Here is a 72089-nt window from a genome sequence, read left to right on the forward strand (position 1 = left end):
AAAGTACCTATCACCAGTTGAATAATAAATATGATAATTTGTATGTATAAGTTTTAAGTAAAAACAGCTGAAGGAATTAAATGAAATTTTCACATATTTTATTAATTATGGGTCAATATCTAGTGAAATGGTTAACGAATGTATTTTGAAGAGGACTGGACATCTTACGGAGCAGTGTTACATATATTTTACAACCAAAACTAAAACTAATAAATTTCGGCGTATTTTTCAAATTCGCCCAACATTTAAACCAAAATGTTTTTGTAGAGGTTTTTATAAATTGCTACTATTTCATGAACAAAGCTCTATTCCCTATTTCTTTTACTTTCTGAAAAAAAATAGTAAGTCATGAAGACTATAATAGAAACAGACAAGATCAACGTCATTTATTTTAAAAAATATTGCTACGCGACTACTTTTCTTTTTTATAAAAATTTATGTACTGTTGTCATTTATTTTTGTAATTGTAAACTTCATGGCTACTTATGTACATCAAAATGGTAAATAAAAATATTCAATGATAAAGTCTGTACAAGATAAAATTATGGGCTCATACACGGATATGGGAAATACTGAGACTCTTTGGGAAACAAATATTAAAAAAACTACCGAAAATCAGATGAGGAAGGCCTTAATAGCCATTGTGCATGAAATACAAAGGTACCTAACTATAAAGGGATGTATATTTATCATTGAGCAGAGCACGAAGAGCGGAGCGATCTTAGAAATCAGATATGCACTCTTTGTAACAATACTCCTCCGAAACGACTTGACCGATCGAGGCCAAAATTTCACCGAAGGTCAACCTTGGGGACTTCATCGTTTACCACTCAAATAAAATCAGGTCGAGTTAAATACTAAGTCAGGTTAAGAATAAAAGCGCTCCGCTCAACACGTTAACATACCGGTAACAAACCTAGTTTATACATGTACCTAAATTATTATAATCAACTCAAAGTAAACACAATAAATTATTCGAGTTTATAACATCGCTAATTCCAACAATTTAAAAAAAATGTGTTCATGTGTATTACAGATACCACACTGAATCGCCAACAATAAGTTATAATAGCAAAGAAGAAATATTTATAGACTTAATAAAATTTAAATCAAATTTAAAACTAAAAAGAAAGCAAGTTAAAAACCTTCGTATAAATCTTAACATTGCATGCAGTAAGTATCTACAATACTTGCTTCTTTAGTGTAGCGATTTTCTTATAGGTATATCTTTCTTTGAGGGAATAAATATTATTCTATAATTTATTATACCATAATTAAATTAGGTAACCTAATTTGAGTAATATTTACATTCCATACTGACACATTATCATCTGCTATTTTTTTATTTATTTCCAGTAGTTGCTAAAACATTGCTAACTGCTAAAGAAAATGATACAGTTGCATTCAATAAACAAATACATTTAGTAGGAAGTCACTGTAACAATTTACTTCAGAATAATAAAATGAACGAAACAATAATAGAAAAATTTAAATCGCAAAATCGAATACTAACACAGAAAATGTACAACATTGGACATTTAATTAATCTCGGCTACATAGATATGCAAAAAATGCAAGATTCACGTGTCGATGAATTAACTACAACGGAGCAATTAAAGGAATTATTTGTGACTTGCGGTCATTACTATGCAAAATATTATAATGAACATGAAAAAAGGTTACGACTGGAACGTAAGAATCGGTTTTTGAGTAATAAAATAAATATAATGGAAAGCAGCATAGAAGCTATTAATAAAGAACTTATTGCTTTACGCCACCAAAACGTAAGATTACAAAAAGAAAATAATTACATGAGAAAAATGCGAAGTTGTTTCCCTAGTAATATTGATTGCAATATAATAAATAGTTTAAGCTCAATTTACTTTTGGCGACAATACAAGAATGAAAATGTTAAAAAAGATAGTGACAAATTTAAAAATGAACAATCGATTATTTCCAAATCAAGAAATATAGATTTTACATCGCATTTATCATTGGTCGAAATGTTAATTTGTGACCAAGATAGTATGTTAAGAGATTTAAATAAATTGTCAGAAGAAATAAAAAAATCAACCGATCAACCGATACGAGACTAATCCATGTACATTTACCGATCTGTTAAATATAACAACAATGAATGATAAGTAATTAATTGTGAATACTAAATAATTGTACATATACCTACGTTTCTACAGACAATAGTATTTCATTAGAATTGAACATATAAAAACCTCTATGATTAAAATCCTAGCTATCTACATTTACGTCTAAAATAGAGTTGCCAACCAAATAAAATAAAGTTAAAAAACAGTATTTGAAACTGAAAAGACCGAAATATTCAGTATAAAAATAGGACGTAGTAATATAGTTAAACTTGCAGGTACAGTTGGTGGTTTGCTGGTAGGTGAAATAAAATTCAAGAATTAATATAATCACATTTTCTAATAAAAGTAGGTATTTTAATAAAATTATACAGTTTGAAAACCAGATATTAAAAGAGTCGTGCGACAATTTTAAAATTTAAAAAATCTGAACTCATTATATCTTTTAGGACGTTCCACGATTCAACAAAAACTAGGACATGTTCTAAGAAAACAAGACGATTGGTAACTCTTGTCATACTATAGTTATCTTTTTTATTTCCCCATACATTTTATTATAAGAAGCATAGGTTTAAAGTATTCATTTTATATGTCACATAATAAAAGCTAGACAAAATTAATTAGAGACCCACTTACGTTATAATGACGTCTATTTATGTTTGGGGACTCATTATCTTGATAATTTGACATGCAATAGTAGGCACCCTCTGGTATATTGCACGGCCCATACACTTTTATTGTATAAACAATACCTATAACTTGACTACTACGTCAGTATACGATCTACATGTATCTTATCATGATAACGGAATCTTTTGGCACCACATAACTTCGCGGTATACGCTAATCGGGCCACCAGGATATTATGGGCATGAATTCTAGTAAGCCTATTCTAATTCCCTGGCTAAATTCTAAGAAATCCCAGGCTAATTTAACCAAAAATTAGCAGATGTTACCAGGGCGAAGCGTTTGGAGGTTGATCTGAAATGGTTCATAGCTGTCAATGGACCACTAATTTCTAATATCTACCAATATTAACTTGTGAAAAAACTAGCAGCCTGGTATAAAAAAAATCTGGCGATGGTTAGAGATTAGAATTTTAGAGAGTTCAAAAGTTCAGAATTCAGTAAATATACATTTTTACTGTCGCAGTAGAATACATTTTTAAACATTGGCTTCCCTACAAGTTAGGAAATAGGAAATTTAAATATATTTGTTTTGGCAACACAGAACTCCACATGTGTCCAACATTATTTTGCCGGTGTATCTTTACTATTATTTTTAAATTCAATAATAAATAATTATTCTTTGGACTAAGTGAAAATAAACGAAAAATATTGAAATTGGTAACGTATTTAAGCTTTCTACATTGGAGTACTCAAAATAAATTACATTAGTTTAAATTGCCAACCCATGAATGTTAAAGAATATTGCAAAGAAATTATTGTGGCACTGTGATAACTTTCATATTTCCAATTTTCGTTTATTGGGTATTGACACCACAATGACTTTGGAGCAGGCTAAGCAAGTAGCAGCTTACAAAGCAGTTGATGAATTTGTAACAAATGACTGTGTTTTTGGTGTCGGTAGTGGTTCAACTGTAGTGTATGCCGTACAACGCCTAGCAGAACGAGTTGAAACAGACAAATTAAAGATAATATGTATACCAACTTCTTTTCAAGCCAAACAATTAATCATAAAGCACAATCTTACATTGGGAGAACTTGAAACAAGTCCCCAAATTGATGTCACGATTGACGGTGCTGACGAAGTGGACTCAAACATGATCTTAATAAAAGGAGGAGGTGGCTGCCTTCTTCAAGAAAAAATTATTGCTTCATGTTCAAAAAAATTGATTGTAATTGCAGACTATACTAAAGACTCTGTGAAACTGGGTGACAGATACAAGAAAGGGATACCCATTGAAGTTATTCCAATGGCATATATTGCCATTAAAAATAGAATCATCTCTCTGTTTGGTGGCGACATTAAGTTGAGAAGTGCTGTTGCTAAAGCTGGACCCGTTGTAACAGACAATGGTAACTTCATCTTGGACTGGTTGTTTACAAATCAAGATTTAGATTGGCAAAAAGTAAATACTACAATAAAGATGATACCTGGTGTTGTAGAAACTGGCTTGTTCATTAACATGTGCCAGAAAGCTTACTTTGGGCAACCAGAGGGGAATGTGATAGAGAGATCTGTTTAGGTATAAGTAAAAATTGTTTTGTTTTATTATATATTTCTAAGTTTTTTTTACTTTTTATATGCAAATTGTTCTTTTAAAAATATATTCATAAAAAATACATTGTTTTAATGTACAGTATACTCTCTTGCTGTATTTACCATTAATGAAATAAAACCTGAAATCAACATTCAATGCTGTAAACTTTATTTAACATAGAACGACAAATGTTAATACTTAGTAGTGTAACTTCTGATGACACATTAATCATAATTATGTTTAAATACCAGTGAACATCAGGTAACTATATTCAATCTTTTAATTTTATTATTATATTATTACTGTAAAAGCAGCTATTAAAATATTGTACACAATTTATAGCAATAGAAAAAAAAGAAATGAAATAGATACCATAGTCATACTACATTTTTGTATAAACAAACAGCTTGAAATACTGAATATGTATTTACTAATAGATTTCTCCAACAGTGAATTGAATATATTCTCTTAGTTTAGGCAAATAAAAATAAGACTTCAAAAATATTGAATACCTACTATAGGTTATACAATATAACATACATTTAATTGGTTTTATTAAAATTAGTCATTTAAAAATAAACACAATATATTAATTCTTACAATGTGCCACAGTTGGTTACATTTGATCAAATATAAATAAAAAGATTTCACACCATTTCCAGAATAAATATGTAACATATGAAGATGAGAATGAAATCAAAAAAACTTAATATAAGAATAACAAACACACTTAATCAAACCTGATCTTAAATATTTAACTAAAATTAAGTATATGCAAACAAAGTCACTGTAAATATTAAAGTATTTAAATTTAGATACCAACTCGAGGTAACATGTATAAAACATTTGAAGGATATGTAGACTTACATTCTCTAATTTTATTTTAGTAATCTTTGGTATTAAAATATTTCAAACTTAAGAAGTAAAGAAGCTAAATAAGAGATCTGTAATGATTATCTCACATGTGAAAAGAGAAAAAACACCTTTTAATTAAATAATAATATTCACTTACAAACTAGACATATTAAGTACACAGTAAAATGAGCCCATAAAAATAGATTCACTCTTGTTGCTAAAAAATGCAAGATAAAGCTTGTTGTGTAGTGATCCCATAGAAGTAGTAGTAGTAAAAATAAAATTAATAGAGACTTGTTTTCTTCATTATGCGTAAGAACTCATCTTGATTTATTTCACCATCTCCATCTCTATCTGCTTCATCGATCATTTCATGAAGCTCTTCATCTGTTAAGGTCTCACCTAGCTCTTTTGCTACTCGTTTCAAATTTTTGAAAGAAATTTTTCCTGAAAATACCATACAATCCATTAGCCAAGTAACAATTTTTTTCTGATTACCGAATATAGAAGTATTCGTGTCATATATTCGGAAATCTGAAAAAAATGGCTACCTATATATGAACAATTAAAGATTGTGTTGTTGTATACACACAAAACAGCTGAGATAAAAGAATAATTGAAGAAAGTGTACTATTTTCATCTAGATATTTCTCTATTTATATGTATCATGAAAATAGGTCTATTGATATGATTTCATGGATTTTGAGTACAATATAACATACGAATATTTTAAGACTGATATTTTTATCCTTATGCCAGTTGGCATGTTTCTTAGTTATTGATATCAAGTCTTAATATTTGGGATAGCAACTAAACAATATTTACTGGTGGAAGGAGATTTTTCCTCCACTGCCAACATACACCATTAGAGCAAGTGGGTGACCATTTCATTATCATATAAAAAAACATATTTAGTATTTGCACCACATTTTTACGAACTATATCAAAGGTACTGCCTCTTTAAAATCAAGTAAAATGTTCTTGTGTTAATCTAAGATATGATATATGTTAGCAAACATCATTCGAATCTTATTTCTTTATATCAACTACAATAAACTTAGATAAACAAACACTCATGCCTAAATCCTCCACAGCATGGTATAAATATACTTACTCTGAAACTTATACCTTCCAATCTAGGTAAAGAATTCCTAATATCATTCAAATTATGGCCTCTATTTTTTAATCAGACCATAAGTGATTATATTGTATTGACTTTGAATCAAACCTTTTCCCACATTATTCTTTACAGCAGCCCATCTTTATTTCTATCTTCCTACTCTTCTTCTTACTTGTGGGAAATTGAAAGCAGACTCCCATGGATATAGAAGGTTTGGCGGAGAATGAGGCTTTTATCCATGGGGTCACATAACAAGGAAAATAAGTAATATAATAATATTAATAAAAAAACTGATTACCTGTCTCATCATCATCAAAAAGTTTAAATGCCTTCATAATCTCTTCCTTGGTGTCTTTCTCTGCCATTTTTAGTGTCATCAAGTCAAGGAAATCTTCAAATGATACTTTTCCATCACCTTTGTCAATTTCAGCAATCATTTTTTTTATCTCTTCTTTCTTAGGCTCAAACCCTAGGGCTCTTATGGCTACTTTTAATTCTTTTGTATCAATTTTACCTGTATTTTCTGTGTCAAATAAATCGAAGGCTTCTTTTATATCGCGCCTCTGTTCCTCAGATAGTTCAAATTTGGGACCAGATTTTTTACGAACCCCACCAGATGGTGCATTGTTAGAACCCACGGTCTTCTTTTGCGTTATAGCAGTTGCCTGTAATTTAATATTTTCATAATCATTTGAAATATATCAGATTATATACAATAATCTATTTATAATTAATACTGTTATTAGAGCAACCTACCATAGTCGTATTTAAACTAATAATTTAAATTACTGGTATATCTATCTATTTAGATATTGTGAAGAATTAAAAATTGGTTGAGTTTTAAATTAAAAATACAATTCACGATATTTAATATGAATATGGATAGGATTGAAACAAGAGAAGTAAATAAATATATAAACTGAACTGACAGATACTGACAACAGATAGTCAGTATTAGTCAGCCAATTGACAAACAGCTCAGTGTACTGTGTACATTTATTGATCTACATATGCTATATCTAGACGTGGCGTTGTGTTGTGTCCGTAATAGTAGTGATGCTGTGACTATTGTCTTTGGTTTGATGCAGTGTTGTCAGATGATTATCTTATTTTCCCAAATTATGGCAAAAAAATCCTTTGAAATTAAGGTATTGGAGTAAAATCCCTGCCCAAGAAAACCATGGAGTTATGTATGGGTGAGCCCAATTTTCCGCGTATTGTTAAAATACCTCTAACGATTAAAATGACGAAGAAATATGAAATAACGCCCTTACCTAAATAACGGTAATTCATAAGGAATTAAACATGATTTCCAAGGGAGGATCGCCATGATCTTAAACTAACTTTTAACGCACCTAGCCATTAGACCTCTAGTTTTTATTGCTAGCAAACTTCCGTACCCTATTACGGGTTAATGTCATTAGGTGTGTAACCACAATAAAAGACGCAAAATATAATTAATTTAAGGTAATATTACAATAGTTTATTGTAAAAAATATAAATGTATGACTGTTTTATTGGCCCATATTAGTCTTATGGTTGGAACTAACAAATGGACCATAAAACAAAAAATGAAAGAGTATTCATCTTTCATAATATCGCTTTTTTTACGGACTACTCTAATGCTGTCAGCTGGCCTTTACACCTTCACGGACCATAGGGGGCGAGTGCAGATGGCACTCCAAACCCGTGGAAGGACTTATGGAGTGGCTGAACTCCAACTGGCTGAAACCAACTCTCGCTTAACGAATACGACTTTAACCTGAGGACACCGCTAGGGGTTCGAACCTCGGCTCAGCCCGTCGTAATTTCAATCCCCGTTTGAATTAGACGGAGGATCGATTGGAGGGGCGACCGGGGCACTAGTGTGCAGCGCCAGGGCGCACGCAGGCGCCCGGTTGATTGCGCGGTATGTTGTGTTTAAGGTCGTCGTCTTCACCGGCGAGGACGGTATCGTGTGTGTGTGTGTGTAAAAATGTGGTCGGGGCGGAACTGGTAGACCCGTACGGAGGTTAACTATCGTTATGGGGTCGTCGGGATCAATAAGACCATGCCTCGGGCAACTTTGTCGCATATGTCTCCTCGGTGCTCATAATATCGAAAAAAAATAAGTATTACCTACAAATCGTTTGGAAAGGAATACATTAATAAAACAGATATCAAATAAGCATAATTTTATATTTATACAGGTATTACTGGTTATTGTGGTTGCTATTTATAACATACAAAATACTAATGTAGATACCTATATGTCCTAAGGGCCGTGCATAGCAGAAGTATACAATATAATCTAGGATCATATTTATGTATATTTCAGAGTCTAATACAGCATAATTTCACTACATTATTCATAACAATCACAACCTATACAAGTCTAACGAGCTTTTATTGACTTTAAAAAAGCGTCAAGAACACATATCGATCCAGGTGCGATTCTATGTATTGGATAGTTTTGACATATCGCACAGACAAATCATTAAAAAATAAAGACTATATTGTGGACTTCTTGATACAAAAATGGCATAATTTTACTTACATTATTAATTTTTAGTAATGTAAGTAAAGTACCTACATTACATAGTACATTATACAAATTAAAAAAATATAATGTCTATTTGACATAATCTGCACACATTGCTATAATTGCTGATATTATTGTAGAATAGATATTATTATTTCATACTAAAAGTAACTATAAAAACTAAAATAAGAACAGTTTAAGTCTTGATATTTATAATAATAGACTATTGTTCTGTGCGATACAGACACTTTAAATAAAATGTTTTTGGTTGCGCCGTTAGACTTTACAACAGGTACCTACATAATAATATATAGTTATATGATAATACATACAGTTATAATTCTTTATTAATATAAATTGCAAATAAATATACGATAACATTAATAAATTTCCAAACAATTTCCAAATTGGGGAAAATTATAATTCATTAAGGACTTAGTAAATTTCTTGCAGTTGATGATGAACTTAAAGCGTATTTGTAAATTTTTTATATTGTATTTTAACGTTTTTCCACACGATAAAAGGTATACAGAAACTACATATTTATACTATTGCTCACATAGATCAATAAATAAACATTTATCGACAAACTGAAAACTGCTGAAAAAAATCACGCTTTTTCTACACAGTCGTGTAATAATATAATACATATTTATTAATGTATTGGTGGCTGTATACAATTCGGGTAAAAAGTGTTAATCCTATATGTTAGTGTCTAGAACATTAACTATCTGTGCACCAAGTATCAGTCAAATCATTCTAATAGTCTTTGCGTCAAAAAACATTTACAGTAAAACAAACAAGCAGACATCCATTCATCCATTCTCACAATCGTTCATAGTTATAATTAAAAGAATTAAACAGTAAAACCCTAAACAAAATATTGATATACATTTGCATATGAATGTTTTGTTTTGGGTTGACTCCTCTAACTACCTACATTTTTAACTAGGACTTAGAGGAGTCATTATGACACAATACAGTAAAAAATATTGAGGTTCACGCACATTATTTTAGCCACTTAGACAAGTCTATTTTTCAGGTTAGTTTTAAATTGTAACAATCATCCAAAGAGACAGTTTTAGTTAGAAAGAACTAGCATGACACTCTTGTTACTTTTAAAATTATTTATTTATTTATTTGGGTATCTACGTCTAATATTATAATGAAAATTCTGTACACGAACAACTAAGGCTTGTTTGTGATTTAAGTGATCGATTAGTAATAGGTTTTGCTCAGTCAGTGTACATACATTTTGGAGGGATTTCGGGGGTTTCATTCGAGTAGTTAGATCAGGGCGCGGACGGTAACGAGCCGAAGGACTTCATCAGATGATAGCATAGTGGCAGACGGCTGCGGTGTCCGATCTTGTGCAGCATAGCGGCAGCCTGGGCCAACATGCCGGCGCGTTCTCCCGGCGCCGCTAGTACGGCAGCTGGCAGGTGCTTGCACGCCATGTAAAGTGCTAAGGCACGTTCGCCTTCTCCTCCGCCCCCCTCTAACACACGCTCTGTATAAATAAAAATAAATAATATAAACCTTGACCATTCTAGCCATGTGATCTCTTAAACGAACTACTACGGTAGTTAGATCACGGGATTTAATATTTTATCATTGTGTGCGTATTATATGTGGGAAAGAGAAATTATCCAGGAAAACATTAGCAGGTCAAGTGTTACGTTTTTACGTTGCGTTGACTCTAACTGGGATAGGAATTGTGAAGATATATTTTTGTTTGTTTTGGTATTCTGTGAAACTGTTAATAATAGTGTAACGTAAGTACCTATATATAAAATGAGTTCTATCACAGCTAAGAACGTGTTTTGCTGATATACTTAGTTTGACATTTTACAAATATAAATATTCTTTATTCAAATAAACTTAATAAAGTACTTTTGAATAATCATATTTTTTTATTCTACAACTCATTCAGAATGCAGATTCATCACAAGAAGCATTATCAAGAAACTTGCATGTTGTTTTTTTTTAAATAAATACACAATGCCAAGGATTAGGCATGCGACTATCATCTTAGAAACCGCTACAGACTTAATCTTTGTGCAATTAGATAAAATAAATAGGTACCTTTTCCACAAATGATGGAGGGACGGTTAGATCGCGGACGTAGGCTGCCATCTAGAAGTTGCTGAGTGCGACGCGGGGCCGCACCAGCCATCATTCGGCACACTGCCGACTGCAGGAGCATGCGCGACGTCATTCCCTGCCCAAGACATATCATAATAATTAGATGTATTCATATGGCAATAATTTTACCGTCAGTAATAGCATGAAAAAACTAGTAACGTGCGAGTTCAGTCAAGCACGAGACAGCAAGTGTCCCAAACAAATGTTTTTTTACTATAATTTGGACTGCATTATTATCTGTTTATGAACGTATTTTGTTGTTTTCTCAGGAACGATGTCAGTTACAAGCATCTTCATGTTCTCTCTTCATATATTTTTTAGATTATAAACCTTTTATGTGACTTACCTAATTTTTGCCTCTGTCTTTTTTGAAGCATCGCAGCAGAATGTATCCCATAAAATAAAACACATACATTCTAAAAATTACAATTGAGCCAGAATAAGAACATGAACATCCTGCACATACAGGCGGCCTATCCTACCGACTGGGATAGTTAATCACATAACAAAATAATATGTTTTTGAGCGGGGATCGAACCCACGACTATGGGAATGTAAGGCAATGTTAAACCAGCAAGATGGATAAAGAATAATAACCGTCAAATCCTGCGATATACGCCGCAACGAGTGCAGGTCCCGCTGGAAGGCCTGCAGCTGCGGCAACGGCGCTGGCGAGGTCCGGCTCGCTTCCCACACGGCCGCGCGCACCTCCAGCAACCAGTCGCAGCATAACACCTGCATCAACTGCAATCACCATATATTAATACCGTACACTCAAGTATTCATTAGAAGTAGACTGTAAATAAACGTCTGCGCGGGTACCACATTCTCATCTTCAGCCACCAAGCCGCTTTTGTTACATTGTGTTTCTGTTGTAGGGTCCAGGTGAGCCAGTGAATTACAGGATATCTTGTTGTCTGACGCCAGTGAATTACATGATGTCTTGTTGTCTGACATCTTAGTCCTCTGTGTCTGAATGTGTGTTGTTCATGTATATAGGCGAGACGGCTACCGCTTACTATCAGATAGGCTGTCAGCTTTGTCAGCTCAATTACATAAAAAAAAAGGATGATGCAATGATGCACCCACCTGCACTAACGATACATGCTGGTGGAGTACTAGTGCGATAATTGATGAACAACAGATAAGAGACAGCGACACAAGACAAACAGGCAGACATTAATATAAAAATGAAATTAATTATACCTAAATATTTCTTAAAAATCACTCTGTAGATGGATGAAAAACAGTTAAAAATCCGTTCAGTATTTTTTAACATTGTCGCGAACAAATTCAGCGTGGGAGTTTTCTTTATAATATGTATGTATGATATGCTAGATAGTAGTGATCGTTTATGAAGAATCCTTAAGAAGTTTTAATTGATTGTAGTCAATTTTGTTGAAGTCTTTTAGGATTTTTAGATATCACATTATACAAAGCAGTGTATCTTTACAAGACAGCATACATATACTTGCTAATCATATATTGAATACTAAAAATAAAACTTATGTGTGTGCATATTAAAACCTAATAACTGACGCGGTAAACATAGAAATAACTAAATACTAAGCAACTGATATATACATATATATATACTTAATCTATATAAATTCATTAAGCTCTATGTTAAAATTAAAGAATAAAATTACATCTTCAGCATGAAACACGGATAAAAAAATCGTTGACGTTCAATATCTTCTATAAGATGCGACGAATATAACTAAAGCGAGATTTGCTTTGTAGTGATATTGCACGAACTTGGAAACAAGTGCAATGCAACTACAATGCACTCACGCAATAGCCGTGCTTCTTTGAGGCTGCTTTATTACTAAATACAAATACATTCCATACACATTAGTAACAACAAAATAATTTCGACGATTACAATTCATACATACTAATATCATGCCAAAAGTATACATTTACATAACATACTAATATATTTTATTACAAAGATTATTTATAATCTTATATCTTATATATAAAATCTCCACCCCTAATTTTTTTTTTTATTTTAAGGCATAACAACGTTTGCCGGACAGCTAGTCTTATATATAAAATTCTCGTGTCACAGTTTTCGTTCCCATACTCCTCCGAAACGGCTTAACCGATTCTCATGAAATTTTGTGAGCGTATTGAGTAGGTCTGAGAATCGGCCAACATCTATTTTTCATTCCCCTAAATGTTAGGGGTAGTCCACCCCTAATTTTTTTTTTATTTTAAGGCAAAACAACGTTTTCTGGACAGCTAGTCTTATATATAAAATTCTCGTGTCACAGTTTTCGTTCCCATACTCATCCGAAACGCTTGACCGATTCTCATGAAATTTTGTGAGCGTAGGTATTGAGTAGGTCTGAGAATCGGCCAACATCTATTTTTCATCCCCCTAAATGTTAGGGGTAGTCCACCCCTAAATTTTTTTTTTATTTTAAGGCAAAACAACGTTTGCCGGGACAGCTAGTAATCTATAAACATATATCGACTTTTAAACAATAATTTAACAATTTCAGTCTTGCCTCTGATTTGTGTGAGTTAGGCTTAGTAGCTCAATTACTTATACACTACACCTCTCAACGTCTATTAGGACCTAATCATGTATAATAAATATATTATGTAAATTTATAAAATCTAAAGAAATCAAGAGTACAAATATATAGTTATATTAATCCAATGGACCTTAACACACTGAATACACTTACAGAAGTCATTCCGTGAAATGACTGCAATTATATTACATTTATACTATAAGTATGTAATTATAATAGTAATAAATAAATATAATAAAATATATTTTCTGCCGTGCTCTACCAGCCACTTTAACAACAGTATCTATTATACAATATAATATAAGAACACTAAATGATGCAATGTATACTGATACTTATCCTATTAACGTAATAGTATCAAAACTATACTTTTAAATGACATTTTGATTTGAACATATTGAAACAAAAAAATATTATTAACTCACCATCATTAGTTTCGTAGGCTTTCGGCAGCAGTAATAGGCGAGCGAATCTGTCAACTTGGCTCCAGCCAAATCGCATACCTATAAAATATTATATTTTTAATATAACAATATTTAAGTACCTACTAGATGAACAAGCAACTCCGTGTTCCATACTTAAACTTAGCGCGCACAAGTTAGCAGACAAATATAATTATTAATATTTTTTTTTAATATTTAAAGTACAGGCACTGCTCGTTTACGCTTTTGTTACATTTATGTATGTATGTATGAAAGTTACATGTAATGATATGACTAAATTTTCATGAACGATAAGCGGTATAAAACACAATATAGGTATTACAGCTACTGAAGAAAAAACAAAATAAACCCTATATGCCAAGCGCTAAGACAGCACGTACATATATATCATTGCAAAGGGAACGATCCTAATTGTCTACAGATGACGATTAGCTGTATCCATTAAATGTCCACTTATCGAATCAATTTACAAAAGTTAATTTGCTGTAGTTTAAAAAAATAATTAACAAAAATACCTTAAGTATAGTCTCCGACGTCCTCTCGATGGAGTTTTCATCTCGGCACTGCGCAAGACTGAGCAGTCCGCGACGACTTTTGTATGCCAAGTGCAGAGCCCTACGAATAATACCACAATGGATATATTTTCAACAACTCATGTTTATAATACAAAAGACAATAGTTATTAATATACTAACTATAAACTATGGCTATGTTTAATAAACAGTATGACTAGAATTTCTAAATGAATACATGTGCGAGTACAATTATCACGATGCAAGAACAGGTATAGTGTTCGTAATTTAAATAACGTTATTCTCTTCATTAACTTGATTATTAAAATGTTATATTATTTGAAACACAATTTTAAATCTTATCTGTGTTAATACTAAATATCAAGTGTTCTGTAGTTTCTTCTATGCAATAACGGCCTAATTATTTTGGTTTAAATTTGATCGTGAAATCACAATTTTCTTAATTTTCTTAGAATTTATAATTAATTATAGTTAATTAACTTGCATCATTCTACTACTATAGTGAGAATTCTAAAAACTGTTTTAACCATAATGGAAATAATGAAAAATCTTTATGAGATAGATATGTCATAAAGATTTTCTAAATATTTTGTAATGTAAAGATCAGTACCTACTAGTGCTCTAAACAAAATATAACCGTGGCATTGTAGTAACTAAAATTCTAAAAAACTGAAACTTTCGTCTGCATCGCCTACTTCAGCCGTGAAGCAGTTTTGTAAGCTGTGTTTCGATTGGAGGGTGAGTATTGGAGTGAAATTACTGGGGATTGAGGCATGACATCTAGTCCTCTGGAAACGCAATGCATTAAGAGTACTGCAGGCGTTATATGCTAACGGGATTTTACTTTATGTAACAATCATGTATAAATATTGTTAAACTTGCAGAATATAGGCCACACTTGCCACTATTTGGCTATGCCACTTATGATAGGCATACCTGGTGATGTGATTGTTTTTCAACTATGCATTATTATTATTGCATAAAAAAAATATAGCAATAATGTTTACCCAGGCAGAGGATCTTCGCAATTGGCAAGTGTCTCAGGTAACAGGTCCAGTCGATTGCCAATTTCAATTGCTTTACTGGTATCTGCTAATAACCAAGTGGCAGCCACGCCAACTATGTTTGCCCACCATTCCATCACTGGATCCCAGCAACCTATATTATAATTTTAGATTAAATATATAGCGATATTTCAGGTTATTCATTTAACGAGATTTTATTATTTCAGACTAAATTGAATTTACAACGATCTAACACTCCTAGAAAAGATGTTTTTTTCGAGATTGTTATCCAGGAAGTAGTGCAAAAATCGTTGTTGTTAATACCTTGTACTTCCTACTTACAATGTCAATTAATCACAAAACTCTTAAAAATAACGAATACGGATTCATAGGAAAATAAACGACGGAGTTTCTCAATTTGAAATTTTTTTTTGAAAGTTGGCGCTTCTCATGTGGACCACATTTTTGTTTGAAATTGGATGGGCAATTTTGGGTCAACCTTAATAATGCGATTAAAGTCGGTTTCTTCATGGTCTAAACAAGACAATATTATCAAAGTTTATACCATTGTGATGTGGTGCATCTGTAGAAACGTCGTCTGTGATTAGTTTAATGAGCTCCAGGACGTCCCGCGTGTTGCTGCGCTCGTCGGCAATCAATAGCATCTCCAGACTCTTCTGGAGAAGTTCGAGGTGATACGCCTATAATATAAATAACAAAAGTATAACACGAGCCCTTTGTATTATCCTTGCCAAATCCGTATGCTTACAAATTCGCAATAATATTGCAAATTTGTAAGCGACCAAATAACAAAGATCTTTTTGTCTATGTAATTCAATACATTAATTAATGCTATGGTACATAAACCAGTTTTTAAATAGACGAAACTTTAGTTGTGTTTTGTTCATAAATTTCGTTATTATATTAATACAATAATGAAAGGTCTTCGTATAAATCGCATTTTAATTGGGTTAGTAACCCATTGGTTTATGTATTCTTTTTGCAATCATAGGATTTATTTCTAAGTTATTCCCGACATATAAACTTAATAAGGATTAATAGTTTTTTTTTATTGGGTAATAATAATAATAATAGTGTGCAATCTCCTGCGCTAACGGTATATGATATAAAGTAGGGTAGTAGTGGGTATAAAATAAGGTCTGTCAGCCCATAGTGTCGAATTCACCAAGAAATAAACACAATCTTTTCTAGTTTGCAACATCAAGCTCAATCTGACATTAGTAACAATCCTCTCCCACTCTTGCTTTATTAGTAGTAGTTTTTATAGATGATATCAAAAAGAAATATTATTATCAAAGAAACTTATTAACTGTGAGTATATATTCGTGTTGATGTACAAAACCAGTTGTTTAAAGTAATCACCCTCATAGCGTAGGCGAGTGGGTCGGTGGGATCCGGGAGGCGACTGAAGAGAGCGGAAGAGCGATGGTCCCGGTCGTAGCTCCAGTGCCGCGAGCGTAGGAAGCTATATGCGAGTGCGCCGCCCGCCCAACGCAGACGTCCAGAACTCGCCCCAGCCCCCGCGCCCGCGCTTCGGCACAGGCGGAGGTAGTACCTGCACACAGCCATCATTATTGCTATACCAGTATATCTATATAGTTTTCATACCATGAGGACACCAATCAAGCAAACAGTCGGCTTGATGCTAAGCTGGCAGACTAACTGAAGAATTAAGTGTCATAATATTAGTGTATATCACTAATATTACGACATATAACATGCAGAGAGTGAAGTGAGGAGTCGATAAGAAATATATATTAACAGAAAAAAAAAACTATTTGCTGTCCCCCAGATTTCAACTCACTACAGATGGAAGTTAAACACTAGGCCACGACGCTAAATAAATAAATAGTAGTAATTAGTAAAAAGATACAGTTAAATACGTAATTTATTATACGGATACCTTGCACAGGCACCAGTTTTCCACTAATTTGTATTTTACCATTAAATTCTACTACATGACTAAGTGTGTATTGTTACACGATAAATAATACTACTTACTTTGAAGAGAAATAAAAATAGAATTATTTTAAATAATTCAAATACCGAACAATAAATAATATTCTCTAAAAATATTGCATAAATATCTTACCCGCATAGCCAATTTCCGATCTTTGGAATATAATCTTTGAAAACTAAAGCGGCTGTGACGTAAGTATCGGCGAGGAGTAACCCGTTGCCAGTCGCTTCTGCCAGGTTAACAGCTTGCAGCGCCAGCAGCACGCTCTCGGTGCGTCCACTGTGCGATGGCAACACCGAAAGCTGCGCTAGACGATGTGACACCGTCGACACCTCCGTGGCCCAGTGCTGAGTCGCTCTTCTAGCAGGGCTTCGATAAATAACAGAAAAACTAATACAGTGTGTTCAGTGTACCTGATACTTTGGTAAGAGGTATGAAGATGTGGATATCAGCTGCCGAACATGTTGTGTTGTAAGCTGTGTATTAGTTTGAAAAGAGTCGTAACACGTTAATTGTTCGAAGCCTTTGATTATTCTAATCTACGTTCAGGGGCAATATGTTCCATATTTTTTATTTTCTTCCATATTATTTACTAAATAAATAATTTCAAAAATACGTTTGTATGGCAACTAATTGGGTTTGTGAGGGAATATTTTTTTTATAATAATAACCTTGGAAAATTCAGACAGCGCCATCTTGTCCTAAACTAAGAAGTGCTGGTGTTACTAAACATCTGATAGATTTTTTTTAATACATACATATTATATGTATTAACCCCCAAACCAATTTACACACTCATACTCATAAATAAAAATGCAAGTATCCGTTTCGCAAGGAATTGAACCAACGACCAACGGAAGTAAGGCAGCGTAACATACCATTAGACCACCTACGTCGTCTTAATTTTATATTAAAATTATCTACTTATTATATAGCACAAACTTATAATAGCAAGTATATTAGATATGTATAATGTATAATATTCAATTACCTGTCACTCCATAAATCTCCTGCACGACGAGCAAGATATCCACCAAACGGTAGTCTCTGGAGAAACTGCCTCAATATTGCAGCCAACAATGCACTGTACTTGACATGTCCTTGTCCGCCAGATTGAACACTTTTGCCGCACACTGCTAGCGATCGATGGTATTCCAATTTAGCATTGTCCAAGTTACCCTAAAAATTTAATATCATACTAATATTATAAATCCGAAAGTTTGTGAGTATAGATGGATGTTGCTCTTTTACGCAAAAACTACCGATTGATTTTGAAACTTTACTGTTAACTCTATATTTAAGCTATGTAGTAACATAGCTTAAATATCGGAATAACACATGAGCTATTATTAAAAAAGATATTATGTAAATTGGGCGATGTATAATTGTGATGCAGACGAACTCGCGCATGTCAGCTAGTCAATTATAGTTACGAAATAAAAAGATATTTAATAAACAAAAAGAATTTAATAAATTTACCTTTTTTAAGAAGTTATCTGCTAGTCGTTTATGCTTATAGAAAAGTCCAGCTTCTTTGGATTGTGACTTTGGCACTGAATCCCCATAGACCAGCAACTTTACAAGGCATCCTCCCAATATTATAAAGTTTATTAAATATATGAAAAATGTATTGAACAACCAAATAGCCCAAGGTCCATTTGTATAACCTGAAACAGTCAATCAATCAATCAAATTTTATTTTATTCTGAGCTTAGACACATTAATACTATGCTATTGGTCACTTGTGCTCATGTTCATATGTATGTAATTATTTTTTATTAAAACTAACAAATTTTTATATTATATTTATTAAAAATAAATGTTTTTGCACTCTTTTTCCGTAGAAACTTTAACTGTGTCAATTTCATATTTCTCCATTCACATATTTTTGTAAAAAGGAGTCGCTCTAGCTTTATATCACATATTAAGACATAGATTTGATAAGATTTGACGTTCAAGAGATAAGTAAATACTAATAAATTTACTTCCTTACTAAAAATGTAATTATAATGTCCATGTATCACAAAATATAAACTTACCAACATTATCATCCGATAAAATACGGCGTTGATCAACCCTTGCCGAAAAATCATCTGGTTTTAAATCTGGTGTCATTTTTCCAAAGAATGTACCAAATGGATTAAATGCAATTAATCCCACCATAAAGGCACAAAGAGCTAATCGAGAATGATCACCCATTCCCATTACTATTTTAGAATACTTTTCTTCAATCTGTGGTAAGAAAATAACCAGTTTTATAAACAAAATAAAGTAGGTATCATTCATAAAAACATGATCAAGAATTTACAATTAAAATATCTATTTTAGGAAAATAGTATTAAAATATAAAATATATACACTCATGAGTGTTACACAGGTTGGGTAATCAGAGGAGTGTTAATGTCATTATGGTGCCTGCAACATTTGACATGACTATATCGCTGAATACATTTTAATCTAACTTTGCAGTGGGTGTAGCTACTGCCATCTCTCACATTTACATAGATGTTTCACTCAAACTTATAAATAAACACTGAAAATTTTTTTGAGTTCGTCACCTTTGAACTCCCAGCTATTCAGTAACTTATGATTCACTTTCATAATTCACTAGACCATGACTGTATAAAGGAATAAATATAAATTACCTTATAATCTGGTGATGACGGAGAATCACTGTCAAGAGCATGTGGAGATGGATATGGGGATGAGATATCACTGTGGGGTGGAGTGTATCCACCTTCGATTACTGGTTCTTTCAGGCCAGATTTCTGGCATGTTAATTTGAGAGCCATATTTTCTTGTTTCAATCTCGCATTTTGGTTCTGTAGATACTTTATATAATCTATTGTTTTTCTCAATATAGCCGATTTGTTTAACTGTAATTTTATTTATAAACATAATTTTTACAATATGCAATATTCCTTTCAATAATAAATTATTTTCCCTAATATTCAACTAATGAATAATAAACTAAAAATTAAAACTAGTTTAGATATTATTGAATAATATTATTATGAAATTAATTTCACTATTGTCTATATGGAGAGTGAATCATAAAATGTTGTGCAATAGTAAGTAAATATAACAGCTTAAATGTTCATTGAAAATGAACATTTAAATCCTTTTTCTTTTATTTATTAAGATGAATCATGAACAAGGTGCAAAGGTAAAATGTAAAATCTTTAAGAAATTTCAATCTACATATTTAAATTATTTCATTACATGTGTTGTAGGATATTTGGGGAATATAGAAAAACTTGTTTTAAGCTTTATTTGGATCCTTATATATGAACAGTTAAAGAGTGTAAATTTTAATGTACTGTAATATACAATATCTGCAGTAGTTTCAATAATATGACAAATACTTACTTTTGCATCTTCTCCAACCAACATATTCTTTAGTTCAATGATTCTATCATTAATACTAGTCCGATACCTTCTCTCAATAGCATTGTGTGCGCTTCTCTTCACTTCTTTTACTTTTGGGGTTCCAATATTAGGAGCCTGAGTCAGCGCAATCTTGTCTCCTTCAAGCACAACCGGTATACCTGTTGCTGTTGTGAGCAAGGTAGGGCCACTACTACTTGTGAAAAATGTATGTATTGGTCTACTTTCTGAACCTGGTTTTGTATTTGTTATGACATTTTGTGGTGTACCTGAAAATAAATTCAAGACTAAATTTAGACAAATAATGTTAAGTATTAAATTATATAAAAAACTACAGTGACTGAATTATATGGATAAATAAAACATCCTAAATTAAAATAATTTGGAGCTTGAGTTTTGATTTCAGTATCAATTATGGAATAGGGATTATATTTCTTTTATGTTTAGGTTAGTTAATTTAGATCAAGAACTACTAAAAGCAAATCTGTGTTGTAAGTTGTAACTTAAATTATGTGACTTTCATAAGTCGAATAAGGAATAAATTTACGATACTTACATTTCAAGCTACACTTATATTAAATTATTATTAAAACTTTCACATTTAGTACACATTATTAATATGGCAAATTAAAGGTTACCTCTTTACTTCTAATTTGAAATTTACCTCTTTCAATATTTCACAATTGTAGATTAGTTAGCTAGTGCCCATTATTCATATTAAAATGTTTAATGTGTATGATAATTATATTTTAAAGTGTATATTAATTATATTTATGCTCTTAAAACTATATCCAATTTACAGAGTCAAAAGACATATGATAAAATGTAGTTTAAAATTTGGATAAAACTACTTAAAAGTAGTGGCAAAATCCAGTTTTTATCCATTGTAATTCCTAGTTCTGTCAAACATTATCAACTTATTTTTTTATTCTTAATTTTCCTAAGTGGATAAGTGAATTTTTTGTTGACCACAAATATTTAACTTTAGTGAAGTCATTTCAATTATTTAGTGTATCTGCATGCTGATTGTGCTAGACCAACCAGCATGTTTGAAGATGAGATATATCTATATTCACAGTAGAAGTAATTTAAGCATTTACCTTGTACAGGAGCACTTGTGTACATCAAAGTTTGTGTTTCTGGAATCATATTGGATTGTAATATCACAGGTGAAAAGTTAGTATCAGTGGTCTTCAAAATGACTGGAGTCACCGATTTGTTATTGTTCTGTAAAATTAAGGGTTGCCCAGACTGCTGTGTGGTACTGGATTGTTTCACATGCGATATTCCATTTAACTTCACCAATGATCCTCTACCATCAGGAAACTGATGTATACTGCCAGGTGCCAAATTAACATAAAATGGACTTTGAACAACTTGCTGTACAATCATGGGGGCTTGTGGAGACACTCTGCTATGTCCATGTTGTGTAACATCAGGCAATGGTACACCATCATTCTTCAGAGGCAAAGAAAACCCCTTCTCTTTTAGAGAAGTGTTTCGAACTGGACTGTTATTTTGATTTTGTCCAGTATTTTGTGGAGGTTTATTTGGACTCCAGTATTGAGAGAATAACGGATTGCCAGTGTGGGGGTAAGGCAACACTTGAGGTTGCGTAGGGCTGTCTGTCTTGATATCACTTTCAATACTGAGTAATCCAGAGTCATTTTCCACTGTTGCCAGTTCAGCCTCTAGTTTGTTGATAAAATCAGAGTCGCAATCATTGAGGAAGTCTATAAAACAAATTAATATATTAATATCTCATAATAAGTTAATTAATTAATTAATTTTAACACTAAAATAGTTAAATTTCATAGTGATGAAATAAATTGTAATTTGAAAACATAATACCAGCCTTCTATTTCAATCATATCACGACAATGGAAGCCATCTGGGCTTAATAATAAGTCGTCCTGCTCCATTCTTACTTAGGAAACATTAAAAATTTTATATAATAATAAATGTGAAAACAAAATTTTGTTTACAATTTTTGGCATTTTAAGTACTTTGTTTGACAACCCGCACCTGCTGTCTGCTGATTCTTATAACCAATAGGAAACTTCAAAAACGTGGTGCGATTTTACGTCACTTATGGATGCATTCGTAATTATATTTTTCTGTTGTAGCATAACATGAACATAATTTGAGCTTTTGTGTAAAGCCCAAGTGACATAACTATGTACAGATAGTAATATAAATAAATAATGTATTTTTATTTTTTATAAATTAACTTAATTAAAATTTCTCAACTCTAGTAATTAGTTAATGATTAGAACCATCTTACGGCAATTATTCGAAGCTATAGTTACTTATTGTGCAAAATAGATGGCGTAACTATTTCAATTATTATTTGAGTAATTTAAAATTCAGTTTCCGTGTTAATATTTATTATTTAGCTAATATAATCATGCAATCGGATATAAATAATTAAATCTGTTGAATTAACTCATTAATATACCATAATTGTGTCGCAACGTAAATAAATAAATCTATTACTGTCTCAATATTTTAGAATGTTTTATCTCTTTGTCATTATTGAATTTTCTTTAATTGTCCAGGGTTATTATTGTTATTAGTCTTTACCGTATGTATTATACTTACCCTATCTTAATATAATTTCCTAACCGGTTGAACAGAACGATGCATAGACAATTTTATACGGTTTCAAAAAGTATGGATCGCATCTCTTGCAGTGCCACAACCGTTCAGATCAATTTTTTTTTTTCGAAAATATATTTTTAATAGATCGTCATAAATACAAAATGTATCCATTTTGCAGAAACCAAATTATGTCCATCGGAAAGTGACGTGCTTAACTATACCACAAGAGTCGTCAAATAGCTAATTAATTCGATAACCCCATTCGCTCCTGACCATATTATGTTATCTGTGCTCCTGACTGATTACCATAGTGATAAATTTTGTCCTCTTCCTCCATTGCTGCCTCACCTGACTGGTGAGCCAGTATACATAGACGGATTCAACATACATCGAACACATAATATTAGTCTTTACAGTGTACCTACATGTCTACTGAATGCTGTAATTTTCTTTTGAAGTCTAATTTTGTACTTATTATTATACCTATATTTTATTAAGATGTCATGAGAGTATACAGAGATCTTACAATTTCTATACGTCGTAATTTCCAAGACAAAACGGTAGTTAGAGGCATAAATAATCTTCTGACCTAGGCGTGGACAAGTTTTTCTTTGAGCCCGGGGGTTGCGCAGGTTCCAATTTTTCCAAAGTTAAAGCATAATTCTTATTATAACAGATGCAATCTTCAGAGAGGAATAGTTACTCTCCCTTACCATCCTTGCATCCCCATTTCCACTTTCTGGATGTAAACCTTTTCATTGATTCATCTGGCATACTAAATCAATAAACCATAGATAACCCTTTACTTTTACTCGTAGGTAGGTATACCTATCTACATATAGCCAATTGGGATTTTACTCTAAACTCGAGCTGCGGTATGGCTTCTCCATGATTCCATTAATTGTATTTCTAGAATTAACTTTTCTCTTTTAGTTTATTCTTATTTCATTCGCATTTAAAATATATTTATTTATCCAAAATAGAATATGTAGGTATATGTTAAGAAAAAAAACTTATGATATTAAACGTTTAATTTATATTTATAACATTATATTATCTGTAAATATAGAGTTCTTATAATATGTAGGTACGAGATAAACTCGATTTAAAATAACTCAGGTGTGTCCATACATTAAACAACTACGTAAAGTACATACATACAATGTTTTGCATTCATAACTAAATTGATGAATAAAAGTGCATAACATTAAGTATACTTAATAATATATTTATAGGCACAATAGTGGGGTATATATAACATAACATCGCTTCAATATAATCATGAGGTACATACGATAGGCACTAAAATAACGATATGGGTGAATTCATTTCGCACATTTTCTCTAAGAGCCCACTTACATACAAGTACTTGAAACTCATCTAAAACACATTAGCACGAAAGTGCACTACTGGAATGTCCTAACATTAATATTTACTAAAACAAACAAAGGCACAACACAGTGAGACCTCAAAAGTGTAGCTTCTACACACTCAATACAAATATGATCCAACCTAATTTTACTTCCATGCAATATTACGTAAAATATGCAATGATAAAGTAGAGAAACTTAGAGGTAGGTACCTACTCAATCTATGGCATTTTCGAACTAGACTAAAGTAACAAATCAGTCTTCCAATCAATTACAAAATAATAAGTAATGATGATTAACTTAAACAGTATTATAAAATTAACATTATATTTTATTAGAAGTTAACGTATGTAGATATCAAATTAATACATGGATACAACAGTACTAAAAATAATGTGGAAGGTAATATATTATGGTGAATCTAGACCAACCACGAAGAATCTGTGCTAGGTACTTTTTACTTACAACGTATTATTTATTATTCTATATAATTACAAAGCTTTACAACAATATAAATATATAATGATTCTTATTAGAAAGTAATGTAGACACTCGTACTAATAAGAAACTAACTTAGTTAAATTGTAATAAGTATAACAGCGAATGGCGACGAAATTATATTGTTTACCATAAACTTATGAAAAGATATTGAGCATTTTACTAAGTGTTACAAATCATGTCACTTATTCTAATAAGAATGACTGTGCAAGTGCTAAAGAAAGTCTACTATATTTATAAATATATTTAATTTACTGATGACATAGTGAGCATAACTAGGCATACAACACAAAAAATGTTTATGGCAATCGTTAACAAATCAGTAATTAAACCCGTAATATTAGGAATTAAAATGTCACATACATGTACATCGCTATTCGCATCATATTGACATGAGCGTCCCGCGTCACACAATCCTTTGAATTTACTTATATTCAGATACCTACTCTTCGTGTGGCTCTGCTGAAGATTATTTTAAGTTACTATGGTATTATGCGACGCGGAGGACTAGAGTTAAATTGTAGCGAGCGTGAGGTAGTAGCGGCGTTTCAGTCTATAAACATCACAGTCGCGGACAACAAATTGCACAATAACTCGTCTAGGCGGACCTGGTCGAGGCGCGGCGGCGTAGCCGGCGCTACCTTTCTGCCCTTCGGCCCTATAAAGTTACAGCTCCAACTAACACATTACATTCTAATTAAAGCTAACCTATTTTTCTATTCCATTAACAGAGACGTAAATGTTATAAAACAAAAAAATAAAGTAAGAAAATAAACAAAAATAAAATCACATAAGGGCACACTTTCACCATCAAACGGAAATTTTATTTCGTTATCAGGTTTCGATGGTGCAAAGAAAATAAATAGAAAAGAACAGGGGTAGAGTAAAAGTGGCCGCGGGGCCCATTGCAATCGCCCGGCCGAAACGCCAGGTCAGCGTGGCGTGCGCGCGCGGCGCGTCCTACCAGTAGTCTAATAAATGTCTTATTCCTAACTTTGTACGCCTAAGTCAGTCTTTTTGAATGTTTGTTTCAATTTGCTATTGTTGTTCAATCTCTTTCACTACTGCAATCTAATGCAAAATTACGTGGTGGAACAATAACTCCAGAAGGAGGATCAATGTCTCGACGACGCGATACAGAAAGATCTTCGACATGATCATCATCAAGAGGAGGTGACCGTGGCGATTGCGGCGCTGATCGAGGTGGTGTTCTTGGGGTTAATGCGGCGTGAGCAGCAGCTGCTAAAGCCATAGCATGCAAGGCTTCCCGACCGCCATCCCTTGTAGCCCCTTCTAATGCTTGTTGTAAAAAAGACGGATCGATGAGAGGTGTAGCTGGAGCTCCGTCATCTCCACCCCCAGTACCACTAAGCCCATAAGGAAATGCAGCACCGTTCGTTTCTCTCTTTATACCTCGACTCATGGGACGGCTTGTTGTAATGCCAAGTTTCTTTACTTTATCGTATAGGGTACGTGAGGGAACGCCATATTTACGCGAGGCTTGTAGAGCACTCATACCGTTTCTCACGCATTCAATAGCTGACATAATATCGGATCTAGTGTATTGTTTATATCGCTTCCATTCTGGCTTTTGTTGTGGTGGGACATAAGGTGCCAATCCTGTTCGTACGTCTTGTTGAAAGTTGGATGGCGGCGAGGAAGGATGAAAGCTACGATTATTTTCTTCTTCAAAAGAACGTTCTGTATATGGAGAGTGGGCATCTTCGGAACGATCTGATCTATTGTAATGAGGCGAAGAGGCTCTTGAGGACAATCGACGTGGTCGATAATCAAAGCCGCGTTGTGGACTTGGAGCTCGCTCAGATTCGTGAGCTGATCCATTAGAGTGAATACGTGGTGGTACGTGTTGATTGACTGGGTGACAAACTAGTGATATAGGTTGAGAAGAGTCTACAGAAGCCGTTTGTGCTAGGACATTTCTTAATATAGGTGTGTCACGTGTAGCTAACATACTCGATAGCTTTTTGCGTTTCAAAGGATTCATGTCTACAGATTCGTAGGCAGCCGATAATGCAGGAACGTTGGGTGGACGATGCCAACGAGATGGCGCTGCAGGCATTGGTGGTGATACGCTAGATGGCGCTGCTGGTACCACACGCGGCGGAGAAGCCGCAGGAGTGCGCTCATTAGACCCAGGACGACGACGTAACTCTGTCATATCAAATAGTCCTTTTACCTCCAGTTGTTCTGCAACCTTCATGATACGAGGTATTTGTGCTTGTGTTACATTTACTTCCCCTGTATACATATATTCAAGAAGAGCACGCATCTCGAAATCTTTTACACCAGGGAACAAAATACTACAATGATCCATAGGTACATCTGCCAATATGGATTGAAAATAAGGAGAGTTAGCAGCCAGTACGACTCTATGAGCCTTGAAGGTGACTTGGTCGTCAACCACCAAAGTGCAATCTACGTAGGTCTCTACTTTGATCAGTGCCTCGAGGATCTCTACTAAATTTGTTTTGTGATGGTTCCATTTCAAACAAAAGGTTTGTTGACCTTCGCTGCTACCCATTTTTCGTAGTTGCGCTTCTGTGGACAAAAAAAAAATGTTACATCAATCTTAACTCAAACAAGTTTAAAAGACATTTATATTTTAAATAAACTGTTTAAATTATTGAATTAAACATACAGTTTATAAAATAGTCTGACAGATTAATGGACCATTTTATTATTATTTACCACTAAAATTAAACAAAGAAAAACATTTAAGAAACATCCGTGAAACGTATAAAATTTTAAGAGCAATTTAAATAACTTGGTTGGTACGACGAATTTTATAAACATTACGCGCAAAGTTTAAAACAGTTTAAATGCTATGAAACTGATAAGATATAAGCAGATTTAGACCGTAGACATAATAATTTATATGAAAACAATTAATAATAAATCATAAATAGCAAATTATAATTCATTAATTTGTTAATTAAGATTATATTATTAGATTACAACTTAAGATACTAAATTATTCTAAAGAATATTAAGACATAAATATGTTTATATTCATGATATATAATAATAACTTGTTCAATTATAACGTTATAAGCATTATAATATAACAATTTATTACTTTACTTAATTTAACTACAGATATTATAACATAATTCGAAAATAATGACTCTTATTTATTTCAAACTAAGATGCACAAATAATAACGATAAACAGTCTAACTATTATTCTATTACGTACCAGGTAAAATCTCGAAGCACGTAGAGACGGGATACATTGTAGAGTTAGTCCGCTCTAGACGCCGACTAGGTACAATTTTAAACAGTTCGTAAATCCGCACTAATTCACGTATGACTGTGGTCGCGCGGCGCCGCGATCCCGAGCTGTGTATGCAACGTGTGTGCACACCGCACTACTGTGAACGTACGGCACGGTGTACCATCGCTGCTCGACTGCACAGCCCTTCCCCATTTACATATTACGTCCGAAGCCCTTCCTCACTGCCAAATTGACTTTTTACCTTTTATTCCGCAGGTACATCAAACTTGGGGGGCTGATGAAAGCGATTGTACCGGTGTCCCTCCTTTTATAATATCCATCAAGTCGAAATCATGCAATATTTGAATCTTGTTAACTAGACTTTAAAGTTTATAATCACACGATAAAATTAAAATAACAATTATAAAACAAATACAAACCTCTGAATTGTGCAAAAAACTTTTGTCTACGAGGCTACGCAACGTAGCGCCGCTACGAGTTTCTGCATAACAAGTTTTCTTTAATAAATATTGAAAAACTTACCTTATTATTGGAAATCCAAAAGTGACACTTGAGTGTTGTTGGGATGGAAAATGTTCAGGGCTTCAGGGAACTCATGAGAACAATTCGCACTGACACTTAAAGTTCGGGGGTTGTTTCGCGCGAGCGGACTGACAAATACGCCCTCGGTGGGGGCGGTGAGCTCTTACGAGCGTCTGGCGATGACTGTTGGATTGTTGCAGGCGGCGGCGCGGTCGCGGCCGTGCTCCGCCGCCGCCGCCGCGCCCCGCGTTCCGCGCCTCCTGCATGCGCTTTTTACGCACGCAGCGTGCCGGAGTGCAGTGCAATTGCTTGCGGGCCAGAGGGTGCGGGACGGAGTACGCGGCGCGCCCGACGAATTGCAGCGCGCCGAGGAGGGCGTCCACGTCTGTGTGCGTGTGCGCAACATAATACTACACATATGATTATGTATGTGTATGCCGCGAACGCGCCATAGTGTCGAGACGATAGTGGAATAAAGCCGATTTTAGGCTTATAAAAAATGTTACTTCGTCTTCGTCTCGCCTCGGCGTCCCTTTGTATGCCAACGGTGAACTTCGCATCGTGCCAACGAAATCAACAATTCTGTTACTTCAGTTTGATGACAATTAACATAAAAATTCAATTAATATGCATTGTTGCGTTTACATTAGATTAATGTACATACTTTGAAAAGAATAAGGTTTTGTAATTTATTTACATTTATGGAAGTTTAAAACCATGCTTAACTATAGATATACTTAATTAACGTAGCTTGTTAAATCTTCACGCTTAAAAATATTATTATGTTAATAATATTTTACTTATATAATAATACTTTACATCTAAATTTCACAAAAAACGCACAGAATTTTTAATTTATAATTAGTAAGAACACCTATATCCATACACTATTTTTTGATGTCATACGTATTAATATCTTCATTATTCAACTTTTCAGGAAGTAACTAAATGGAATTAGTTACGCAGATTTAATATTTCAAAGAGAGAGAGAATGACTTAAACCTAATCTAAAAATAATAAATGTATTAGGTAAATATTTTGAATTAATATACCAATATTTCTCAGTAATATAAGTGCCTATTTATCGTCTACATTGTTTCTTTAGTCTAAAATACTATAAAAAACTTTTAAATTTATTGTACAACAAACTCACCTAAGTTAGAGATACATACTGCTATTGATCAAACTTTGATTAATGTAGTAAAAAGTCTATTACTATCGACAATACACCATTTAAAATAAAAGTTCAAATATAGAACAAAATAGGTTGTTGTTCGCCTTCGCACTCTGCACGAATCGCCCCAAAAATTCAAAAAGTACGTGAACAAACGCCAGCAAACGGGGTCATTGACACATGCCTGCGTAGGGAACGCCAAAATAGCGCGAAATGCACTCAAAAATAGATCAAGCTGTGTGCAATATTTTTTGTTAGGCGGAGTTTGTGTTTCCGTTAGTACCCAAGAATGTGATTTCATTTATCGTATCATAAGAATCATTTCAAGTATAAAATGTTAAAAGTTTTAATAAACTTGTTGTTACATTTATTTCTGTAACTTGGTATTACATTTATTATCCACTTAGAAATCTAATAAAATTTTTCTTATGAAAATACTTGTCATTATATTCTACTGCGATCTTACTTACTTAGTATCTTATTAACCCTAGTTATTCTTATATAATTTAGGAGGTTATTAGCCCAAGTACCTAAATGTTTTAATGTAACTGTACAATTTTACCATAAAGTATCTATAATGTAACATCAGTTTAGATTGGAATAGAATTCATTGTTGGTAAAACGTCAATCATAATATTCTGTCCCAACAATTAAAGTTATACGGGACATGCGGATTGTCATCAAATCAATGGATGATAAAGGGTTAATAATTATTGGTCGATCAATTTGTTAATACCCCGAAAACGTGTCTAATAAAATGAAATGCATTAAATAGGTAGGTATATTTAAAACCACAAAACGAAAATACAGCTTTTGATAAAATATATATATTCCATATGTAATTTATAATAATTTTATTCCAACGGGAAATCTAAACGAAAGAAAAATGTATATAAGTACTTAATTAAATTTTATTTAAATTCCATGAAGACTAAGTCGCAATTTTAATTAATTTTCCCACGGAATGTATGTATATGAAATCCATTGCAATGAAAACAATGGCAGCGAAATATCGTAGTCGCTCTCGTCATAGAGAGCCCTCTTCAATTAAGTACATGCATTTGCATACTATCGGTGACGCCACTCATGCCAAGTGTCGCCTCAATAGCTCTGCGTTACTCCATCCATGTGCTGGGCTGGAATATTTTGTGGCAAATATTAACTCTATCATTCATAAAAAGTATATAAGTTTATACCTAATATTCTGTTTAGACTTGAAATGATAACAATAGTCTTAATTTCTTGTCATTAGACAATATAAACAAACCATTTAACCCTAAGAGTACAGGTTTCGCCAAACAGTTATCAAACTGTTATTTGCAATTTTTAATGTTACATCTAATGCGTTGTTGTCATATCAGCGGTTAACCATGCAACCGTTATTTGATGATAATTTGGATACAATACCGGAAATTCAAATGCAAATGTTCCATTGTCAATAGACTCTCTTAACATTTGTGACCTTTGATTTGGTTGTTTAGTAAGTAGTGGTACTTATTAAAATTCGCATGCATCAGTCTCACATTAATTCTACAAGCAATAGTAAATTACGATAAACTGCTAACATTAAAGAAAAATACTTCAAACACATTATCAGTTGACACTGATATAAATTTCGACGACAATTGGTTAACAATGGAACTGCGATGTACTAAAATTGCATTATGGTAATACCAGCATAAACAGCGACACAACGCGACCTATCCCACGACGCACGCGCAGCAAAAACTGCTAAGCGGGTGGGGGTTAGATAAAAAACACTAATAAAAAAGCAATAACGCGATCCCGCATGTCTGCATGCTTGTTGGGTTTTGAAATTGAAGAGTCTGATGAAGCAAAAGCAGGGGATAATATGATCGATAAATTGGCTATTATTATTGATCATTGCTGAAGACAAGACCGTATTAAAAGAAACATTATATCAACAACATTAAGTGACAACAGCATTACACATAATAAGAGTGGAATTAAACCTACAATTACAACGTTTTTAAGCTGATTTAAAACAATGGAAGAGAAGAAGACTGTGCCCGCGTCAATTACAATTCCGTCAAACGTAATGCTGATCGTAATAATTAGGTTGTTGTATTATTGAAACTGCGTAAAAGTATAACTGACTTACTAATTACATATTTGTCGCTCATTTTGTATAAAAAATATTTCCCTTCAAAATAATTTTATATCCCGTCTCTCATCTAATTATATTATTTTATCTGATAAACGTAATTAACTCTAATGATTCTAATCCCACAATACTTTATTTAAAGTGGAAAATTAATGTAATAAACTAAATAGATATACCTATATATATAGTAAATGAACCTAATATTAATCTGCACAGAAATACAAATTGTATGGTAAGTAAGCAAGTAAACAGTATTTGAATTATATCTACTTTTTTTGTTTATTATTTATAATTACGTCAGAAATTTAACAAAGGTAGTTATTATACATACCTTACATAATACTATGATATCTGTAGATATTTGTAGTCACACATAGATATATATTAAGTGAAAATATCTAATATATGCATGTCCACAAAAGAACGATAAAAGATATTAAATTTACTCTTAGGATGTAATAGTAATAAGAATAATACAATGTCTTGAAGAAAAAAAATAAAAGTGTATATTTACTACGAATAAAAAATTGAAATAATTGAAATAATATTATAAGTTAACTAGTTAAACAAAGATGCATATTTTTATATTATTCATATTGTGAATACACTTAAGTAATAATACATTAAAACCAATTAATTCGTTGACTTTGCATAATGAGTGAAGGGGTGGCCACCATAAAGAGATAATTGTAATTTCACGCGAAGCAACGGCCTTGTCATTTGTCACCAGCATCCTGCCGCGTGCCCTGACCGAATTTATTATTTTATATTATATGGGGTTACATTCACCCTCTTTACTCTAACTTTAACAACTACTAAGGAACAATCAAATAATAGAGTTGCAGAATAAAAACTAGGTTTGCAAGAGATCAGAAGATTAATAGTGGTTACATAAATATTCGATCACAGTTTTGGGCATCGATGTTTTATTTCTATTTCGAACATATAGGTATTTGTGAAATAGAAGTAAAACTTTCGCCTAAAATTTCTGTAATAGTTTACCTACTTTGAATCAGTTTTGGTTTCATTATAGAATCCCGTTTAATATGATATTTTCATTGCAATTTAAATTTGTTCACGCAAAATAGGTATGTTTATTATATAGCTTATATCTTATTCTTATTAATTTTCTTAATTGTAAGGAAAGTAACATAACAATCCAACAGTTTAATAGGATGTACCTACGTTATGATAAACGTCAAAATAGACAGATTCAAATTCAAAGGTTGAGGTTTAAATTTTCTTTATAGTCAATTTTAACCTGTATTGCAATTTAGAGCATGACATGACCTATTTTTCTGTAGATACTTACTGTACTACATTGCCATACCAATGTGTTATACATACCTATATATGCGTATTATTTGATTGTAAGAGTAAGATAATTTGCATTGTACTAAATCGTCGACATTTACAAATTGTAATCTTCCTATTTAGTTCAAAACATACCGAGATCCACATGGGGCATTAGAGGCCCGTCCACACCCGACCCCGGATGCGGTTCATTGTAGCGAAACTCCCCAGGACCAGAAACAATACACTCTTTCCTCCCATTGTCTACGACCTTAACATTAATTTGATATTCATACTTTTATTAGGCTTAAAATATATAATCGCGAAATGTACCTCTTTTGTTTTACTTTCTTTCAATAAACAGTAATAGTAATAATAATTAAAATAAATAATTATTACTAATGTAATAAAAATAACGTTAGACAAAGTATCAGCCAATATAAACTACTATAATATTTAAAATTTATGAAGTAATCGAATAAAATATTTTTTTTTATATTGTATTTTAACAGTAGATATTAACACTATTATAAGTGCAATAAACAAGAATATTTTAATAAAGTATAAGTAATAATGCGAATTATAAATTATAGAAAAGATAACATCGATTAACTCGAAAATGGGTCAAGAGGGTAAAGGAAAAAGTATCATACATAAAAAAAATGAACACTTCTGCTAAGTATCGTTGTCAAAATATGAGCAGCACACCACCTGCTCCGCAGACAGGGTGGCGCGTAACGAACTATTCCACTGGCCCTGAATACACCTTTACTGTATCTACCTGTCAATTATTTTTAATTGTTTGTTAATAAAATTATTTCTGGTGGGTATAGTCGTAGAGTTCGTCCTAGCCTAGTGATTTTGCCTCGATTTAAGTTAAATAAATCAAGTAAGTACGTATGTAATAAGTCCGAATAAGTCTATAAGAAACTTTGTGTTAATTTATATTTCTGATTGCCTCTCCACTAAAAACAACAATAACAAACCAAACTAAATCGAGAGACGGCGATAAACACGCCCCCCGCCACATTGGATCCAAATATTCCTAGCGAAATGTTGGTTCACTTCAATGTCGGTAGATGATACTGCTTTCTGACTACGTTGACAATGCTATATATACAAAGCTTCATGTAGCATGGGGTATATAGTTGGTATCAACATTTCAAAAAAAAACTTATATAATATTAGACTATGCGCTAAATTAGGCGATACGAAATTTAATGGAAGTACTTTACTATAAATACGTGATAAGCATCTTTATATAAAGAATATCCAGATATAATTCGCTCTCCACGCCGCAGCCATGTTCTCTTTGCCCGAAGCTTAACAAAATAAAACAAGCGTGAGCTCTATACTTTTTTGACTTTTTTTATACAGGATCATTTTTCTTACCGGCCGGGGGATTAAGTATGCTTAATACCAAACAAAAATGGTATTTAAGCTTTATGGGATAAGGTAGTGGTACTTTTGGAGGCTGTGGCGGAGTGGACGTCCTTGGGCGGACTCGATCTGCTAGCCACGAGAGATCGTCCCATCGCACCAAGCTGGTCGTTGCACCGACGCGATACTTTTAAAATGCATTGGAAAGTAGAAAATGTATTACTATTTATTTATATGGCTATTTCTTATATATTCCTATTCATAAGGTTAACTAAGGCATATGTAATGGTAAATGAATGATTAGCAATCTAATACGTATTTCTTGAGTAATTGGTGTTGTATTCATTACGATCTAAGGAGGTATAAATTTGGTAATATTATACATGTATTTTTTTTATTTTTTTATGATCTTATAATAATTCTCTCGTACTGAGGCACTCTGACCTTTTACTTCAGAATATTTGTCGTTTTCTTATACTAGTATTTAGTTTAATTGCTAGGTAAGAATATGTATGATAAAATTCACGGATTTGTAAATATACCTTATTAATAATTTCTCTAGTTTACATTCTGTCATTTAAGTTACACAGGTGGCCTAGAAATCCTTGTCCCTGTCTTAATCTTTTAGTAAAACACAAGTGATTTATAATTACAAATTTTTAACGTTATGTAAAATAGTTCACAAAAAGGCATGTTCGGACTCACCCATCACTAATGAGACAAAACGTTTTACCTTCGTATTTACGACTTGTTGACATCGCTAAATGTTAAAAAACCTTTCGCTTTCGTAATATTCAAGGAAATTTACGAGTATATATTATACTTATTGCTTTAAACGACTTTCGCAATGGACTCCGGATGCAATACCTACTTGTATTCAAATTAATTTTAAAATAATTTAATAGCATTAATTATTATACCCAATAATTTTTTACTTCTCATAAATATTATAAATCAAATCAGAATCATTTATTGATGTAGAAAATATTACCCACTTTTGAACGTCAAGTTTTTTATGTTAATATTTTTTCTCTACCTGCCAGATCAGTGTATGAACTGAGAATATGAAATATTTTTTATATACGTTACCTGCATGCCTATTGGTAGAAGTTGAATTTTAAAATTAGTGACTATGTTAATTAAATTATGATATTTAATGATAGATATAGTAGTGATACCCATGTACAATCAGCCACTTAGGTAAGAGAGAGGAAGGGATATAACTTGCAACCTTTTTATATAGTCTACTTGGTAAGAAAAAAGTAAACTTATTATTATATAAACATTCACTAACAAAGGACGATCTGAAATAAATTTCGAATTTCTACTATAAGATAAGAATAGTTTCTGCGTGGGCAATGCCACGGTTTACAGCTAGTAGTTAATTGGTATAACTATTATCAACATTATATTAGGTCGATCAATAATGTGGTATGGTATGATACCTGCCAATCACACTACACTACTTATTTATCGAAATGTATGTGGGCATAGATATGTAATGCCGCCCTGAAAATCGTACTGCAGATGAAACTTCAATTGGAAGTCAAGCAACACTCTTACTGTTTTCTCTTCCTCGTAGTATAAATTTACTGCATGCTATCAGGTACGACTTATAATTATAAACTCATGGACTTGACTCACCAAAAGGACATATTGATACAAAATGAACTGTATAAGTATTTCTAGTCAGACGACTTATTTCTGTTCCCAATCTCATCTCATTTTCAAGCTGTGTCTTGGTTAGAAGGGTGAAATATGATAGTGTAATTGCAGGTTTAAGGAGGAATAACACTCAGGTATCATTCCTCGGTATATATTCAGGTATATAGGTATAGTAAAATACGCCACGAGAGTCACATAACGACGTGATATGGGTAGAGTTGGTGGGTTCTCTTTTTACCGCCTCAGTAGTCCAGCTGTTTAGCACACCGCACCGCTTCAATTTCGATGGTCGCGGGTTCGATTTCTCGCACGGTACAAACACGTATGATTGTTTTTATTGGTCTGGTTGTTTTCTATGTATATCAAGTACTTATTTGTAAAAGAATGTATCTAAGTATTTATATCAGTTGCTTAGCGTCTATTACGCCAGCTCTGCTTAGCTTGAAACTAGTTAGGGACTACTATTATTATTATCATCAGTTGGGTCGTCAGTTAGACCAATTCTTGTTACGAATACAAAATATTTGACAATTTTTTTATAATGAGTTCGTGTTTGTTGTTATATTTCATGTTAATTACAGTATTAGTTAAAATTAAATAAAAACATATACCAGTAAAAAAAGTTACCTATTCTGTGTCTCTCTGTAAGGTATACATTTTAACGATAGCTATGCATGCCTACTTCTATTACCTAATCATGTCTACAAATTGTACGTAATCAAGAATTCTTTTTACGCTAGACAGGTTTCAATGCAGTGCACAGCTAACACATTATAATGGAACCCCATGAAACATTAGTAAAACCGACGAACAGTGCTTTTTTTAGCAAATCAATAGTGTTATGGGCATACGTTATTTCCGCCGCGTGTGCATAATGGCATGGGCACCGTACAGATGGACACTACGATAGTGTCCACTGTACTTAATTACAGGTATCATTCGCAATAAACTTGTCCACGATCAACAAAAGATACCAGAATATATTATACGCAAAACTGTAGTTAATAATTTATTAGTGTAATGACAACTGTAGTCGTATGAAACTACTCATTAAAATATACAACAATGTTGTTTTTTTATAATAAATTCACTCATACGCTATACGACTGGTAATAATATAAGAACAATAATATATTGTTAATGGAAAAAGTTGACCCCACGTCTAAAACCAATCTAACCATTGTTTGATCAACTAAGTCAATACTTTTAATAATCAATTATTTTTAGTTAATGTAAACTGTGCTGTGTTACAGACCACACTGTAATAACGCAAGTTATAAATCCAATGCCGAGGAGAGTCAAATAAATATTCTTAATACAATCAATTAAAGAACGATAAAGTATAACAGAAAATAAATATAATCATATCTCTTTTCTCTAAAACTGAATCATACTTGGCTACTTATAAGTTAATAGTTGAGGGCCCTACTACGATGACACAGCTCAGCATATGTCAATTCAAAACCCCGATACAATTATAAGGTTTACGGTCGCTTTATTCGCAAACACCCCTCAGCAATGTTTTTGTAGGGTTGTGGCCAAATTGTATTTTTATTATAATCGGTACATTTTATTGAGAGCCTGTCGGCTAGGGTAAATATTTTGGGGTTATATTTCTCTATAACTAGACTGCTTACAATAGTGTCATATAATTATTTATGAATAATTTGGTTTAAAAAATATTAGGCACAACTGCATAACAGTGAGTAATATTAACAAGTTTTATTTGCGATAACGATATTCATATGTCAGAACGATTGGTATATGTAAATTCAAAGCACTTAAGATATTTAAGTATAAGAATAAAATGTTAATCCTCTTAATATTAAACACGTCGACTACACCACAGCTTTTACTTAGTTAGTAAAAGCTGTGGTGTAGTCGACGTGTACGAAAATATATAGAATAAAATTGCAGAGACCTGATAGCATACGTTGGAGAATGATGACAAAACACTCATTTTTATTACAGATAAATTGTTATTATCTTACACCGAAATGATGTACCTACTTAGGTACTTAATGTATAACCGTGTGTATAATACGGTGTATAATACCTATGTATTTAAAGATTTAAATTTTTATTTTAGTATTTCTTCAATACAGTATGTACCATCAACATTGCACTTCCTTAATGAAGTTATCTAAAATTTAGGTCAATCCTAAACATATAATAGCGACAAATTCCTAGTATTAAATTATTATAAATACAAATTATCAACAAAGTAAAAAAACAAATAACAAGCATAGAAAATACCAAAAATAGAAGAGAAAATAAATATTACTTAAACATAAACTAGGCTGACAGTTTTATTATTCACGTAATAGCAAAAAAGTAAGCGAATATGTTCTCCTGTCCATACCCAATTCGACCCGCATCAAAAGGCTTAGTATAAACCCCTTTTCTCATTTTATATCACGAAAAGATTGCCCATGACTGTTTTGTTGGCAAATATGACTTGATCCCTTTCTTTTCCACTTGACAATAATTCATAGATGTAATAAAAATATTAAGATAAAAAAGGGTATCGATATGATAATTTTACTTAAACGATACACCTTTATAAACTTTATTTTATTTTAAAAATTACTCGTTAAAATATATGTTCAAATTTATTTCCGTGGACCAATCCTATGACAAATCAAATAGTTAATTCAACATAGGCTTCAGTTTCATAGGTTGGTATTTAGAAATAACCAATAATTCAAAGTCGATAAGTGAATTTCACTACTATTTTTCTCCCGATATCTAATATATTTTGTCATTTCTGTTATCATAGAGCTAAATCCCATGAGAATGTTTCTACGTATCGATAGTGTTATCCATATACCTACACATTTATTTTCAACCGACTGCCAAAAGCAGAAAGTTCTTCGTTGAACAATATTTTTTACAAAACTGTTTTTCTCTATACCTGAAGGTGTTCCGATGATTCCTTTACAATCCATATATTTCCCGTGTATTTAAAATGTTACTGTTATAGTATAAGTATATAAACATAGTAGTATAAGGAATTAGTAAACATATTTTTTAATAAATAGACACTTAATACTAGTTTCCTGGTAATTATTAGAATATCAGTGTGACAATTAGTGCAATTCACAATTATCACAATAAACGTGCGTTACGCATGTTTCGAAACAATACTCACGTATCGTGAATTTGAAAAATACAGTTTGCGAAAGTAATACCTAGTTTTAATGCAATCTAATACAGCTACGTGCTAGTTCGAAACATGTGTACCTATCGCGCAAAATGCAATGCGCACGCACGATGCGTACGCGCAGATAAAATGCGTTTGTCCGATAACAGTGCCCATTCCCTGATAACACATTGCCGAACAGATACTGCACATAAATTTGCTCACACAAATATTTTAATCTCTATGTTTTTAAATTATTCCTCTGTTCTCTTAATTAACTGTACCTATACATGCAACATTACTCTTAGATTTATTCCAACTCTATGTTAATTAATACTTTACTAGTATATGTAAACAATATATTCTAATTTACTTTATGTCTATAATATGCAGTATATACCACATGTCACCTATTTTAATGATATTAAGTAAATTCAACACAATAACAGTAAAAATGTTCTGCAAATATCTACTAGTTTAATTATAGTAATATATATTTTTGTATGATACCTCCTACATACTAACGAGTCAATACTCGAATGAAATTAAGCACTTCAATAAAAATAAAATAAAATAAACAGATTCAAAACTAATATGCTTATACGTACGTATACCTATCTATACTTAAGATGATTGATGATGTCAAATTAAACATAAAATATACTATAACATGATGTTTATATATCACACATTGAAAGTTATAAATAAATATTTATATACCTATAACCACAATACAGCAGCAAGCAAGTAATGTTCGTTATACAAGCTTATAGTGAAGGACAAAAATCTGTCTGCCGAAATTATATTCACACGACTAAGCCGACTTATGAATGAACGGGCATCCCCGACCTACATAGAAATGCAACATCGCATAAATAGTGCACCGTCCACTTAGTTGCTCAGCTACCGTAATGATGACATAACAATGACGAATGTTAGCAACATCGGCGCGTGCGCGTGCAAAAAACACCGTTATTGTGTTGTGGGCGGGCTGGAGTTACGTCAATTTCGCACAATTGTACTAGGAGCTAATAAGAGCACAAGAGGTGTCTGTATTGTGACAAAAACTCGTTCGTAAAATGAGTTCGCAAAATAAATACCTAATAGTATTTATTGAGTCAAGGCTTCATGTAATCGAAGTGAATATACCGTATTGGTATTTAGTCGGTGAAAATATGAGATATTTACGTGAAATGCAAATAAATCGGAATTTAATTGAGTGATACCGCTCTTAATAAAATTACATGTATAGTTTAAAATAATTATTTTAGTGATATATATTTATAAATAGCTAACAGGTATCTAGTAAAGGGCGACATATTTCTTTATGTTTTTAAATGAATGGTCGGTTTCTATATTTTATTTATAATCACAACTTCAATTATTTTATTACTTCGTCACTTTGTCCACTACAGCGAACTCTGTGAGGTCATTCGCGTAATATGAATAGGAAATCATAAACTGTGAAGATATTTATTACATCTTTCTATATGTAAGTTCCTTTTAGTACCTGCATCACAATGAATAGTCTTCATCTTTCATCTGTCGACGTTTGCCGCTAACATAATGTTAAAAAAAAGTAAAATATTATTTGATATGAGAATATATAGACTAATTGTGTATTTAAAGAGGGTCATTTTCAAATTTCTCATAAACATAAAAGTACAAATGAAATTTAACGTAGAACAAATTACACATAAATCTACGACTAATAATTTTGCAATTATATACGATATATTTGATATCTATTCATAGGAAATAGATGTAATGTGTATTACATACATATAAAAGGGACCATGACATTGGTTTCGAACGATTACAAATTGTAGGAAGAAACTTCTACCAGAATAACATCAATATGAAGAGATTAATCCATAGCTCTTTACATACACAATTCTTGTTATATACATACGGTAAATAGTTTTACGTACATAAGAAGAGGTTATTAACCGACTGATTTAGGGTACTGCAACAATTTTTTTTATATAATAACAATAACAAGATTATTTTTGCAATTTGCTGATTATTAATAATTCAAGCTTCATTATGAAGTAGCTGTTTCTATATATTTTTGATTTTGAAATTAAAATTATGATTAAGAAAATATATTTAACAACAAATAGTTATATTACATAGTAATAATGATTTCTACTGATACGGTTGTGCGAGTAATGATATTTAAAATTACATTTGGAGTCAGAATTAATGTTTTTCTATTTGGAAGTAAAATAGGTACACTCTACAATATATATTTTTTCAACTCCCAAATAGCTATATACAAAATGTAGTTACGAGTACACAATTAATTACTTAAAAACAAGATGATATTGTTGATTAATATTATGTTTAATAATATTGCAATGTAATGCAAAAAGCAATTTCGAAAATAGAATAATATTTGATGACTGAATTGTTTAACTCATGTTATCACTATTTTTGGAAAAAATATAGTTAGATATATAATATTTATTACGTACATCTGCCCCACGATATGCATATATTATATAACTCTGAACGCAAACAACCTAAATTTTCTTCCATATTATAACATAACCTAGTAATTCACAGAGTAAAATTAACCTCTACTCACGTTCTATCGTAATTTGTCATACAACATAACCTCACGTCCTCTAGCAATGTTCTGAGAACATGAACAAGGTTTAGTAAGTCTTGTTATGAAAGGAGAAAATAATTTTAACGAGATTGAAGACAATTATCAAGGCAATTCATTTTCAACCAAATTTTTTTTATGTGTAATTAGATAATTCTTTTTTTATTTTAATCATTTTCCATTCTAATTTCCATAGTATAAATATCTATTAGATGCATAATTTCCGATGTACTTACTGTAAATAATTGTTACTGAATCTATAAAACATTTAATTACACATTTATAATTACGAATAAAGACAATATCTACTGAACCAAATAAACTATTATACAGTACAATCCACATAATATATACTCATTATCTGTGATGTGGTGAATCATTTTGGCAACCGTAACCGGTTCGCGAGGAGGCGGTACCAATTCGCAACACATTCGCAATCAGCACACACTAACACGCGCTGTGAGATAACGACATGAATCATGATGCCCTGGTACCGTTTATACCTACTACTTTGAGAATCACATCGCGTAAACACCTATTTATTCATATACTCATACATAGAACGCTATATATAATGATTTGATTATTTTATTGTAGTCTATAAAGATGTTATAAAGAGTTAATGTTTGTGAGTTTGGATGTCCGGTATTGCTGATATGATTTTAAAAATTGTTTTAGTGTTTCATAGACCATTTATCTAAGAAGGCTATTATAGGTTACATAATGTCAATGATCAATAGGCATTAGCTGCAATGAACAATGTTGCAAAAACGGGAAAAATTTGACGCAGATCAAGTTGTGCGAGTCAGCTAATAGACTATGCTTTTACAACTATTTACATATAGACAATATTATGATGATAATATTAGCACTATTAACGTTATAAAACTCAAGCAGTTTTCTTTTGCTTGGCGCCTCAGCGAAACAAACAATCGTCATGAATTTTGGCATGCATGTGATATGTAGAGGCGGGGAAGGACATAGGCTAAATTTATTCATACCAATCAGTATATCTTAATCACGCGGAAAAAATATAGTAGATTCGAGAGGAACAGGAAGAAAGTTAATAATAGATAATATAATATATACTTTATTAAAATTAAAAAGGAAAGGATTATCACCAAATCCCAAATAATCTAAAAGAATCAAACTCTAAGCAGACAAAGTCAAAACAAAATTTTGAGAGTACTAGTCATATGATATATGTAATATAATAGGTAATATCTGATCAGTGAGAGTAAGCGTAGAGTCAGTACTTATTTTAATTCGATTTAATTATGTGCAAATAAATCGTAATTAATAATACATCATATCATCAGTCTACTTAGGTAATCGCGACCATACCTATACCGTCAAATTAACTAATATAATTACTATAATTCAATATAACGATAAAATTTTAAAGTAGAAAGGGTTTAAAAAACTTCATCTTAAGAATATAACTAGTTTAATTTTCTTCTCTGTAACTTAAATGTGTCTAAAAGATAAAAAGATGTCTAAAGTACAAAAAGATGTCCCAGATCTATAAAGGTAGATCAAAGTTAAGATAACTATTTAAATCTAGTTTTGATCTTATTTCAGATATTTTATAGAACGGGAACAACTTTTTGTAGTGGATACCCACATATCTCATATTAAGACTCTGAATGCATGTTTTCAAAATAACTCTATTTACAAATTATAAATTTTATAATTTTGTTACTCTTTCACTATTTTAATTTGGAAGACTTACACTTGTATTTTTTCGCTAATCCTAAATAAACATGTTTTGGATATGATTTAATGGTTCCCTTATTTCGTTTACGTAGATTTTTATGTAAAACCAATATTAACCAGTCAAATTACGGATTTTTTTAAATGTCGAGCAATAAATTATTCAATATCTGTATACGTTGATATTGATTAATTGTAGAATATTTTGTTGTTAACAAAATACCTAATCGGTTATTTGTATAGATACATAACTAAAACTAGTAGGCAGTGCAAGCTATCATGCAGAGGTGTGTGAGAATTAAAATATTGAAAAACATACGTAATTTACTACATCACTTATTTAGAAATATTCGGAAGGAACTAGCGTTGTCAGAGAGACAAACATTATATATTCAACTGCGATATTTTTAACTTAAACAGATTGTTCAATACGGACTGGCGAGGTTAGTTGGAGATTTTGAGGCCAAGGTTTTACCGTAACGCTAATATGTAGACATTTTATGCATGATAAGTACAAATAACAGATATCGAATATTGAAGTGTTATGTACTAAATGATATCAAATTTGTATACGACTCTATACCAATAGATAAACATTAATTAAAATCAAACAACACTATTTTGCCAGGCCAAATAATTTTCATATTTTAAAGGACAAATAAATACTTAAGCAGTACAGACATTTAAAAAAAATACAACAAGAAATTAGGCCTTAACTTAAAAAAAAAAATAATGGCACATACCTACATAAAAATATTTTTAGTCATAATGAAAAGTTTACACCAATGCTATTGTCTCTTTTTTTTATAACACTACATTATATAGGGACAATAGAATGTATGAGATCTTTAATGATTCAGTAATAGAAGATACAGTTGCATATATTATTTTATATATAAGTATACGGTTAAAAACAAGAACTAAGGCAAACGAATAAAAGTGGACGGTCACAGTACTAAGTGGTATCTGAAGTTTAATAGATGAAGTTGACATTAAACATCTTAAAAAAGTGTATCAAGCACGATCATCGAATCCAAGCTGTCCTGTAAGGCACATTTTGTTGAGTTGGGAATATTGACTATACCCTGTTTATATATACTAACATTATTGACATAATTGGCAATTTTGACACATAACTGAATTTGAAAGCGCATAAAAAATAAAGCACAAGAAGAAAAGATATTATAACCAAGATACCTCGATTAGAGGTTGTTAAACATAGTGTAAGTAATCAAATCAGTCTGTAAATCTATTTAATAGATTACCTAGTGATTTAAAAGATGTTATTTATAAAACCAATTTCAAAACTAAACTTAATAAATATTTATTAAAAAAATGTTTTTACTCCTATGATGAATAACCTTTACTGTAGCTCAATTCGGAAATTATTATTGGTATTATTATTATTAGATTCTGTAGGTCTGCCAATAGTATGAATAAAAATGCTATTTTTCGTGGTATCGATGTGCTACTTAATGATATATTGGATTAATCATTAACCGTTTTACATTGCTCTTTATGAAAAATATAGCCAACTTATAATTAATTACTATATAATTATTTGTGTAAACTACTTTCTTTTACTGTTCTGGTGCGTAGCGTTCAAACATATAATATGTGTGTTATCCATAGATTGCTAGTATTTAGTTCATTAATACGTAAATCAACCCCTTGAAGATATATATTGATAGTTGAGAACCAGGCTGACGTTGTCGGTGCGGTGCGTGGTGGGCGAGCGACGTCCTCGTGACCAAAATACGCGCGCTGAATAATTGAAGCGCAGGGCCGCTGCCACCCCCCAGCCTGCCCTCCATGGCACCCTGGACTTTTAGCTTTTATCAGTTGATTATAATATGCCCACCGCAAATTATTGATGACGATGTTGACAAAGGAACCATACTTTTATATTTAGGTGGGAAAGCACGTACGTAAGTACGACAGTAAATATCAAGATAGAGAAAAACAAATAAGATGTGTGAAAGCATAATATTAAATATGCAAGAAGCTTTGCATAAAAACGCGATCATTTTTAAATGTCTAAGTTAAAAGTTACTGCCAAGAAACTAAAACCATTGATTGGGTATGACAGCTTGGTAATTAATAAGATATTTAGGATATGACAAAATATACTGTTTCCATATAATGTAACAGTATTTTATTTTGATAATATATTACCTACGCAACTCTTTAAATGCTTACTGTAGTAGAACATGCTATAAACTAAAATCATACAATGTAGAATTTAAATCAATTGAATTTTTTACCAAATGATTGAACGAGGAGTCACGGCTACTGTCCATAATTATAGAGAGATGTTTCGGCCTCGGTGGGTTCGTACATCGACTATTTGTCTTCTACACGCAAATGTGACGGGGAAATTAGTGTGAATAATTGATACGTGTCATTTGGCAACTCCCCACCACCCTTGGCACCCTACAGGCTTCACCTCGTGTCACTAAAGTCAACATACCCAAACTTCTCGACAGGTCGCCTTCACTCAAACGCTTAAGGTGGAAGTAATTACAATTTCAAGTATTATAATAAAGAAGCTAATGAGAATGAACTACTTTTGCGACCTTTACTTAAAAAAAGACCTAGTATATTATATGAAGATTTTCATTTAAATGGCACGACAAATGTACAGAAAACACGCATGTCTACTTTAAAACGATTTCGTTTTTTATAGACATGCTTTCAATTTTATAACATTAGCAAATATTATTGCATAGTTTACATTTCTAATAATGTAGTAGGTAACATTGATAAGTAAATTATTATTTATTATATCTTAAACGATGAGACAGGAGTGATTGTATATACACTATCAAGTAGAGTTTCAGGTGTTTCTAATTGTTTGAATAGCTAGTTGTTGATCCAAGGATTCATATGTATATACAATAACGTAGGGAGATGTAGGTAGTTGGCTAAATAGAAGAGATTTTAGTCCAATGATCTTTAAAATACAAAGCTCTATGTCCGTAGGTATGAGCGTTGTCCACGTATTGTTCGAACACGAATTGAATGTACCTAGTCGGTTGGTGCGCGGTGGCGGTGATGGCCCACATCGATATTTCGTGCATTATTGAGTAGTCGCGTGCTACCTCCCGAATTTCCAATGTTTGGCGATTGATGTGTAGATTGACTTTTGTCATTTGCCTCGGCCATGTCAAATAGTAAAATGTTTTTCCATGCCCTCCACTAAAATTGTGGTGGCTCGTATCGTAATGGACTAAGGCGATTTGTGTCCGTGTTTTCTTTGTATATATCTGATTGCCCGTGTGATGGATGAAACCTGTCTGTTGTTTTCTCTGGTACCTACCCATTTGGAACACAATCGATTATCATTTATACAATATTTTACGACTACTATGAATTTGTTGGTGATGCCTACCCGATAAAAGACTAATGAGTGGTCAACAATTACTGCGACGAATATACATATAGCTACTATTGCTATACTAAATTGCTGAATGTATCGAAGGTTGTATTGATAATGGTTGTTTCTCTATTTATATTCAAACGCATAGACCAAGGGACCTAAATTTGTAGGTATATATGCTTATACCTGTATTTACATGCCATTTTACTCAAACAATGTAAAATTGTATTGTAGGATAAAAAGGAATAACGATTAGTTAACTTTCACAGACAATGTTAAAAAGGGATAAGCTAAATGTATTGTTATTGCGAGGTGTCTGTAACACCGTTAGATCCGACTACATGGATAATGGATGAGTTGTGCAAATCAGCTGGGTGGTCGGAGAAAGATTTGGGATCCTATGCCATAAAGTCGGCCTCTTTGTGAGCTGTGATATAAAATGTCGGCATCTTTGTTTACAAGCGCCAGTGCGGATAAGAATTGGTTAAAACGTTTTATTTGAACGAAACAGTTATGTTAACATTTTTTACTAGCATAGCTATATGCGAATGAGTGGTAGACTCCAAAAATAAATATGACTATACAAAAGTGCTTTTAATTTGAATAAGGATTTTTCTATTCCTCAAAATCTGCAAAAAATTTTTATAAACGATTTCTGTGTGTATCCCTAGACATCCGAAACAACTGTTAACAATATTATATTGAGATCTGTATATAAAGCATACATTCTCTTATATTTTTATATTTACTAGATGTTTACACTTTAAAAAGTTCAGTAAATATTAATAGAAAGGAATAAATATAAATTTTATTATTAATTCATATATTGGGAATATACTGTTATTCAAGAGATACCAGTAATAATTTTATGTGTCTCTTGTTCTCAACAATAAAATCAAAAAGTGATACATAAGAGAGGAATAGCAAAATTTTATAAAAAGTATAATTGTCAAGGTGCCAACAACATATCTCTTGCAATTAAGTTCTTTCCTCTTCAAAGCTAAATGATGAAATATTAACATTCTCATAGAAACATATATATCACAATCTATTAATTTTTTTTCCTATTCTTGTCGAAATATATATGAACGGCTAATTACATATAATTAAGTTGCAGTCGCCACATTTTTCACGCAGTGCTGTTTTTCATCATTTATCAGCTATAAATTGATTGTATTAAAACTGACACCAATATCTACCGTCTATCATGATTTATATGACATATTGTGTCATTATAATATTATCCATCCGATAATTAGTTCCATTTCTACATAAAACTGTTACTAAACTTTTACAGTAGGTATACGTTTAAAAAATATAATAATAGATATTACTACCATTACTTTTTAAACAGCTATTCTGCTGCTATCTGCAGATTGTATATTATTCCTCTACTTTCATCAATGAAGACATGCCATGCATAGTTTCAAGATTACAATAATAATAAACGTTAAGTCAGTGTGTACCACACATCGATACAACTGCTACCTCTTATGCACATACTCCATAATACGTCCATTAATGTTAAAATACATCCTATTGAAACAACATATAAGTCAAGAGTAGAAACATTCCCTTTATCTGTGTAATACCGAGTCCTCCATTAGTTACAGCGCTTATACATATTTTTAAGAGAAAGGTAAATTAAAATGTACCGTTATGGTCTTAGGGGCTCCACAAATGTGTCAATAAAAGAGAAATCTCTCAACGCAACCCTTTAGTACGTTTTCTGCAGAGAATAGCGCAATTTTTATTATTTTACGACTTGTCTCTAATATTGCAGAACTCCGCAAAGATGCCGCCAAAAACCATCACAGGATAAATAAAAGGGGTACAATAAAAACAAACGGAAAGGGTTTACACAATGCGGAAAATTACGCAATGACTAGTTTTATGAGTTTGTCAAAAGCACGACGTTAAAAAAAACAACTTTGCAGGTACGAAAAGGTCCTATTGTTGTGCAGAGGGTTGGGCCAACTCGAATGGCTACAAACGAGATGGCACCGCGAATACAAGTGCCATTCAAAGGTGTAATGACACTATGCAAATAGATGCAAATCTCTTTACAATAGCCTTTTCTAAGTTTGACAATGAATGTATTGTGCAATGACTGCCGCTACCGAATTCGATTATCTGTTGTAAAATAATTTTCAATTTTGTTTAACGCTCCATAGCGAATGAATAGAATACGCGAGTATAATTTGTGTTTACTTATTCAGAAATGACCTGCACACGTCTTTACTCCTCCGGTGTCATAGTATATAAGTGGGCGGATGAGTTTGAATCAACATTCTGGTCATCTGTCCGTTCAATCTGTATGTTATAAAGTATGAAATGTAAATACTAATGCTTAGCAGTTATAATCTTTGAATAGTGTGCGATACTTGAAATTTATTACTTTGAGGTATTTACTGTTATCCTAAGAATTTGCCTGTAATTGTAAATAAATACATAGTTAAATTCTTAATGATAAAACTTATTCACTAAAAATATAAATGAGGTATAAAATACAAACAAAATTCATTACAAACTTTCCACATATCTATGGTAAGATATTTGCCCCTCTGAACTTGATCTCTTTATCAAATGCAGCTATGAAATAAAGAATGATATCAGCAGCGACGACGTCGCATTCCGCGCTCTCCCACACTCACACATACATAAATACCATAGCAACACTTATAATAACACACATATAGGTACACACAGATATGGTGAATGTAGAAACCGGCAATTAATTCCTAATTTGAATTTCATTAGGTAATTACTACACTAATTCAAACACTGAAATAATTTCATGTTTAATAATTGAAGTGTATGTACTTTTGACATCAAAAACCATTGAAGTTTGCAGATATAGTTAACATGTAAATATTAACAAAAACATAAGTTATTTATGTTATTATACAAACATATCTGTATAGGTACATATGATGCCTAATACTTGAAAAACGAAATAATGTCCACAAGGATTATTGTTGCCTCCGTTAGACGTTTCGTTTCGAGTTGCAGTGTATATTGCTAGGCTTGTATGTGCTCGTGTGCATCGCTCAATCTATCGCTATGCACACCTACCAACACATGTATGAAACTGCTTCGCGACATGGACGCGCGGGCGCAGCGCACACATGTGCAATATATAGGGCTGTGTGTAATTACTACAATTAATTTGTTACGAGAAATGCAGAACTTCATCTTATCTATATATATATATATAAGATGTACCTATGTATTAATCAATTGAGAATGGAAATATAATAAGAATTTGTGCTCTTTTATATCAGTTTCGAAAAAAAGAGGAGGTACTCTATTCGATTGTTTTTTATATGTGTTATTTCTGATCTTTTTTTATAATTCTGATAATTCTTTTTTATTTGAAAGCTGATGTTTCTTTGTGATTTCAATATTTTAATCAAAATCCCATCAGTAGTTTTTGACGTATCCTTAAAAATGCGATTCAAGTTTGTTTTTTCGTGGCTTGACTTTGCATGTTGGCTATAAATTTACGATTTTGTTTGTAAATGCCAGTATCTAATCATTTTGATATCGACAGCCCTAATTCAAAGCGTGATACATACTAACGCACACAGGGGATTGGCTAGACACGAATATTGCTCGCTATGCTAATGCAGCGGAGATTGGGCAGGTCGTTGGCCGCGCTCCCGGACGTTACAAAGTCATTCGGCAGAACCCGTCTCGGCCACCCTCGCCCCGCCGGTCACCCCTCCCTCACTCGTCTTTTACAATTTATCTATCTACTGTATTGTCACATTCTCATCTCCCTGAAATATTTGTCATCTACACTAATATTACAATGAGCAAATATTATTTTTTGTATGGATAAATTATTAGAAAAATATATTAATAGTGGCATTTTCCATTAGCAACAAAGACTATTTACAACATGGGTCTGTGCCGAGGTTCGAACCCCTAGCGGTGCCTATTACGAGTTGGCCTTTAGCCGATCCATGAGTCTTTCCGCCGATTCATAAGTCATCCGCGGGTTTGGATTACGCTCAATAGAACACCGCCGGAGCTAGCGTTTACAGCTTCACCGAACGATAGAGGGCCAGTTCAGATAGCACTCTATACCCACGGAAGAACTCCAACTCCAAAGGCCAACTCCTTCCTGATGGATACGACATTGGACTGAGGTCTGAGGTAGGCAGGGATTCGAACCTCAGCTCAAGCCGTCGTAATTTCGATACCCGTTTGAATTGGACGGGGGATCGATCGGAGGTTCCGTTTGGTGAAGCTGTTAAGGCTAACTGTGGCCAACAGTATGAAAATAACCTACCTCCATGGGCAAATACGCGGTTTCGGACACTATGGCCGAAACTCGGGATGTATCTCTCATGATCAGCTCTCTAATCCTTGGCTCTATCATTTTTATTTATTTAAAACAGTTTTTTGCACTTACAATTAAAAGATTGAAAATAAAAGTACGATAGGCACTCTTATCGCTAACGCGATATCTTTCAGTCAACCTTTGGAAAGAGAGTATGTAAAAAAAATAGGTAGATAGCGCATGATTGGAAATAAATAATTAAATTAAAATAAATGTAAATGAAATTGTCATACATACTCATGTAAATAAAACAAGTATCAGCGAACATACCTAAGAATTTTATTCCTTGTTAATTTTCCCCCCATTGTGGAACATATGGGACCGATACATGGCCACTTCGGGATGCACTCTATCTACTTCCAGAATGTCTTAAGTCGATCCCGCGTAAAAAAGCTACATCTACAGGTAATTAAATAGTAGGTATTTCATTAAAGATTAACTGTATAGCACACTACACCCACATTATCTCCTTATATTGCATTTGATTTTTCAAGTGTAGCGGACAACATATTCCTTTAATGGAATATTTTTAACCTGAGGTACTATTTATAACCATGGATTTTCAATTCAGTAAATTTTTTTAATGTAAGGAATTAACATCAATTTTCAATTTGGTATGAAATAAATGAATTAGTCAATTATTCTCTTATAACGTCATCATTCCTATTATAAATAGAGAAGATTGGCCCTTGGCTCTCAGTCTATCACATAAGAGGTTTGCTTAAATCTTTAAGAGTAAATAGACTGTTACGTATATTTGAATACCTATATATCAATTACAGTTTACATAACTGTAATGTATGTGTAAATATGAATGAATATTATCATACAAATTGGAACAAAAACCAATACTAATCATATTTACAAACCCGTCTCTAAGAACATTTTATACTATTACAGGAAAATAATCATAAAAAATGATAATATTGAAAAAGTATACAAATTGCCTAATTGTAAATATAATAAAAGCAGTTCTCGTAAAGTGGCCAAAAATAACGCAGCTTGTGACAATGTTAAAATCGATGGACCGCGTCCGCCGCGTCGCCCGACACTGTTACGCTGGCCAGTGACCTTGAGTGCAGCGGCGCGGGCGCAACAGATTAGTTGGCTACATGTATATACGACACCTAGGGTTGCCACCTGTTGTTTAAAGACAAAATAGTATCTTCATTTTTAAGTTTTAAAAACAAAGTACTTTTGTGAAATTTATGCAACAAATAGTACATATTAAATTTTCATTATTTATTTTATAATTTTCTAAGCATTTATTAATATTTTATGACAAATATAACAGATCAACGTCATTACTATGCGCAAACTGAACTTATCAACGGCCCGCACTTATTTTGGCTTGCAGTTAATATAAAAAACGCACGATAATTGATTTAGCAATGATAATATAGTAGTACATGTATAGTACATGTAATATACTGTATTAACTACTTTTCTATATTATATATACAGTACAAACGTTAAAATATAGTAGGATACTGTGTTATAGCGCAGGTGGGAACTCTAACGACTCCACACCAGTAAGTGGGCACATATGTGTGTAACAAAAACGGCTGATAATGTAGATTAAATAGCTTACAAACGATACTAAAATCAAAGACAATATCGGAGAAGTGGTGGGTAACTATCTGGATAGCTCCCCAGTTAAAAATCGGTCCAGTCCCAGAAATTGGACCGATTTCATACATTGATCCCGCTGAGCATATTATACCCTCACCACCACTGCTCCAATATTGCTGCTTATTTTAGTGTCGTTTGTACTTAACATTTCCAAATACTTTACATAGATAGGGGGAAGGGGATTGTTAGAAACATACATTAATAACCCCAGTGCTAGTACTTCCACGCGATTCCCTCTAGAAACCGTCGTGGTAAATTGCCATTTGCCAATATGGGCTAGCTGACCTTCATGCTTACTTTATCGTCCTCCATTGGTGCCCCGCCAGCGTAAACCATTAGCTCTGACGAGTGCATCATTCCATTATAATCCGTAAAAGAAATACATTAGATACTACTACAAAAACTTTTAAAACTCTCTAATATTAAAATTGATTTTACCCATTCTATCTTTTTGTTAAATTATCCATTCAAACGAAGAACACTAATGAGTTCTCCGAGTTTTCGAGAATATTTTTGTGGCGTGGGTGTTTGACAACAAGACTCGGCGGGTCGGCGCGGGGTAACCATCGCAGCCGATGGCGACGCATAATGGATGCATAATAGCGGCGTGCCACTTCTCGTGAAAGTGCATTGGCTGCAACCTTGAAGAGAGCCTTTCCCTCGTCCATCAAACAGAACATCGAGCCCGCTCTCACCAGTTTTCCTAACCTAATATTAAATTATCGAGTAGACAGTTATCGCAAACACTACTCATTAACTTGTCTTTCGTCTTTAATATTTTGAAGTATGACGTAAGTGGAATTATACTGGATAACTTAGATACTGATGTACCTTTACATCATTTTTAAATGTAAGCTCTTGATTATACTTAAGTATTATTCTTACTATATAAAAATCGTTTGGTAGAGACAGCTTTTCATTTTATTTTCATGCTACTCTTAACTCATACTTCTGTGAAGAATAGGAAATGAGCTGATAGCCTATTGGCGAAAAGTTATAAGAAATTTTCATCAGATTTCACACAGGAATTACATTTTGGTTTTGTGTCATGTGGCATTTTCATCAGATGTCACAAAGTACAAAACTAAAAATAAATACTCTATAAGTAAATTGAAATTTTTAACTGATATGCTCTCATTTCAGTCTCATGACAGAAGTGTATGCATATCTTATATTATCGTGTATGGCCTGGTGCTATCACAAGGGCTGCATTGTATACAAGTGTTTAAAGTAACAGAACTCTTCCCCTTTGGGTGGTGCACAATAGGCGTGCCATACATGACTATAAGGCTACATCCTGGTGTGCTTGCGGGGCGGGAGTGTAGGTGGGCGCGGGCGGGGCGGTCGGCCAAGCGGTTATTTCGGTATGCACATTGCATGCTGCGCCACGCCATCGACGCACTTGCCACTCGAAATAGTCAGGTCAGAGACCGCGAGCTTCGGCTCGATCCTTCCCCAAGGTCAAGTCTCTGCATCTACGCCCCTCCCCGGTCCCCAGTCCCTCACTTCACGCGTCCCATTAATGTAAATACCTCCCTAGTCCCGCTAGGTGATGAGTCAAAATGTGATTAAGATAATTTAAAGTTACTTATTAAAATCTATTTGTTGCTAAGCCCTTTTTATAAGACCTATGATGCAGTGAAGTGTTTAAGCCAAACTGCTACTGCTCGCAAACCTTTTTAGATAAAAATGCAATTTATTATTGGAGCATGACGATGAACCGAGTTTGCCCATTACTAATAACATCTCATAATCATTTCAAATGCTAGCAAACGTGATTCTCCGATGTATTAATCGATTCTTAATTGCGAATACGCCATTAAACAGCGCAAGATAAAACCGCGAAGTGCGCAGCGCTCGTTAGACACAAAACTGCGATAATGACAATAATGATATGAATAGGCCAGTAGTTGTTGTATTCACATACAAAGACATATGTCTATATAGCATATATAAGAACTTTCTTACAGGTTGACGGAAATTCCCCGCTATAATAAATGACAATGAATATAAACGTTAGACTGAATTGCATCACAAATACCCGAGTGCTAGATAATTGCAACGGAATATCTATCAATAGTCAAATAAGTTATTAGCAATAGTGTTTCTTATCAAAGAGTATTAAATTAGCTTACTAATCATCGTAAAGTATATATACATATTATTTTTGATCTTCACCTAAAACTGGTATCTTTAATTTGGATATTGTCGGTATTCGCAACATTATAAGCATGAAATTCATACACGTTAGGTACTTATGTTTCAAATATTTAGTAGCTTTTTAGCCCTAGAAATAAAATACACGTAGTATTGTCTAAACTCTTTTCATCCTTATAATGATATATTAGCATTTTAAATTCTTAGGTACTTATTTTACCTTCGTACTTAAAGTTCAATTTCAATAATTTATAAATCAATGTAGGAAAAAGGCAGTTTGCATGTTAAAGAAAAACACAGTAGTCCAAATATGAAAATAATATAAATCTAGGTGGTTATGTGCATCAGTGTGCATTTTACCGTTCCAAAATACTGTCAAAACATTAATAAATAGATATAACTACGGGTAATACTTAATGTATTTGAAGTTGTAACAGGTTTCACCTTTATTATAGGCGCTACTAACTTTTGAGGCTTCAGCTTCCCTCAAATTCGGTCATCGATACCAAATTGTTAGGGATACCTACCGCTGTCCCTAATTAACTTTCTAATCCACGGTTAGGTAGCCACATACTGGTATCTAATTTTTATACTGTTTTAAGTCAAGTCTTATAACGTCTATGTCTCGTAAGTTTTCAATATTGTAGTATACTCTCAATGTAAAGGTGGACAGGAACATCTAAAAACTGATGTATTGATTGGTTGGTAAAACTAAATTTCGTGACCCAATTATAGTCGAATCAAAATCTGAAACTTATATATAATATTATTTTTAAAGTAATTTTCTTAATACCTTAAGGTTAATAAAAATACCTAAGAGTCCTCCTGCATTAAAATAATATCAAACTCAATTCATTGACTATTGTAGACCAAGAAGTAGGTATTGCCTAGTATATAATATTTTTCTAAGTAGATATTATTATCTACTAGAAAAATATTATATATATTTTTCTTATTTATGATATATTTTTTGTAAAACACCGAATTATCACATCACATAAGACCGTTATATTTATTAATAACAACACTAAAGCATTTAATTATATTTGTATTAACAACTTTGTACTGAGATAGGTAACTATTAACAAAAATGTTTAAAATTTTCCATAAAAATTCTACACGTCTCTATTCAATATAGATAGGGAAGACAAGCAAGGCATCTTCGTGGCCATGTTGGCGAGGACATTGCACTTCTGCCGCCCCCGCCGCAGCCCTTTGGTCCTTCCTCTCCTCGCTGGCCCTGCCGAAACTCGCTAACCGACTTCGCCTATACGCCGACCGGATTTGTCTATTTAGTCACCCGTTCGGTTGGTTTTTGTTAACTCTATTATAGCTATACGTGTATAGTTGCAATCGAAGTTACTTCAAATAATACTGTTATACTAATACATTTAATTTGTATATATTCATGTATGACATCTAACTTTTAATGTAGGATTTGTAGAGTTATCCTAATGTCTAAATAATAACTTGCTTGTTAATATTTTTTACATTCCAAATGAGAAATAAGAGTAATTCCATTCAAATAACCTAAATTTAATCAAGCAAGGCCCTATTCAACCTAAAGATACCTAGTACAAACATTTGGTTATGCATGTTAAGAATGGTTATTGTTTATGATTGAATAAAAAAGAAGGCATTGGATTGGATGGGCTTGTGATAGAATTGCGGTAGAGTCACAATCGGTGGTGATGATTCCCTAACGTTAAGATGGCGGCAACGCAATGAGCGTGCCACTTCCCGTTACTTGCTATGTAGCCAAATACATAAACTGGCTATTTACTGGCTTCACTCGTTGTACCGTGTACCGTCTACAATAAAATTAGTACCTACATATTTTTTATTTCACATCTCCAACAATCTGCACTAATATGTAGTTACATATTTGTTTTAAAAAGGTAATGTTTATTTCAGTACATCAAAGAAAAGTTCTATATAACGTACATATTTCCATAACTTGCTATACAAAGTTCTGATTGGTGTAATTAAACCAATCAGAACTTGAAGAAATAAGATGATATTATATTGTTTAATACAAAACACTACATGAATGTGAACAATAGATATCGGCAATATTTAACAAATATAACATATACAAATTTACATTATAGTTACATAGCAATAACGTTATATAGTAATGGATCATGAAAAATGCAAACACATATTTAACTTCTTGATATTTCTCTGAAAGTCATAATATAATTGAATATTTGTAATATCTTATTTATAAGACAATATAATACTTTGTTTATAATAAAGGTATTCTATTCTGTCTTTGACTTCACTCACATATAGAAATAAAGAAACATGAAATTCTACCACGCGGCCAATTTGTAAATTAAAATTTCCGCAAATTATTTAATTACTACTCTTATATAATATACCTAGGTAGCTGGAAGGTGATAGTTAGTAAATAAGATTAGTTGCTAGCAAGTACCCTCCGGGAAACTATCATGAATGTTCCCTGTGAATTTATCTGTATAGCTTAACCGACCTAACCTTATGCTCAACTTCACTGGTGCCGCGCCCGAGAATATTGTTAGTGCAGGCTGAACAGGCATCATTACGTTTTACAATTATTTATAAAAATCATATTTAGATAATCATCTAAGATGAGCTGACGTTATAATGAATAATGCAAGAAAATATTGGTTGCAAACTGTCATGTATAGAGGGGGTAAGCGGAGCATGACGGAGGCTTTTTACCTATGGGGGCCACTTAACTAGAAAAAATAATAAAACCAAACGTTATAAATATATGTTATGTGCTAGCTGTAATAAATAAAATAATTAATCTTATTCCCGTTTAAGTTAACTGATTCTGTGAACGGTACCACGACGGGCGGCGCGGGCGTAGTCGAGAGAAGTATAGTGGCAATGTACGCAGCCCGAGCCTGCCTCAACACGCAGCGCGTTCACCGCGCCGCCGCGCCGCGCCGCCGCCGCCGCCAACGGGTGCGCGTGCGACGCGAGACGTGACGTCGACGTTTCCTGGATGCTTCTTATACATTTTACTACCTAAATAAAATGTTAAAATATGAGAAACATGGGAATGTGTTACTGATATTTATAATATTGTTGATGCTTGTATACCTTTTCTAATTTCACAGATCAATGAATCAACTACATTAACAAATAACAATGCAAATTATAACACTTATTTTCCGAAGTCATAAAATTTTAAAATAAACACTCATATTCAATCTCTCTTATCACATAAGTAAATCCGTTGTAGGTGTCAGCTACGTGTTCTAATACATATATATAACTCGGCAGAAATCTTTGACAAATATATAAATATCTTAATATTTTACTTCTACTGTTCATACAAGGGAAAAATTTTTCAGTCATCCATTTAAAGTTTTTTAACAATTAGGAAACAAACAAATAGGCATATTTACAATCTCTTTAACCCTGAGATCGCGGCCAACTTAACGTATTATAAATCCATTATAAGATTTCTAATATTTTTTAATTTCTGTTTAAGACTTACTATTAAAGATAGTTTCAACCCTACAAGGAATTAGGAACAGCAAGTATCTGTTTGTGAATATTATTCACTAATATTGACATTTACTTAAGATAATTCGAAACAAAAGAAAGCCGAATAACAGCAATATCAATTATATAATACTAATTGTACCCTTCTGCGTTGGTTGCTTAGTTTATTATCGAAGTATTCCAAGTATTAATCTAGACTATGGTCTAGCTACCATAGTATGTACGGAGATATGCGCGTAAGAGATAATAACAAACTGTAAGAACAAATCTAAACATCTTACATATTTATAATATTAGTCGGTTTGTCTCCTACAGCCTTTGATGTACAACACTTTTTTTTCAGCCACTTCCAGGTATGGTAAAAGTAAGTCAAATTAGCGGTAACATGACAAACAGAGAAAGCTTTCCAAATTCGTGTTTTATGAATATTGATTATCACCCTTGTTTCGTGTTTCAGGAGATACGTATCTATATTTGTGGCATACTTATTTATTGAATTATAGTTTAAAACTGATATTGATATTATAAATCACACGAATATACTATATAATGGCTGAATTAAAATTAAATTAGAATTAAAATTGGTATTCAAAAACATTAAATCGTAGATTAACTCTGAGATCAATTTACATCTCAATTTATGTGGATAATACCGCTGTAAGTAGATATCTACTTATTTATTAACATAAATTAACTTATTTATTTAACTTTAACTTACGATTTAAATTTACATGATACATTAAAAAAGTTGATTTTATGTTCTAATATTTTATTAAAGGAGTGCAGTAAAACAATGACAAAATACGACATTAAAAAAACAATTGTTACTAAAGGTCCCGGGCGCCGATAAAGCATCGTGCCTTGCCTTGTGACTTTCTAGAATCGTGAGTATTACATATTATTATGAGGGAGGCATCAATACTCAATTAATATTGCGCTTCTCATCAAAGGAGACTTTTATTCAAACATATCACGTTAACAGAACTGAATATGCATCCGCGTTACGTCCTTTAAAAAAAGGATTAAAGTTATTATGTCAATCAGTTTAACTACTACGTGAAATATGTGAGTTACAGACGAGATAGTTATTCAATGATTGAATGATATGAATTCTTCTTCTATGAGTCCTTTTGGACATTTAAGTTCTCATCCTAGTCCACCACTATTCTGAATAGGTAACTGGAGATAATTCAAGGCAATTCTATATTTTCCATTTCCATGATAAAAAATGAGAAAGGAAATAAAATAAAAATCCTTTCCCAAAATAAATCAAAATGGAATAAATAGCAAACTATCCAACATGAAAGAAAATGAGCTTTATATGTTTGAAAATGGCATCTTTTTATTTTTATAAAAAAAATGCCATTTTCAAACACTATCTCGATAGATTTCCCGAGTGAATCGGTAGTGTTTTTTATGGACAATATCATTACTAGAATCTGAAATATAGCACTGTAATTTTTCAAGAATTCTTACTGATTTTTTTCTTCAAGTTGGTTAATATAAAAACATTCTAGACAAAGGTTCACACTGACCTAAGACATTACGACAATTGGTGTTTGTAGAGCAGTGATAGTATTATCAGGCTATGCAAATTGCCCTCTTAATAAGCAATTGCTAATTAAATAGAATGTTTAACTCGGCAGTCAAGTTATGAACACATTGATAACAAATAGTACATTTCATTATTGTTAACAATGCTGTCATTGTAACCAAAATAAGTATGATATACAAACAATTTACAAACCGAAATCATTTATTTAAATCAAAGCGTTTCTAAATTATAGTTTTGAATAGAGTTTCAATTTTAAAAGACGCAAATGTTGAACTACATTTTTCGTCTAAATTGTAAGTAACATCAAATAATCAAGATATGTTTCACTTTGTACCAATGTAATATGCATACCTACCAATACCTAAAAGTAAATATAAATAGTTAATCATTATTTAACTATCAAAGGGGTGACTGAAAAACGGATGAAATAGAAGGCGATCAAAAAAAAAAGAGTTCAATTATATTTAGCGACCGCCCTTGTAATTACAGCGGAGGTTTCCTTAATTACAGTGCCCAATAAAAAGGTTTGTGCTTCCTACTTCCCACGTGAGGGCGGCGAAGAAGCGCTAGCACGACATGTATGTAGGTGCCATGTGCGCGATGCGGCTTATTATTACACACCGGTAAATATTATCAAAATAATAAATTTCACTTAATAAAGTCATAGAACTGGCAATAATTTGAAATAAGATTTTACTTCCTCTTTTTATAAAGAAAGAAAGTCTTAAGCAAAATTTGAACTGAAACTAGGAAATATGTAAACTAGGAATGTAAATAATTTTACAATTTTATTTTAAATTTGGAGTCTCCGGTAGTTCTTTAGGAAAAAACTTAAATATAGCCCGGATCCCCAATATAAAGATATATAGCAGTTATATTTTTTACTACTTTGAATTGAAATATTCAAAAATTATTGTTTCCTGAGCAATATGAATGAAACAAAACTTCACCATGAATCATAGGAAAATTTCATGGTGGAATAGAAACTCTTTGTACTAGTTGCTGTCCTCAAATAAATAGTAATATTAGTACCGCTAATATAAAATCGTAAAATAGTGATAGTAAAGCTGTAAGACAACATTTTCTAGTTTATAGGTATGCTGAAATTTTTTGGAGGTCAATTGATTTTTCTTAAGTAAATAACAATGTATGTACCTAATACAACAAATAATACATGTGTTGGTTTTTATTAATATAGTATAATACTACATGATGAGCAGTCAACTAGAACGAATGATTGACACTTGTTATTTATGACACCCAAATAAACATCAACATCATCATCATATCATATCCAGTAAGTAGTAGAAACACTATTTGATCGCTCATTAAGTTGCGTTGTATTATACCCGTAATCTCTGGGTCAGTCAGTAAATATAATCTGTCTGTCAGTCTATTAGTGTTTTTACAACCGTCATATAAATGTCTTATAAGACTTTGTGAATATTTAAACTCAATGAAATTATGTTACTAGCATTAAACTAATTGTTTATCTTAAATTCTGGGAAGTATTATCTAGTGATATCTAAATATAAACTCAGAACGTATATTTTTTTCTAACAAATTATTATTAAGACAATTAAGATTTAATTAAGAAATATTAACGTACCAAAAAGTAAGGCCGTCGTAATAACCTTAACAACAATGTAAAAAATCATACAAATTATACTAGTCCTACCTAGACTATTACAGTATCCCTTAAATGACTATTAATAACATTATTACAATTGTATTATCTCTATGATGTAGCCGTCTAAATATTTCTGCTGTCTATAATATCTCAGCAATAAAATAATATAAAAAGTCACAGAGTTCCGGGCACATGAAGACCTGTGACATGCCGCCCTATTTCGAGCGCCTCCGCTCCGAATAATTGATCACGTGTCATGTTGCATGAATTACGTACAATCTATTCATAGACCAAAACGTTCATCTAATTCTAGTCAAATGTCTATTGTGTTTATATTTCATTAAAATAGGTTAACGCAGATCGTACGATGTATACACAGATAAAGAAGTACATACTTGTATAATTATAGGTTCAGCGTTATATATCACATTATATTTATCACAAATACTTATTGTTGTGCTTTTTTGCCACCTAGGTGGTATAAAAAATATTTCTAGTGATATTGTTTATATTTGTTGCTATTTCATGGACACTGTCACTAAGCTTCAGAAAATGACTCCCTTTTTACTTAACCACTCAATCACAATTTTTCGCATATATGAAAGTATATATAATCCATAAATATGTATGTAAATATATAAATCTACTATTTCAATTAGGTGATTAATTCATGATCTAGGTAATTTAAATTTCAGAAATTGTAATGAATAGAGGCAAAGATCGTTGAACCTCATTGTTTCAGTTGCGAAACTGTTCATTCTTATTATTCTAAGAGGCAGGTATAGGTTACATAAGTTAATGTTATTGTTCTATTCTGAAATTGCAATTCTAATAGATATATTCCTTAGATAGATAGATACCTTTTATCGATAGTGAACTTAGATACAAGACAAGCTTAAAAAAAAAAATAATAAAAGTAGTGACCACTCGATCGCAGGGATGTACGTTGGCGGGTCAGAGGTGACCAACGGCTAGCACTGCACCCTTTCGCAACCTGCATTCAAGATGCCCACTATTAAAAGGATAAAATCGCCCATTGCAACGAGACATCAATATTATAATATGAAAGAATTCTATGATGTTAAAGTTTTGTTCTTGTAGTAACGATTTTTTCATTAATTTTATAAATCTAGTTTGTTTGTATATTTTTCAATACTATATGTAATCTTACTTCATCATTTATCTTTAATAGGCATTTGTTATATTAAAACCAAAAACGAATAAAATGTAAACACGTAGCATAAAATTTTTACTTAAAAAAACTCTACATACATGAAATTTATTCTCGAGAAAGTTATCTAAAGATTTTAAAAATATTGAAATAGAACAAAAGATAATCATTTTTTTAATTAATGTTTGGTTTTTGTTCATCTCGAAATCATATAGTACTAAATGGTAGTTTACTAAAGGTTATATATAATATTAATTTTACTCTTTTAGCCACAATATATACAAAGGTAAAAGTTTTATTTTAGTTTTTAGGTATAAATTTTAATAATACAATGTCTTGAAACTGCATATATCTTAATAAAACTTATTAAAAATATTATCTCTGTATCAAATTCCTATAATTTTATATTATGACTAAAAGTATTTGAAAATATAGTTACCAGATTTTAATTAAATAAATAAATAAATTTTTGACATGTAGAGTTTTTACTTTGTTTGATAGGTCGATGTGAGCAAAAAAATATTCAAAGTCAAAAACCAGTTATAAAAAAAAATGGTAGATAGTGCACGTTGTGTATCTCATAAGGTCAGTGGTCAGAGGTGACCAACGGACGAGAATGCAACGGGGGGGTTGCGAATAAAAATATTTTTCTCTACGAATAATACGACTAACATGTGTAATCTTGAATGGTGTATTTCGTTTTTATTTATCGAAAATTTCGGGAAAACAGATTTTTGCAGAAGTCTCTGTAATCATCAAAGGCGTTAACGTTATACAAGTGAGTCAATCAGTCAACTCTATGTTTTTTGTTATTAAATACAGGTAAATTTATAAATATATTTGTTCGCATTTATTTTTATTATAATAAGTATATATTTTTATAATAAATAAGATTAAACTTATAAATATAACTGCTAACATTTCGTTTTTAATTTAGACCGTAAATTTAAAACCTATACCTATACTAACTACTTTCTATTATAAATAACAATAGTATACCTACAGAATACAAGTTAGTATACCTACTAAATATTTTAATCAATTCGTAAATTGAAGGATAAATTTACTATAAAAAGTATAACAACATAAACTATTTTGAACATATTTGCATAACCTTGAGAATTTTTTTTTCTTTGCAAAATTCAATGTCACCATAGTACAAGGATTAAGTTCAAGTTCTCGGTCCCATGAGGTCAGCGGTCATCGGTCAGGGGTGACCAACGGCTAGCGAATATTATCCTGTGTCCATCCATAGCTGTGCGAATCGACACCAGCAAAATCGTGCAACCTTACCCCACCTGTAATTCCGCATACATTGTTACCATACACAATAAGAGTCTATTTTTTGCAATTTTGTTATCATCTTCGAATGCCCTTTTTAAAAAATATGTTTTAACAAAAGATTAGATAAAAATAATGGTTGTACAGCACATACATAAAAAAAGGTTTAGCGTTTTAACAAATCCCTTATTGTGTAATTAGCAATACAAAAGATTATTCATAAGAATATTTTTTTAGGAAACGTTTCCGAATGGGAAACATACAGAATTGATACAAGATGAATAACAAGAAATATCGAATTTGAATACCCGTTTAAAGTAATAAAAAATGTAGAAACTTAAAGCGAATCAAGAAGCGGATAGGGATGAAAGCAATATGACTAAACCGGGAACCGGCCCTGACGGCGGCGTCCACCGTCCGTTCGTCACCTATGACCCGTGCTTGACCAGTCCGTTTGAAGGTCCGCAATCTGTAGATTAGCAAGTTCACGCATTGTGTCCTTGTTATTCGTTATTAACATAAGATATATTGTACGTACTATGTAATTTATTTATTTTGTTTTCGGTATACTCATAAATCATCCTTAGCCACACGCATCCATTTACTCCTCATAAGAACTTTTACAGAGGTAGGTTACACAAAGTCGTTTGCATGGGTATCTCTGTTTTTGCAGCATGCTTGCTTGCTTTTTCTCTGTTGAAGAATGAGTTATATGACACTTACATGGATATGGCAGTCAAATTATAGGAAACAGAAACACAACATATTAGTTCTCTCGTTGGCCCATTGCTACTTGAACTTGACATTCCATCACCACTAAATCAATGTGATCTATATTTATAGATCACATTGATTTAGTGGTGATATCCTAATTATATCACTTTGTGAGAAGCCGAGCATGGATATCTCGATAATACAGTGAAACTATTTTTTAACAAGTTGCACTATTGACGTTTCAATCGAAATTTACCTCAATATGGATGATACCTATTGCTTAAATAAGCAATCCTATATTAACTAAATGGTTAATATAGGATTAATTTAATTGAATGTCTACTTCGTTATGATTCCTTATTATGACTTGGAATAGAGTCATATAACGCTTAATTATTGATAATGGAAGTATACTCATACGTACCTACTTTAATTAATAATATAATATACCTACGTAGAAATTCTACACTGAACAACAAAGTTAAATATGTACTTGCAATGTATAATTACATGGACATTCACAATACAACGACAAATCAATACTTATACTTTACTGAAAAACGGCATATAACTGATAACGAACTTTCAGTTGAAATAATAAATGTGGTTTATTAATATTTCTAACAACTTGCAAAGTTTCTCTTTAAAAATAGATAAAGGCAAGTTGTTAACTTTACTTGATCAATATTAGTTATCTACTAGTGGTCAAGTAAAGTTAATAAGTAATTCTAGGTATAAATTGGTTTTAACAGTTACCCTTTAATTGCTTTACAAATTTTATAAAATGTTAATACAAAACTCGGCAAGTCATTATGTCATTTGCAATTAATTATGAATGATCTCGTTTCTGTTACCATAATCTTGTCGGTGCTGTTACTTACCAATTATATTTCTATTTTTTTAATTATAAGTTCCGAGGCCAAAAGCATTTTCTATTACTACTTACAAAAAAATATTTACTACTGATCCGAAGATAAGTTTGTTTATCAGAGGCATTTAAAACTCCGAGATAATAGTGAATGAAAATATATTTCGAAACGTCATATTTAATTTTACACTGGCGGTTGACACTGGTCAGCGGTCAGTTCCCTATTTACGATTCTTTTATTTACTGCAAGCTTATTAAAACCCTTCCATTGTTATTATTCTTGAGAAGGGTAATTAATATGCTTAGTATTGTGCAAAAACGGAACTTTTGTTCTTTGTTGTTTTGGCGCATTGTGTGCGGCGCCCGGGGCGCTTTTTGTTCGTGTGTTGTGTTGTCGAGGTGATCATTAGCCCAGTGGGCAGTTCGCACTGACCATTGACTATTTTCTCACAGGTATATCCTATACACAAACGGGCCGTTACACTGCAATTTTATTTATTTGTGCATGATTAATGAATTCAGTCTTTTATATGTTTAATTTGCATAATGTTTAGAAATACTTTATTATATGAAATTGAAATTTATATTTCTGGAAAAAGAATACATACCTATATACTTCTTCAAGAGATTACTTAAGTATTAGGTGCATACACAAGTACTTGTAAATGTAGTATATTAAAATAACAAGAAGTAGTAGGTACAGTTGCTTCCCAAGCTACTATCCCCCGTAAAACAATCTCCGCATGAGAGTGTTATGGTATTGTGAGTATAATATATTAATTTCACGCCAGCACCTCTTTTTCCATCAAGTAAGTTAAGCAAATTGTAAACATTCTTTTTCTCATAACGACTGGCTGCTTATACAGATCCAGGTATATCAAGTCACCCTTATGTATATTGACGGCTACAGCTATAGAGTTGTTCGTCAGATTATTGGAAATAATCCATAAAGAATAATACATTAAATGTTTTTATTGATTTTCAAAATGCAACTTTAGGTTCTTCGTAACAAAGTATATTATTATACCTAAAACAGAATAAATACTGCAATAGATGCATTGCCCATGACCTTTGATCTGTAATGCACAGCGAGCTCCTGGCCACGACCGTTACTGGTTTCTGCGAAGACTGGTTATCATTCAGTCTATCCGTGTGAATCTATTCACAATTAAACGTGATCAACTCACTAAGATCAAATCTATTTAACATATTGTACGTTAAAAAAATATTCTGTGAATTATGTAGGTATTGTACTAATTTTGGTAGTGGTAAACAAAAAGCAGTAAAAAGTTGTTATTGTTTGTTGATATAGTTTTAGTAATAGTTATTATACAAAAAACAATAAATATAAAATGAAATTGGAATAGAAAGTAAGATTAGGTTAGAATATTCATTAGAAATGAGAATTATTATATTGGAATTATCTATATATGATTTGCGATTATATTATTTTGTTCTCAGTTAGTGTTATGACTATCTACTTTTTTTATGAGAACAGATAGGCTACGTTAGATCTCGTGGTGCAATTTAAGTATCTGAACGTTAATCATTAAAACCTTTTAAGATAAAAAGCCCTATTGATTTTCAATTACTAGTATTTATAAGATTAAGAGGGATTTAGGCATCGGATTCATTTCTAAGAAGAAATTGACTAAACTCAATGCGTTTAACAACTTAATGCATATTAGCTTCCAATAGGTACAGTCATAATAAAACTAGATATAGATTAGTAAACTCCATCTAATGTTTTGTTTGTAGTTTCAGGTAATGTTTAATAGAGTTTCACTCAGTTTCATCAGTTGCATTCCACTTGTCAGTCAATGTCGATTAAAGAAGTTAAGCAGCTTTGAGGGTGGTCCATGCTTGAGCCGTTTTAACTTAAGTAGATAGTGTAACAGCATACAAAGCTTGTTAACTTTCATAATTCTCTTTAAGATAATTATCCTATTCCAAATTAATGCAGGGCTCTCTACTATTCCTAATTTTTAAGTACGTATTATTATTTAATTTTAATAATTAGGTACCATCTCTAAGTAATTTTATTTGAATAGAGAAACTTCGGTTTATCGATTTAAAAATAAAATTTCAATAATTATGTGAATTAACAAATCGAAACCAGCTATTTAATTTGCAAAACAAAATACGCCAACTCTTACATCGTATGTTGATATTTAGCTCGTCGCACTAATATCTCAATCTTGACCAATCAACATTTAGCAAGAAAACTTCGAAACTTGCATACCGCATTTGATAATATGCATAAATTATGTTAATAAATTGATCCGTTATCTAAAAACCACTTTTTGTTTATAAATCTGTATATTTACCTAAACATATGCATATGAGTGTATACCAGACATATACATATATATATATATATATATATATATATATATATATATATATATCGCACATATATCATAACTCTAAATTACAGAGTTTAAAAAATCTACTTTAAATTTAAATCCATTAAGTTGCTTCTCCAAAATGTATATTATACAATAGTATAGCTAATATATGTGTATACATTTAGAGAGGCAACCAAGCGTTATATACGGCTACATTAAGTCGCAGGACACGAAGCCGGTTCGCTATATAATTGCGCATGTGTTTGTGGAGAGTTCGCGAATAGTATCACACGAGAGGAAGGAGGATCGCCCTCCCGTGGCGCCGACCAATCGCAGCAGGTCTAGAATAAGCGCGCTTCGTATCACAATGTATGGGTATAGACATCGCGAATATATTAGCGCACTTGTGATCATATCTTTTATATACTACATATAACTTATCTTTATATGTGTTGTTGTAATATATTAGGTATGTATGTTGTTATGAATTCCTATTGGATGTTGTTATATGTCTACTATATACCTTATATATTGTCAATATATTTAAAGATAATATATATATGTGTATGATAATACATATATATAGTTATAACGGAATTAGTAATGGTTTACGTGATCTCCTCGCAATCATGCAACCTTGGTATCGAAACGCTACTCAAACTTGTTTCTATTTCAAATACAACAAGAGTTGATTTATTTTGTTGAAAGTACCTCTGTTATGTCGTACCACCATATATGCATCATATTTGGCACTAAATATTTTTATAAAATAAACTACATCGTAGTCGCATTTCAATGATTTTTGGTAATATACGAGTTATTGCATTTTAGGAACTTACAGGATGCCAACTTATAAAAAAAACTTGTAGGGGGCGAAATCTATTGAGAATAGATGTTAAACCGCGTAGGACTAGTGTGGATGCGAGGGTCGCGAGCTTAACTATGTTTAGCGAAGGGATATGCGGAAGGTGCAACCCTTCCGTGTAAAATATCTCAATTTAAACGTTTCTAACATGTGTTTGCTTTCACACTGATCCCGGTGGAGGTTACAGGGATAAGTTATTGGTTCCAGCATCACTAATTATCAAAACTAGTTGCAATTTACAACGTGATATACTTAGACGAACATCCTCAGCTCGATCATTTCTTTATAAATTAATTTTGTTTTGAAGCAAGACACCCAACGTAAAATTACATAAACGCACTAATTTTCATCAGATTTAAGCATAGTACAGGATAGTTCAATATAATCTGAGATATGCAATTATTATTAAAGAAACATAAAATCACGACTGTTATTCGGATAGGATGGCCAGAGGTATTATTAATTATCGCTGTCATGGTAAATGGTAATTGGTAAGGAATATTCATTCATACTTACATATATATAATGTTATAGGTCTATATTTTTGTATTATGTCATAGTTTTTTTTTTATATTTTCAGCTAAAACAATACCAATATACCAGTATATTATACTGTATTTGCGCTTTATGACAGTATGGTATGGGTACGTAGCCGCTCATATGGCGACATTGTCATCTTATCACTAACGAAAGCACAGTATAATAAAAAACAATGACACATCTCATTAGTATGTTAACTTTATAAAGTTATATGAGATATATCTCATATCAAATATACCAATGTACTCATACACACGTATCGATACTGATACGATGCATACCTATATATCTTTGCCGCATAATTAAATTATTACATATTATAAAGGATATGCGCGGATGCTATAAAGAAATTAAAACTTCGGAACCACTATATCTTTTCAAAGTAACATTGACTATATCTTATGTTAACATATACTTACTATACTTAAACAAACAAAATTATGAACACCCGGGCAAGTCGGAGCAGCCCACTAGTATAATAATACTTAGACATGTTAAAAATACAAAGCCATCTAATTAAACTAGAAAAAAAGATAGGTAACAGAAATAAACTCATATCTTGCACGCATTAAAATACTTTTGAAATACTTACAAGCAATTTCAGCGCAACCCCTTCACTGAAGGTGGATAAAAAATGTATAAAAAATATCGAAGGGTTGTCGCGAGATTAGCCCTCTTGAATCGTGTGCGGCAAAAACACTGCATATGGGCGTATTTCAATTAGCTGTCAGTTTGTCAACTCTTTCACTATTATTGAGAGGAGGGTGTTGTATGCGACGTGAGCGGAACTGTGCACCCTTTAATATTTAATGAAGTTTAAATAAAGTATTGACATTCGCAGCAGATAACATACTTACCAAGTCACCATTCATAAAACGATAAATTATTTTTATTATAGTTGTGTAGAGAGTATAATCGATAAAATTATATTTTACATTGATTTATATTTTACATTGTTCTCAAACACTTCGTTGTGACTGTTAAAACTCCATTTTACAACTTGTCTTTCTTCTTATTTTTGTATTCATTATTACAGTATAACTAGGTATTTATATACGAGTACCTACAACCAAATGGAAAGACTAGCTACGTTGAGGGCTTCATGAAAATCTCAACGTACGTAGCTATTCAAATATATATCTGTATATATAAAAACATCTGAAAATTAAATACGTTAACTAAAAACTAATTTTTAATCATTTAATCATACTATTCAATTAATTTTAATTGCAAATATAATGTTTAGCAAGATCACTTTTCGGTATGTATTATATTTTAAAGTAAATTATTGTAAATTAAAACCCCTGAACAAATTCTATAAACAATTTATAGGCTGTTTCTACACAAAGTGAAGTAATATCAGAATCAAAATTAAAGCGCTGTTAGCACTAAAAAAGTTGAGAACGGTAGGTTACCCCATTTTCTTTTGTCACGGTCGTTAGATTTCATAAGAACAAAAACACAATCTCGGTTATTTTTTGCTGATGAAATACGCGGATATTCTATTTAACCCTTTAATGCAAAGGAAGTGTGTAAGTAGGTCAGACAGCCGATTGTGCATCGCACATGTTGTGAAAGCAGTACAAAAAATGCCCCTCTACATTGCGCTTTGTTTCCGCACCAAAAAAAATTATTGCCTGCAATTTGTAGCCCGAATTACAATCGAATTGTACTCCACCTTCGAATCGTTCGTAATTAAATATGGGTACGATTCATACTTAATATATCCATTATATACCTACATATTATTAAATATATATATATATTGAACAATATAAATGGACTGATAGATAAAGTGACAGCCCACCTGATGAGATGCGTTGACCATCGTCTATATAAGTACATGAACATTACTATCATTTGGCGCCCGTGATACCACTTAAGTGTTAC

The 72089-nt window shown here is 32.3% G+C and overlaps 5 protein-coding genes across 5 annotated transcripts; 2 read left to right on the forward strand and 3 right to left on the reverse strand.

Moving 5' to 3' along the window:
- Positions 1 to 411: 411 nt before the first annotated feature.
- Positions 412 to 2339, forward strand: LOC131853285 (uncharacterized). Its single transcript, XM_059204137.1, has 3 exons — positions 412 to 660; positions 1037 to 1173; positions 1357 to 2339. Exons 1-3 carry the CDS (start codon positions 518 to 520, stop codon positions 2094 to 2096), a joined length of 1020 nt encoding a protein of 339 aa, XP_059060120.1. The 5' UTR covers positions 412 to 517; the 3' UTR covers positions 2097 to 2339.
- Positions 2340 to 3297: 958 nt separating this feature from the next.
- Positions 3298 to 4408, forward strand: LOC131853286 (ribose-5-phosphate isomerase). The gene has a single exon (XM_059204138.1). It carries the CDS (start codon positions 3520 to 3522, stop codon positions 4309 to 4311), a length of 792 nt encoding a protein of 263 aa, XP_059060121.1. The 5' UTR covers positions 3298 to 3519; the 3' UTR covers positions 4312 to 4408.
- Positions 4409 to 4506: 98 nt separating this feature from the next.
- Positions 4507 to 7219, reverse strand: LOC131853287 (uncharacterized). Its single transcript, XM_059204139.1, has 3 exons — positions 7058 to 7219; positions 6600 to 6966; positions 4507 to 5628 (listed from the first exon to the last, which is right to left on the reverse strand). Exons 1-3 carry the CDS (start codon positions 7058 to 7060, stop codon positions 5465 to 5467), a joined length of 534 nt encoding a protein of 177 aa, XP_059060122.1. The 5' UTR covers positions 7061 to 7219; the 3' UTR covers positions 4507 to 5464.
- A 1239-nt stretch (positions 7220 to 8458) lies between these two features.
- LOC131853311 (sterol regulatory element-binding protein 1) lies at positions 8459 to 22891 on the reverse strand. The gene is made up of 16 exons (XM_059204171.1): positions 22717 to 22891; positions 21962 to 22594; positions 20844 to 21130; positions 20120 to 20350; positions 19514 to 19706; positions 18954 to 19141; positions 18466 to 18653; positions 17607 to 17843; positions 16877 to 17069; positions 16059 to 16194; positions 15497 to 15647; positions 14472 to 14571; positions 13939 to 14016; positions 11565 to 11711; positions 10908 to 11043; positions 8459 to 10332 (listed from the first exon to the last, which is right to left on the reverse strand). The coding sequence occupies exons 1-16, from the start codon at positions 22781 to 22783 to the stop codon at positions 10115 to 10117; spliced, it is 3183 nt and encodes a 1060-aa protein (XP_059060154.1). The 5' UTR covers positions 22784 to 22891; the 3' UTR covers positions 8459 to 10114.
- A 1635-nt stretch (positions 22892 to 24526) lies between these two features.
- On the reverse strand, positions 24527 to 29273 carry LOC131853161 (uncharacterized). Its single transcript, XM_059203985.1, has 2 exons — positions 29108 to 29273; positions 24527 to 27889 (listed from the first exon to the last, which is right to left on the reverse strand). Exon 2 carries the CDS (start codon positions 27870 to 27872, stop codon positions 26379 to 26381), a length of 1494 nt encoding a protein of 497 aa, XP_059059968.1. The 5' UTR covers positions 27873 to 27889; positions 29108 to 29273; the 3' UTR covers positions 24527 to 26378.
- Between the last annotated feature and the right edge of the window lie 42816 nt (positions 29274 to 72089).

Source organism: Achroia grisella, unplaced genomic scaffold (assembly GCF_030625045.1).
Source record: "Achroia grisella isolate CSIRO2021 unplaced genomic scaffold, CSIRO_AGI_Agris_v1 utg900, whole genome shotgun sequence".
Classification (NCBI taxonomy): Eukaryota; Metazoa; Arthropoda; class Insecta; order Lepidoptera; family Pyralidae; genus Achroia; species Achroia grisella.

Coding starts and splice junctions, on each gene's coding strand:
- LOC131853285 (XM_059204137.1), top strand. CDS start 518: ATGATAAAGTCTGTACAAGATAAAATTATGGGCTCATACACGGATATG. Junction 661..1,036: donor ATTGTGCATGAAATACAAAG/GTACCTAACTAT, acceptor TGTGTATTACAG/ATACCACACTGAATCGCCAA. Junction 1,174..1,356: donor AAATCTTAACATTGCATGCA/GTAAGTATCTAC, acceptor ATTTATTTCCAG/TAGTTGCTAAAACATTGCTA.
- LOC131853286 (XM_059204138.1), top strand. CDS start 3,520: ATGTTAAAGAATATTGCAAAGAAATTATTGTGGCACTGTGATAACTTT.
- LOC131853287 (XM_059204139.1), bottom strand. Junction 5,629..6,599: donor TTTTGATGATGATGAGACAG/GTAATCAGTTTT, acceptor TGGTATTTTCAG/GAAAAATTTCTTTCAAAAAT.
- LOC131853311 (XM_059204171.1), bottom strand. CDS start 22,783: ATGGAGCAGGACGACTTATTATTAAGCCCAGATGGCTTCCATTGTCGT. Junction 19,707..20,119: donor CGTCATCACCAGATTATAAG/GTAATTTATATT, acceptor TTCTTACCACAG/ATTGAAGAAAAGTATTCTAA. Junction 19,142..19,513: donor TTTATCGGATGATAATGTTG/GTAAGTTTATAT, acceptor TGACTGTTTCAG/GTTATACAAATGGACCTTGG.
- LOC131853161 (XM_059203985.1), bottom strand. CDS start 27,872: ATGGGTAGCAGCGAAGGTCAACAAACCTTTTGTTTGAAATGGAACCAT.